This window comes from Bubalus kerabau, chromosome 5 (assembly GCF_029407905.1).
Source record: "Bubalus kerabau isolate K-KA32 ecotype Philippines breed swamp buffalo chromosome 5, PCC_UOA_SB_1v2, whole genome shotgun sequence".
Lineage (NCBI taxonomy): Eukaryota > Metazoa > Chordata > Mammalia > Artiodactyla > Bovidae > Bubalus > Bubalus kerabau.
Window position 1 is genome coordinate 12,217,788 of NC_073628.1, and position 72,089 is coordinate 12,289,876.

At 42.7% G+C, this 72,089-nt stretch overlaps 1 protein-coding gene, 1 long non-coding RNA gene and 1 pseudogene across 3 annotated transcripts; 2 read left to right on the top strand and 1 right to left on the bottom strand.

Annotated features, from left to right (window-relative positions):
* The first annotated feature begins 14,909 nt into the window (after window positions 1-14,909).
* LOC129653628 (pregnancy-associated glycoprotein 1-like) lies at window positions 14,910-24,294 on the top strand. Its single transcript, XM_055583371.1, has 9 exons — window positions 14,910-15,010; window positions 16,405-16,555; window positions 17,520-17,637; window positions 17,736-17,854; window positions 19,028-19,221; window positions 20,254-20,370; window positions 22,044-22,185; window positions 22,273-22,371; window positions 24,092-24,294. Exons 1-9 carry the CDS (start codon window positions 14,910-14,912, stop codon window positions 24,239-24,241), a joined length of 1,191 nt encoding a protein of 396 aa, XP_055439346.1. The 3' UTR covers window positions 24,242-24,294.
* A 12,444-nt stretch (window positions 24,295-36,738) lies between these two features.
* LOC129653629 (uncharacterized) lies at window positions 36,739-40,330 on the bottom strand. 2 transcript variants are annotated; one of them, XR_008715180.1, is made up of 4 exons: window positions 40,200-40,330; window positions 38,906-39,213; window positions 38,234-38,314; window positions 36,739-37,477 (listed from the first exon to the last, which is right to left on the bottom strand). It is a non-coding gene; the product is annotated as an uncharacterized LOC129653629 (long non-coding RNA). The 2 variants fall into 2 exon arrangements; XR_008715179.1 differs by lacking the exon at window positions 38,234-38,314.
* A 4,700-nt stretch (window positions 40,331-45,030) lies between these two features.
* Window positions 45,031-56,488, top strand: LOC129654156 (pregnancy-associated glycoprotein 1-like; annotated as a pseudogene).
* Window positions 56,489-72,089: the final 15,601 nt, after the last annotated feature.

Consider the following 72,089-nt stretch of genomic DNA (forward strand, 5'->3'; position numbering starts at 1 on the left):
CAATGCTGGTGGACTAGATGGAGAAGTGATGTGAAAAGAAATAAGGAAGGTGAGACAGGTAGGTCAGAATGTGAGGTAACAAAGACAAGATATTTAGAAGCTGAAGAATTGAGAGATTTGGGACCTGAGTTGGAAAAGCATTTTTCAAAGCAAATTGCATCATGTGGTATGTATAATACTCACTTCAGTCCTTAGAAGATCTCTACTGCCCAGCCTGCCCCTTTTTTCTGGAGCACAGTTCAGGTCCATATAGTTGTTTCTCATTGCTGTTCCTTCCACACTGTGCCCAGCCTAATCCGTTCAGAAAATTCAGCATGATCCATTCAGAAAAGGTTTGTTCTTTAAGGCAGGTGCTGCAGGCTACCTACAAAATGATCTATTCTCTGCTTCTCTTTCAAAACTGAAAATAGTTTGTTATATAGCCGTGAGCCCAGTATCTGTTGCTGCTGCTGCTAAGTCACTTCAGTCGTGTCTGACTCTGTGCAACTCCATAGAAGGCAGCCCACCAGGCTCCCCCATCCCTGGGATTCTCCAGGCAAGAACACTGGAGTGGCTTGCCATTTCCTTCTCCAATGGGTGAAAGTGAAGTCACTCAGTCGTGTCCGACTCTTAGCAACCCCATGGACTACAGCCCTCCAGGCTCCTCCATCCATGGGATTTTCCAGGCAAGAGTGCTGGAATAGGGTGCCATTGCCACAGGACTGCATTTCCTGCACACCTGTGCTCTTAGTCATGACTGGTGACTGAGATGTAAGCAGATCTGTAAGAGTGATTTCTTGGAAGACTGCTTTCAAGGAGCTGATTTAGCTGAGAGATGGGACTCTTCCCTTACCTACTTTCTTCCTAACTGTTGTCTGGATTTTAGTTGTGATGGTGGAACTCTTGCAGTTGTATTGGACAATCATGTAACTTTGGAGATGGATACCACCCAAGCTCTGGCTGGCCCACCTCCAGCTTTGTTCCAGTGGGAGAGAAAAATCAAGTTTATCTTGCTAAAGTTATAGTTGTATTAGATTTTTTCAATGTGCATCCAAACTTAATACTGATACTGCTATGTGTTTAATATGATATAGTCTTATTATTTTGTTGGGTTTGGTGAATACATTAATGTTTTACATTTCTTTAATTTTTTTATTTTATAAATTGATTCATCAACCATTACACCTAAATTGTATAAATGCAAAATTATGATTATAAGCACGCTTTCCTTTAAATTTTGTATTTTTATACTTTCTTATCTTCTTTCCTTTCTTGTTTTCCCCATATTTTACAGCCTGGACCATGTCCTCTCTTATAACCTCATCCATATCCATATTTGCAGGCCAAAACAGACCGAGAGCTGTGTGCAGAGGACCAAAGAAGAATGAATACAGGGGATATGAATGAAGGGTGGTGGCCCTTGTTACTTATCATGAATGTTCTGAAATGGGATCACATTCCTCTGCCCTTCTGTGTGCCCATCACCTGAAGTTTTTCCATGAACACGGAAGATACTTCTGCCAGTGGAATTTGAATAGAGGTGATATCTCACTTCCAAATGGAACTATTATTTCTGTCACACTAGCTGGAATGCAGATGTAATGACAGGAGCTGGAGCAGCCATGTTAGACCAGAGGTAAGTAGCACAGGCGGAAGATGTGACAAGAAAGAAGTGGGCCCTCATCTCTGTGGAGAGACCTGCACTAACAGTATATGAAAGAGAATTGAAATTGTATTGTATTTAAGATAATGTTATTTAGGGTTTGATTACAGTCTTTGAACCTGTAATCTAACACTCATAATAGAATAACTGATGTTTGTGTTAGCCTTGTCTTGACATCAGGGTCTGAATGAGACAATATCTACTGATGTATACTTATAAGTGAGTCAAGTGACAGCCCTGCCCTCTGGAAGGTGTGGTCTAGTGTGGGATTCAGAAACTGAAGCAAGAACAAAGCCACATGGCAGGAGAGCTTCAAGATCCTGTAGGAACCCTTGGGAGGGGAACCTCAGTCAGTCCTGATCTCAGGAGGTTGCTTGAAGTAGGGACAATCCTCTATCTTTCTCCTCATAAATAAGCCATGGTGCCAAGTTTCATATAAAAGTGATTTATTTCAAATTCCTTCCAAAGTACTTTCCCTTTTGATCCAGGGCTTAAGATATGCACTTGAGACCTGGTTTGGGACGATTGCAAATGCCCCAGGGCAACTAAGCCAGTGGGCCACAACTACTGAGCCTGAGTGCCCTAGAGCCTGTGATCTATATCAAGAGAAGCACAGGAATGAAAAGCCAGTGCACCACCATAACAGAGCAGCCCCTGCTTGTTGCAAAAATTAAAAAAAGAAAAATTCTCCCAGAGAAACCAGTGAGGGCTAAGTGGAAACAGGACATGAAAAAGGATGAAACCAGTCTGGGTCTGATATCATGCAAGGCATGCCGAGGGAAGCTACAGCCTGTTTTCACAGGGAACGTGGGATATAAGTTGTGCCTCATACGTGCCTCAACCCAAGGCTAGGGAGCTGGGATTTCACTCTCCCACTAGCGCCTCCCTCTCATCCTTCAACTTACACCCAGCTGGTGTCTCCAAGCCCTTGTATTAGATCCTCCAAAGGCAAATCAAAGGTGACACTAGAAGCAAAAGACACCAAAGCTTAGGAAAATGCAACCCCAGATAATGTCTAGATTTCTTCACCCAGTCTGCCATCTCCAGCATCATATCTGAAATCCTGAGAGTCTAAAAAACTCCATGGTTCTCTACATGTAAGTATTTTTTGAAAAGTTCAGGTTTTAATTTATATAGGAGTATAGTTGATTTACAGCATTGTATTAATATTAGTTGTATGTGAAATTAATTCCCTTATACATACACATGTACCTATTGTTTCTTAGATTCTTTTCCCATACAGGATATTATAGACTACTGATCAGAATTCCTGTGCTGTACAGTAGGTCATTGTTGGTTATCTATTAAATAAAGTAGTATACCTATATTAATCAAAAACTCTCAATTTATCCCTCTCCCACCTTTCCACTTTGGTAACTATAATTATTGTTTTGATAGAGGGATGTGTCTAAGCATTTTTTGGATCAGGGTTTGTGCTCGTGAGAGTGCAGTGACCAGAGAAAACAAGCCTGAGAGACTCATTTGAAATTATGGTAAATGTTGAGAAGGACACGGCCATGCAAAAAGCTGGGAGAAAAACATTCTAGATGTGGGAATTACCCCTGCTAAGGACCAAGGTAACCAAGCTTAATAAATGGCTACCCTTCCACTGACAACCTTCCTTCCATGTTTGGAACTTAGCTACAGAACAACCAGCATACCTCATCCCATGCTTCAGTTGTGAGTTAGAAACAATGAGGCATGTCAGCCTTCCCAAGAAGGGAGAATCTGGGGCTATCACGAGGCTGAATATGCTCTGGTTCAGGGACATTTACACAAAATGGTTATCACCAGGAGCATCAGGTGCCAGGAGCAGCACCAATGCCTCTGACTATCTCCATGTACTTGTTCTCAGGAGTAGAAATGCCAAGAAACAGATAGAGCGAAGAAATAAGTAATCACTCCTGTTTCATCTTGCCCCGTGTGATTCCCATGGCTCTTTGACCACACTGCTCTCTGCCCAAAAACTCTTTCCTTTATTCCATCTACAAAGGTGGCTTGTGAATTACATCAGCACCTAACTGTGAAGCCTGGTGGCTGAAACTCAACTCACAGTCAGCTGGGACCCAGAGATGTCTGGCCTTGTCCTGTGTTTCTGTCCTTTTTCTCCAACCAGATTCATAAAGCAAAGTCCCTATAAAATATAAGGGTGATTGGAATTCTCTCAAGGCCATTGAATCTCCAAGGTCTATTTGGAGCATCAAAGAGGGAACACATCCCCTGCATTCAGGCTAGTCTCAGACCCCAACCTCGCTCAGGCAGGTGTTCCCTGAGGAAACATAAGGCACATATCTAAGTTTCCAGAAGGCTAAGAAGAGAATGCTTCTTGCTCTGAATGCAGGTTCATGTTATCCAGTCAGCCAAGGGTCTGTCTTGTGTGAAGGTCGAGTGGGAGCTCTGGGGATCTGAATTGATAGTGACTCAGTCACCACCTTCACGACTACCTCCTAGGGTCACTACAGCTGGCCTTCCCACTGTCCTTGGAACCCAGAAGAAACAGCCCTGAATATTGCTTTCCTGCTGCTACATGGAGGCAGGTCTGCTGATAAAATCAGAACCAGACTTGAGGGGCAATGGGAAAGAAACTTCCACTCTGGTGCTTGCAGACATCTGAGAGCTACCCAGCAGTGGATGCAATTGAGCTTTCTCTTATCTTTCCCTTCTTGAAAGTTTCCTAGCCTGGGAACCAGAGTTCCTGGGTCCAAGTCTTCATTAACTTACCTGCAGCTTTAAGGTGAGTCATACACCCCAGGGTTCAGTTTCCCATCTCTTGGATGAGGGAGACTGGTCTTGCTCCCGAACACTTGTTCCAGTCTGAGGCTCAAAGCCAATCAGTGGACAAGAGGATCAGAGGTTCATGTTTCTGAGGATGCTGAGGCTGCTTCTGGTGGGCAGGGGGCTGTAACTGTCCATTGATGTTCATGGGTTCTGGGCTCAGGACTGGGAGTGGCAGACCACTTGGCACACAACTGCTGTGACACCGAGGACCTTAGAGGCCTTGCCCACTGGAACTTACCATCATTTGGGTTCTGTGGGATGAGATCAGGTATTTATAAGTCAGAGTTACCAATGGGGAAGCTTGTATATTCCTCAGCAGAAACCCAAATCAGGCTAACAAATCATCTCTCCTAAAAAACTCTGGGAACTAGATATGTCAGGACTCTTAAACAAAATTTGTAGTATTTTAAATACTATTTAAAGTAAGTCATTTTTTGGATGATCTGCCATTTTCTATCTGGCTTGGGATGATACCCACAGTTAGAGTTGAATCAAAGGGCCTCTGGGGGAGGCCCTCTCCCTGTGAGTCATTAGGAGTGAGTACAGCTCTCTCCCCTCCACCTCCGGAGAAGGAATTCCAGCAGAAAAGACGTGACCTCCAAGTTTAACCGAAAGACTTAAGAAAGTCTGGCCCCCAAGTAGGCATTATTCTTTCCCCAGTGCTTTTTCTTTCCCTCCTGGGTCCTGTGCAAGCTGCCCACCTCCTGGTTACTGGGTTCTGAATTCCTACTCCCTTCACTTGTAGATATCTATGCAGTCCCACTTGTGGCTCCCTCCCTGCCCAGCCTCAATCCCTCACCTGCAGATTGCACTAAAGAAGGGAAAACCAAGATGGGTCTGCCCAGTTTTTCTTTCTAAAAATATCTGTATTCCTTCTGTTTCCAGACCCTGTCCTGAATCATCAACATCTCCAGCTAGATGACTCAGCTTAGCAGAGGAATGTAGATACAGATGGTGGGGGGAGGGGGGGCGTTAAGGGTGTCAAGTGTGGGGGACAGTTTTCAGATGACAAGAGATGAGTTGGGGTAAGGAGCATGTTGTCCTCCAACCACTCATTCATAGGGGACCTGCCTGAATCTGCTATCTTGGGCTCCTAAGTGTATCACTAAGACAGAAACTTCAAAATGGACTCTTTATAAACTTCTTACTGCAAAACAATTTCAAACATAACGAATATAAGAAAGACAGGTGTCATGAACCCTATATATTCATCATTTGGCATCAATAACTACAAAACCAACCTCTTAGTCCCACAGGTTGTCATAGACTGGAGACTATGCAACATCAAGGTGGTGGCCAATTGAGTTCCCAGGGAAGACATTCTTGACTTGCATCCGTCTTTCTCTTCTTGCTATGTTCTCACATGTGGTGGCTGAAGGGAAGGAAGAAGAGGGGGAATAAGAGAGAAAAAGAGGGAGAGGCTAATCCCATCATTAGGGACCACCATCAAAACACCATGTCAACCTGGGTACCTCCCAGAGGCCCTACTTTCTAATACCATCACATTGGGAGTCAAGGATGGACACAATTCATCCATAGCAGCTATGCATCGTGTAGGAGGTATCTCTTTTTAATTCAAGAGAGACAATCATTTCATTCTCTCTTTTACCCTTAATTCATTTTTCCTGAAGTATATTGGGAAAATATGAACATTTCACAAAATATATATAATGAGTATTTTTGGTAGAATGATACGATATGAAAAAAAATGCTCTTTTGTTCCCAATAAAATGAACATTTTATATCCAGTCCATGTGCAAATATCCCTGATTCTCAAAAAGCAGATGTCTTTTCACAGTTTATTGAAGAATGTAGTCATATGTTGCACTTGGTTGTTCTCTTTTAAGATGAAATAAGCAGGGCAAAGACTAATAGAGTTTTGCCAAGAAAATGCACTGGTCATAGCAAACACCCTCTTCCAACAACACAAGAGAAGACGCTACACATGGACATCACCAGATGGTCAACACCGAAATCAGATTGATTATATTCTTTGCAGCCAAAGATGGAGAAGCTCTATACAATCAACAAAAACAAGACCAGGAGCTGACTGTGGCTCAGATCATGAACTCCTTATTACCAAATTCAGAGTTAAATTGAAGAAAGTAGGGAAAACCACTAGACCATTCAGGTATGACCTAAATCAAATCCCTTATGATTATACAGTGGAAGTGAGAAATAGATTTAAGGGCCTAAATCTGATAGATAGAGTGCCTGATGAACTATGGAATGAGGTTCGAGACATTGTACAGGAGACAGGAATCAAGACCATCCCCATGGAAAAGAAAGGCAAAAAAGCAAAATGGCTGTGTGGGGAGGCCTTACAAATAGTTGTGAAAAGAAGAGAAGCGAAAAGCAAAAGAGAAAAGGAAAGATATAAGCATCTGAATGCAGAATTCCAAAGAATAGCAAGAATTGATAAGAAAGCCTTCCTCAGCAATCAATGCAAAGAAATAGAGGAAAACAACAGAATGGGAAAGACTAGAGATCTCTTTAAGAAAATTAGAGATACCAAAGGAACATTTCATGTAAAGATGGGCTCAATAAAGGACAGAAATGGTATGGACCTAACGGAAGCAGAAGATATTAAGAAGAGGTGGCAAGAATACAAAGAAGAACTGTACAAAAAAGGTCTTCATGACCCAGATAATCACGATGGTGTGATCACTGACGTAGAGCCGGACATCCTGGAATGTGAAGTCAAGTGGGTCTTAGAAAGCATCACTACAAATAAAGCTAGTGGAGGTGATGGAAATCCAGGTGAGCTATTTCAAATCCTAAAAGACGATGCTGTGAAAGTGCTGTTCTCACTATGCCAGTAAATTTGGAAGACTCAGCAGTGGCCACAGGACTGGAAAAGGTCAGTTTTCATTCCTAGCCCAAAGAAAGGCAATGCCAAAGAATGCTCAAACTACCGCACAATTGCACTCATCTCACATGCTAGTAAAGTATTGCTCAAAATTCTCCAAGCTAGGCTTCAGCAATACATGAACCGTGAACTTCCAGATGTTCAAGCTGGTTTTAGAAAAGGCAGAGGAACCAGAGATCAAATTGCCAGCATCTGCTGGATCATCAAAAAAGCCAGGGAGTTCCAGAAAAATATCTATTTCTGCTTTATTGACTATGCCAAAGCCTTTGACTGTGTGGATCACAATAAACTGTGGAAAATTCTGAAAGAGATGGGAATACAAGACCACCTGACCTGCCTCTTGAGAAATCTGTATGCAGGTCAGGAAGCAACAGTTAGAACTGGACATGGAACAACAGACTGGTTCCAAATAGGAAAAGGAGTACGTCAAGGCTGTATATTATCACCCTGCTTATTTAACTTATATGCAGAGTACATCATGAGAAATGCTGGACTGGAAGAAACACAAGCTGGAAGCAAGATTGCCGGGAGAAATATCAATAACCTCAGATATGCAGATGACACCACCCTTATGGCAGAAAGTGAAGAGGAACTCAAAAGCCTCTTGATGAAAGTGAAAGTGGAGAGTGAAAAAGTTGGCTTAAAGCTCAACATTCAGAAAACGAAGATCATGGCATCCGATCCCATCACTTTATGGGAAATAGATGGGGAAACAGTGGAAACAGTGTCAGACTTTATTTTTTTGGGCTCCAAAATCACTGCAGATAGTGACTGCAGCCATGAAATTAAAATACACTTACTCTTTGGAAGGACAGTTTTGACTAAGCTATATAGCATATTCAAAAGCAGAGACATTACTTTGCGAACAAAAGTCCATCTAGTCAAGGCTATGGTTTTTCCAGTGGTCATGTATGGATGTGAGAGTTGGACTGTGAAGAAGGCTGAGCACGGAAGAATTGATGCTTTTGAACTGTGGTGTTGGAGAAGACTCTTGAGAGTCCCTTGGACTGCAAGGAGATCCAACCAGTCCATTCTGAAGGAGATGAGCCTTGGGATTTCTTTGGAGGGAATGATGCTGAAGCTGAAACTCCAGTACTTTGACCACCTCATGTGAATAGTTTACTCATTGGAAAAGACTCTGAAGCTGGGAGGGATTGAGGGCAGGAGGAGAAGGGGATGACAGAGGATGAGATGGCTGGATGGCATCACTGACTCGATGGACATGAGTCTGAGTGAACTCCGGGAGTTGGTGAGGGACAGGGGGGCCTGGCATGCTGCAATTCATGGGGTCGCAAAGAGTCGGACAAGACTGTGTGACTGAACTGAACTGAACTGAATTGTTCCTCTCCCAATTATAATGCCATTTATTTATTCAGAAACAGGGAGGAAGTATGGTGGTTTGTCTTACAGAATGTCCCACTATGGGGTTTAGAGCAGGAATCCACAATACCAACACAGTGGGTCAGGACCAGTACCAGTCCTTGGTCTATTAGGAACCAGACCTCCATAGCAGGAGCTGAGCTGCAGGCCAGTGAGTGAGACTTCGTCTGTATTATAGCTGCTCTCCATCACTCTCTCATCACCCCCTGAAGGGTCAGTCTAGCTTGTTTTCATGGAACTGTTTGTAGTTACATAGCCTATGCTTAATAGAAACAAAAATAGCATAAATATTGTTGACTGTTTTCCTTTCTCGGTGCTCAGAATGGTGAGTTGGTGCCCTAGCAATCTATCACAATGACAAATAAGATGTTGCCTATTAACATTTGGACATATTCGGCCAGCTTAAAATTAAATATTAAATAAACTAAAATCATGGGGTCCAGTCCCATCCTTCATGGCAAATAGAAGGAGAAAAGGTGGAAGCAGTGACAGATTTCTTCATCTTAGCCTCTAAAACCACTGTGGAGGGTGCCTGCAGCCATGAAATCAGAAGGTGATTGCTTCTTGGCAGAAAAGCTATGACAAACAGTGTGTTGAGAAGCAGAAACATCATTCTGCCCAACAAACTGGTAGATGTTTGGCCTTTTCATTTGGATTCCTCAACTTTCTGTCCAGTCCCCTTTGGGCTTTGAAGTGCCTTAGCTTTCTGGTCCTTCACGATTCCCAATATTATTTTTTGCATTCATTTACCTAGTCCTGAAATCAGCCATCTCTTTAAGAATCCATGCATTGTCTGATGGGAAATATATTTAGAAGCTACATGTTAGACCTCAGAGTAGTCACTGTTATAAAATTGCCATTGCTTCTAGGCTTTATAGTGGTCAGAGTAGGAAGTACACATTTTCCTTAAAAATTAAATAAAAAGGAATATAATTAGTTGGTGCAAACTTATGCTTTCAGTTCAAGATTTAAGACAGCACGGTTTGAATTAAACTTCTTTATGTTATGTGTGAACCTCTTTTTCTATCACTGAAAGTCTTACATCAGAACATTAGTTTTAATTATTGTCTTGCTTTTACTTGTTTAACATACATATGACTAAGTCACAATAACAGAAACTATATGGGGAACAATAAGTTGTTGAAATATTGCTCGCCTCAGCTCTGATGGCGGTGCAGATGCATAGCAGCTGCAATGGCAGTGCAGAAGCCCAGTGAAGAGGAACTACCCCATGCCCAAATCAGAGCCTACCTATAGAGGTAGGTAGGAGAGGAGCTACCCTACATCCAAGGTATGGAGCAGCGGCTACACTTTGCAGGAGCAGCCGTGAAGAGATACCCCACGTCCAAGGTAAGAGAAAACCAAATAAGAGGGTAGGCACTGAGAGAGGGAATCAGAGGGCAGACAGACTGAAACCACAATCACAGACAACAAGCCAATCTGTCACACGGATCATAGCCTTGTCTAACTCAATGAAACTAAGCCATGCCCTGTGGGGCCACCCAAGACGGATGGGTCATGGTGGAGTGAATGTGGTCCACTGGAGAAGGGAATGGCAAACCACTTCAATATTCTTGCCTTGAGAACCCCATGAACAGTATGATAAGGCAAAAAGATAGAACACTGAAAGATGAACTCCCCAGATCAGTAGGTGCCCAATATGCTACTGGAGATCAGTGGAGAAATAACTCCAGAAAGAATGAAGGGATGGAGCCAAAGCAAAGACAACACCCAGTTGAGGGTGGGACTGGTGATAGAAGGAAGATTCAATGCTGTAGAGAGCAATATTGCATAGGAACCTGATTGTAAGGTCCATGAATCAGGGCAAATTGGGATTCCCTAGTGGCTCCCAATTTGCCTTGATTCATGGACCTTACAATCCAGGTTCCTATGCAATATTGCTCTCTACAAGGCAAATTAGAAGTAGTCAAACAGGAGATGACAAGAGTGAACATAGACATTCGAGGAATGCGAGAACTAAGACGGACTGGAATCAGTGAATTTAACTCAGATGACCATTATATCTACTACTGTGGGCAGGAATCCCTTAGAAGAAATGGAGTAGATATCATAGTTAACAAAAGAATCTCAAATACAGTACTTGGATGCAATCTCAAAAATGACAGTATGATCTCTGTTCATTTCCAAGGCAAACCATTCAATGTGATGGTAATCCAAGTCTATGCCCTTATCAGTCATGCTGAAGAAGCTGAAGTTGAACAGTTCTATGAAGACCTAAAATACCTTCTAGAACTAAAACTCCTAAAAGATGTCATTTTCATTATAGGAGACTGGAATGCAAAAGTAGGAGTCAAGAAACACAAGGAGTAAGACAAAAATTTGGCCTTGGAGTACAGAATGAAGCAGGGCAAAGGCTAATAGAGTTCTGCAAAGAGAATGTACTGGTCATAGCAAACACCCTCTTCCAACAACACAAGAGAAGACTCTACACATGGACATCACCAGATGGTCGACACGAAAATCAGATTGATTATATTCTTTGCAGCCAAAGATGGAGAAGCTCTATACAGTCAGCAAAACAAGACTGGGAGCTGACGGTGGCTCAGAACATGAACACCTTATTGCCAAATTCAGACTGAAAGTGAAGAAAGTGGAGAAAAGCACTAAACCATTCAGGTATGACCTAAATCAAATCCCTTATGACTATACAGAGGAAGTGAGAAATAGATTTAAGGGACTAGATCTAATAGACAGAGTGCCTGATGAACTATGGACAGAGGTTCATGACATTGTACAGGAGACAGGAATCAAGACCATCCCCAGAAAAAGAAATGCAAAATAACAAAATGGCTGTCTGAGGAGGCCTTACAGATAGCTGTGAAAATAAGGGAAGAAAAAAGAAAAGGAGAAAAGCAAAGATATACCAATTTGAATGCAGAGTTCCCACGAAAAGCAAGGAGAGATAAGAAAGCCTTCCTCAGCAATCAATGCAAAGAAATAGAGGAAAACAATAGGATGGGAAAGACTAAAGATCTCTTCTAGAAAATTAGAGATACCAAGGGAATATTCCATGCAAAGATGGGCTCAATAAAGGACAGAAATGGTATGGACTTAACAGAAGGAGAAGATATTAAGAAGAGCTGGAAAGAATACACAGAAGAACTGTACAAAACAGATCTTCACAACCCAGATAATCACGATGGTGTGATCACTCACCTAGAGCCAGACATCCTGGAATGTGAAGTCAAATGGGCCATAGGAAGCATGATTATGAACAAAGCTAGTGGAGGTGATGGAATTCCAGTTGAGCTATTTCAACTCCTGAAAGATGATGCTGTGAAAGTTCTGTACTCACTATGCCAGTAAATTTGGAAACTCAGCAGTGGCCGCAGGACTGGAAAAGGTCAGTTTTCATTCTGATCCCAAAGAAAGGTAGTACCAAAGAATGCTCAAACTACAGCACAGTTGCACTCATTTCACATGCTAGTAAATAATGCTTAAAAGTAAATAATGCTTAAAATTCTCCAAGCCAGGCTTCAACAGTATGTGAACCATGAACTTCCAGATGATCAAGCTGGTTTTAGAAAAGTCAGAGGAACCAGACATCATATTGACAACATCCGATGGATTATCAAAACAGCAAGAGAATTCCAGAAAATCACCTTCTTCTGCTTTACTGACTATGCCAAAGCCTTTGACTGTGTGGATCACAATAAAATGTGGAAATTTCTGAAAGGGATGGGAATACCAGACCAACAGATCTCCCTCTTGAGAAACCTGTATGCAGACCAGGTATCAACAATTAGAACTGGACATTTAACAACAGACTGGTTCCAAATAGGAAACGAGTATGTCATGGCTGTATATTGTCACCCTGTTTATTTAAGTCATATGCAGAGTACATCATGAAAACACTGTGCTGGAGGAAGCACAGGTTGGAATCAAGATTGTCGGGAGAAATTTCAATAACCTCAGATATGCAGATGACACCGCCTTTATGGCAGAAAGTGAAGAAGAACTAAAGAACCTCTTGATAAAGGTGGAAGGGAGAGTGAAAAAGTTGGCTTAAAGCTCAACATTTAGAAAACGAAGATCATGGCATCCAATCCCATCACTTTATGGCCAATAGATGGGGAAACGGTGGTTGACTTCATTTTTCTGGGCTCAAAAATCACTGCAGATGTTGATTGCAGCCATGAAATTAAGGCACATTTACACCTTGGAAGGAAAGTGGTAGCCAACCTAGAAATCATACTGAAAAGCAGAGACATTACTATGTCAACAAACGTCCATGTAGTCAAGGCTATGGTTTTTCCAGTGGTCATGTATAGATGTGAGAGTTAGGCTATAAAGAAAGCTGAGCCCCGAAGAACTGATGCTTTTGAACTGTGGTGTTGGAGAAGACTCTTGAGCATCCCTTGTACTGCAAGGAGATCCAATAAGTCCATCCTAAAGGAAATCAGTGCTGAATGTTCACTGGAAGGACTGATGCTTAAGCTGAAACTCCAATATTTTGGCCACCTGATGTGAAGAGCTGACTCATTTGAAAAGACCCTGATGTTGGGAAAGATTGAGGGCAGGAGGAGAAGGGGATGACGGAGGATGAGATGGTTGGATGGCATCACCAACTCAATGGACATGAGTATGTGTGGACTCCAGTAGTTCGTGATGGACAGGGAGGCCTTGCGTGCTGCCATATATGGGCTCATAAAGAGTTGGACATGACTGAGCAACTGAACTGAGCTGAAATTGTTGAATATAGTGTCACATTTCTTTCCTTTTTGCCTTTTGGTTTTCTTTGGTTTTGTTTTTGATGGGATGCATTTTTTGTTTTTCCTTAGAAGATATTCCACTCTGAATGTAGAGTCAAAAGTCTGAATTATAAAGCCAATTAAGTAATGTGTTGTTATAGGTAGCTAGTCAACAACAAGTTGATGAAAATAGATTTATTAGTCTTGTTCTCAATTTGTTCAGTTCACTTCAGTCCTTCAGTTGTGTCCATCTCTTTGCAATGCCATAGATTGCAGCATGCCAGGCTTCCCTATCCATCACCAACTCCCGTAGCTTGCTGAAGCTCATTTCCATTGAATTGTTGATGCCATCCAACCATCTCATTCTCTGTCTTCCACTTCTTCTCCTGCCTTCAATCTTTCTGAATATCAGGGTCTTTTCCAATGAGTCAGAATGTTTAGTATGCATTCAGTCTCTTTTTAAATCAACCAACATGAATTAAATTCCTCTCTGTCCCTACTGAACTCTCAACTCTAGGCCAGAAACAAAAACCTACAGAGACTGAAGGCTGATTCCAGCACATCGCTGTGGAGATTTAGTTCTGACTGTTTTTTTTTTTTTTTTGGGAAAAAAAATTAGTTGCTAACATTAAAATCAATAGTTGGTACATAAATATCCAAACTTCTGATTCTCCTGAAAACATAGGCAACTGGCTTGCTTTCCAGCATGGGTGAAGTGGAGGAAAGGTTGCTCCCAGTGGTAAGGCCTGTGCTGCCGAGGGTCCAACATGGCCACCTAGTCCTACTATCATATTTCCTGCCTCCAGGAGCCATGAGCTTGTGAGAACTAGACTGCTAGCTCTCTTAAGATAAACACTACTTTTGTCTTGATCAACTTCGACTTCGAAGCCTTTAACCCAGAACCTAGCACAGAGTTCTTCCTTGTATGTTTGCTGGATGATGTAAAACATCTTGTGGATGTATATGACATTTCTTCCAATACTGAAACCATGAAATTGAAGTACTACTCTGTCCTAATTCTTTGATGCAGACTGGCATCATAGGTGACCCTGTTGTCTGCCAATAGACCCACTACCTAAAGCCAGTTGTATGTCCCTGGGCTGCCCCTGAAGTCTTCACTTTGCCATTTGACAACTTATCCTCCTAGCAATCTCATCTCCAACGAAGATAGGAATGCATATCTCATGAAGTGACTAGAAAGATGGCATGAAACCATGAATGTCAAGCATGACCCCTAGTATCCATTTTCATGATGTTCTTACCCGTTTTTTCCTCCAAGTAGGCAAGGTTCTCTGTCTTCTTAGATGTCCATGCAGATCAGTCTGATTTTCCATCCAAGCTTCAAGGAAGAGATTACAGTTCAATTCTCTGTATTCTGAGAAGCTTCAAAGGCCACTTGCGAAGGACACTGATGAAGGTAAAGATTTTATCGAGACCTTTGTGTTTTTTTCAGATCTTTTAGTGGCCTACAGGGGAAAACTAGGGTAGGTCAGAGAATATATAACTAGGGGCTCCTGGTCACCACTACATGCTAAGAACCAAAACTTCCCTGAGTACCTGGAGCCAGGAAAGAAGCATGAAGTGGCTTGTGCTCCTCTGGCTGGTGGCCTTCTCAGAGTGCATAATCGAGTAAGTATGGGGTCTGTAAGCCACATCATGTTCCTTTCTCGGATTTTTCTTTTCATCTGATTATTCCACCCATCAGGTTTAGAAGGGGACGGAATCTTTCCCTAAGAGTCTTAAAGTTCAAATCTTTATTATTGATAAGTAACTTGCTCTAGGAGCTGTAGATGCCAAGGTCTTATGTAGATTTGCATGGTTGCACAATTCTTGGGGTCCAGTCATGTCATGACCTATTGAAAATGCAACTCCTTGCAACTGTTCAGTGCACAGTCTATGCAGATGTCGATGTGGTCCTGTGGAATAGCACTTTTCTACATTTTATTCAACATGTCCTCTTTTTTTCCTGTCTACTTAAGTGTGTATATGTCTATGTCTACATCTCTGTATCACTGTCATTTATCTCTCCATCTCTTTAGAAGTTACTGGGAGTGTATTTCTCTCTGTGTTGTTTTCTTTTAATTTTTCATTTGACACATCCTTCCTTCTCAAGCCTCTGAATTTCTCTTACTTGTTCCCTATATCTTGGATTCTTTTTTCAACTCTCACTTCTCTTTTTTTTTTTTTTTAATTTTATTTTATTTTTAAACTTAACATAACTGTATTAGATTTGCCAAATATCAAAATGAATCTGCCACAGGTATACATGTGTTCCCCATCCTGAACCCTCCTCCCTCCTCCCTCCCCATTCCATCCCTCTGGGTCGTCCCAGTGCACTAGCCCCAAGCATCCAGTATCGTGCGTCGAACCTGGACTGGCAACTCGTTTCATACATGATATTTTACATGTTTAAATGCCATTCTCCCAAATCTTCCCACCCTCTCCCTCTCCCACAGAGTCCATAAGACTGTTCTATACATCACTTCTCTTTAAAAGTGGAGAAAGATACATTGTTTTATATATACTGTTTTATATCTGACAAGCAGTGTGACCACAGTCAACTCAGAAACCTCTTGCATTTCAAATTGCTCCCTTGTAAAAGAGGATAAGAGTCCCCCTTTTACCTCCTTCCCTGAGGTTCTATGAGAAGGATAGTGTGGGATGGCAACAGCAATGCTAATGACTGTCATGTTGAGACTTCCTATTTATGAGGTACCTTATATCCATCACTTCACTTATCCCCAAAATATTCTATTTGGAGGGTTTGTATTGTTATATTCCACCGTTTTACTGAAGGGGAAACTGAGACACCACACAGTCATATGGCTTACTCAAGATTACAGAACAGAGCCTGTATTCAAATTGATTTCTTTGCCATGGTATATGCATAAAATTCTGATAATAATGTGCCTCATAAAAATGATTAGAAAATACACAGGGCCATTACAATGACAATTATACCTTAACACTGACAGCTAATTGTAGCATCCTCTTTGTTTTCTTTGTCAAATGCTCGGTGAAAGAATACCTCTAAGGCGAGTGAAGACCATGAGAAAAACCCTCAGTGGAAAAAACACACTGAACAATTTCCTGAAGGAACATGCTTACAGTCTGTCCCAGATTTCTTCTCGTGGTTCAAATCTAACTATTCACCCACTGAGAAACATCATGGATGTGAGTATTTTGGGGGGATGGTGCTCCATAGAGCCCCCTGGTGCTCTAGCCTAGCACTGAGGCTCATCTGGACGTGCCTGGTGGGATGTTGGGGTTGGGGTTCCTGCAGGAGGCAGACACACTGGAAAACAGGGACCCCACCCAGAGGAGAAGGTACTCTCATCCTCAACTGTTGGTCTTAGTGACTGGGCCCGGCAATTACCAGGTGGCAGGTAAACATCCCTTTCTGTGTCAAAGATGTGTCATTACTTTGAGGGCGATTGTTCCTTAGGAACTGTGTGAGCCACTCAGTTACAGATGAAGAGTGAGCCATCACTGATCAAAAGGTAGAACCAACTACAAAGCAACTGTGACTCCCCCGGCAGAGGAATTCAGTTTCCACAGATGCAAGAACCACAGCACGGAACTCGTATTCCGTGTAAGGCCATAAGGATCTAACAGTGTGGTTACTGTTTTTAGATTAGACAAAGGGCTTATTTTGTCTTCAAGAATGCCCATGCCAGATTGAGAGATAGGCAAAGGGTATATACATGTCGAGTGAAAGGGTCATCTATGCGGAGTTGATTGGATGTGGTCTCATAGAGGGAGTGGCTGGGGTTGATCCAGAATGACCTTCTGGAGAAGGGGGCACTGAGGCTGGGATTGAAGACACTACAGACCTTCTCAAATGAAGGCACCAGGACTTCCCTGGGTGTCCAGTGGTCCTGGAGGCCCAGTGATTATGCCTCTGTGCTTCCAATGCATGAGGTACCATTTCAATGCCTGGTCATAGAATCAATATACTGCATACAATGCAGCACAGGAAAAATATATCAAATGCAGACATCTCTGTGACCAAAGTCTGTGAGCTGCACGGTGGTTAGAAAGTGATCTCAAGGGATATGTGACACCCAGAGGGAGGCAGTAGTGTGGGAATAGAGGGTAGCCAGTTCTGCACTAACCTACTCCCTCCTTTTCACTGTAGATGCTCTACGTGGGTAACATCACCATTGGAACACCCCCTCAGGAATTCCAGGTTGTCTTTGACACAGGCTCATCTGACTTGTGGGTGCCCTCCGTCTTTTGCCAAAGTCTAGCCTGTGGTGAGTACAGACACCCCCTACCCGGACCATCTTTCACTTGCCCTGTTGCCCTGTTTCCACCCTTGGCACCTGATGACACTCATCTCTTGTGTCTGCAGCTACAAAGGTTATGTTCATACATCTTCTGTCTTCCACCTTCCGGCATACCCAAAAGGTCTTCAACATCAAGTACAGTACTGGAAGGATGAAAGGACTTCTTGTTTATGACACAGTTCGGGTAACAAATGCTGAGTCAGGACTGGCTATGGAGTGACCCCTGCTTGCAAAACAGATGCAGGACCCTTCTTAGCCTAACTCCCATAGATATTGGCCACCTTACCCACAGGATCCTGCATCTGGGGAGACAGTGCCTGTGGTGACACTTGAGCAGATTAGCTAACCCAGAGAGTGACTTGAAGTGTGGACTTGCAGCTCCTCTGCCCATGAGCAGTTCAAGTCATTTTGCTGGGAGTGAGAAAATGGGAAAAAAGCACCCAATTTTATATTCACAGACTGTTCCAGGCACTTTCAGCTGATAATTGGCTTAATCCTGCAACAACCTCACATAGCAGTTACTCTGATTAGCTGATGAGACATATGCATAAACTGAGGTGCAGACAGAAAGGGCCTTGCTGAGGGCACACATGTGGTAAAAGGTGGAGTTAGGCTGGCTTTTCATGACTGAAGTTGCTGTGGGGTGTTTGGGGACAGGATAAAACTGATCTGGGGACCCTGGGGGCAGTCAAGGGCTTCAGGTATCCATAGTGTGAAACTGGAGGCCTGAGAAGTAAGGGGCCTGATAAATGAGTTCTCACTCTAGAGGCCCTTTGAGAGTCTAATTAACCTATGGTCTGCCTCCCCCAAATTATTTAAGTAGTTCTGCTCTCTCACTTTCTCTCTTATACACACTCACACAAATACACACATATATATCCCCAAAGGTGAATTCCCCAGGCAGTAATTTCATAGAACCCTGCAAGCAAGATTGTGTTTTCAGCTTCTGTCTTCCTGGACAGATGCAGAATCCACAGTACATTACAGAGAATGCAGTCCATTCTTGTCATTAGGTCACAGTGATGCCAAAGAGAAGGCTATCTTTTTCTCCACTCAGTTTGTCCACAAGGTGGCACCAATGGGTCCTGGCCTGACTTGGTTGCCACACCTGTACAGAAGCCACGAGGCCAATTTGACTCACTCAGGTGGTGTTTTTCAGAGGGTCAGACGTTTTAAAATTCACAGCCTCTCTCAAGTGGAACCCAAATTCCCCTCCCAACTTGGTCTAATCATCTGAGTGCCCCTGAAGACAGAGCCCAGCCTCAATTCTTTTCTGAGGATCTAATAGCAATGTACCCTAGCCCAGTCATAGCCCACTTCACGTATCTGTAAGTGGGAACACTCTTCTCTCCCACAGATTGGGGACCTTGTAAGTACTGACCAGCCATTCTGTATAAGCCTGGCAGAAGTCGGGTTTGATGGTATACCTTTTGATGGCATCTTGGGCTTGAACTATCCAAACATGTCCTTCACTGGAGCCATCCCCATCTTTGACAACCTGAAGAATGAAGGTGCCATTTCTGAGCCTGTTTTTGCCTTCTACTTGAGCAAGTAAGTCTGAGATGGACAATCATTTTATCCAAATTAGCTGTAAGATGCTTTCAGTTGCATGAAAATTATAGAACACTTGATAAAGAAGTATCCTGAGAGATAATCTAACCCAGGATAACTATGGCCCAAGGGCCCTATCTGGCTTCACCAGTGGCTTTTATAAATAACGTTTTATTCGAACACACCCTGATCCTGGGCTCAAGATCAGTAAATTGGTCTCCTGGGGTGAGTGAGGAGGAAGGCTAATGGAAGGCAACAGGAAGCATGTTGAATAAAAAGCATTAGGTTCAGGATGGGGAACACATGTATACCTGTGGCAGATTCATTTTGATATTTGGCAAAACTAATACAATTATGTAAAGTTTAAAAATAAAATAAAATAATAAAAAAGCATTAGGATTTGCTTATGTATTTGATAAGGATGTAAGGAGAAGGATGGTGGATATCTTTCCTTCCTCAATAGCATTTCACTGGGAGCCCAGGACCAGCTACCCAATTTGTAGGTTCCAGTGAAAAATGAAAGTGTGGGACACAAAACTCTGGAATCCTTGTTCAAGAAACATTAGGCATTTCAAGACAGGGAGAGCAGAGCTGGGGTCCCTTCTGAGTGTGGGGCCCTTTGGACAGTAGAGGTCACAGGCCAGTGGAGCCAACTCTTGGTGACCTGAACCCACATCCTTAGAACTCCCAGGCCTTGATTTTCCTGAAAAATGACAAGGTAGATAAGGGGAAAGCCAAAAGCTTCAGCACCGTGTCCTCTGAGGGTGTTTGAGCACTCAGGTCCCTGGAGGCCCAGGGTGTCTTCAGAAGACATAGTGGGTGGAGCCCAACCAAGAGATTCAGCTTCTAACCTCCTCTGTGCCACTCACTAACCACTTACAGACCTCAGTCTGGATCTCAATCGCTCCTAGACACTATTTCTGCATCTTTATGTGGAGACCTGATTAGGGCTTTGATGGGTGGACAAGCACAGCTCTCAGACAGTGCTGTTTTTACTGTCCTCCAAGGATCCCCCCTCACTTCTCTCTACAGAGACAAGCGGGAGGGCAGTGTGGTGATGTTTGGTGGGGTGGATCACCGCTACTACAAGGGAGAGCTCAACTGGGTACCGTTGATCCAAGCGGGCGGCTGGAGTGTACACATGGACCGGTAAGCCTCTTCCTCTGAGGGTCAGCCCAAGTGATGCTCCCACTATTGTACATGGACACAGGCAGACACACACAAATGCATTCTCAGACACACAGTCACACAGACTATATACTACCCACAATGACTCAGACAGATACACAGACACATGGAAACACATAAGCAGACACATATAAACATACACAGAGGCACATATAAACATAGGTAGTCAGAGACACACAAGCACACACAAAGACACATACAAACACACATACAAATAAACACACAAGCACACAGATACACAAACAATCCATGGGTTCATAATCCCCAGGCCTTCTGAGCATGGCTCTGATCAGGGTCCTAAAAGGGTACAGAGAGGTCTGTGCAGCTGGGAGAGAGCTGCATCCACTGCCCTTTGAGGTGGGGAGCATGGCTAGAGGACTCTACATTGTGGTGAACAGACGATCAGGGAGAATTTTAGCAGCCTGAACAGAGTTATGATAAGATGACCAACAGTCCAGGGCTACCTTGAACATAGGAAGTTCTCAGTACAGATAAACGTCTATTTAAGAACAGGGAAAGTTCTGAACAAATGGGGAAAACTGGTCTCCTTAGGGAGCAGCTACCCAGCACTGGAGAGAGGTTGGCTGCAGTCTTAAGACGTGAAAGCAACTAATAAAAAAGACACCCCATGTACCTGGGCACACAGTGGGGGGGTCTATAACAGAGAATCAGGAAGGTGGGATACAGGAGTGACCTGAGGACAAGAGGCATAATTGATTGGATTCTGTGTGAGACCCTAGGACAAATGCTGACCTGTCCTTTGGAGTTTCTGTGGGCTAGTTATATATTTCCTGGTCAGGGTCTCAGGGTCTGAGCTGGTTGTAGGAGCACTGCTGGGAGACACCCTCTCCCAGAGGAGCCCCTTTCTCTCCCTACTATGAGAATCTGCTGCCCCGGTGAATCTTCATCTTCACTCTGTGCTACCCGTTATTTGTTCCCCACCAGGTACAGCTCTCTGGATGTTACTTATTGTTTTCTCAGTCTTCATTCAGTCATTGAACAGACAAACATTGGGCATCCCCTGTGTGCCAGGCACTTTAGGGAGGCAAGGAGAATAAAACTTGCACTCACATCTAAGAAGGCAGATGTACATGAAGTGACTCACTCACATAGTGAATTGTGCCTTTGGTACATGTTAGACATGAGGAGGAGAAGGCAATGGCAACCCACTCTGGTACTCTTTCCTGGAAAATTCCAGGGATGGTGGAGCCTGGTGGGCTGCTGTCTATGGGGTCACACAGGGTCAGACATGACTGAAGTGAGTTAGCAGCAGCAGCAGCAGCAGCAGACATGAGGAAGGGTCTATAGAGAGTGACCAAGACAGGAGACTTATAAACACGGGGGAAAGACTTCCCAAAAACAATACAATTAAGGTGGAATCTGGAAGATGAGAAGAAATTTGCTAGTCAAAGTGGAGTGGAGTCTTCTAGGAAAGAAGACCAGCCTGTGTCAAGGTACAAAATATCCTGGTGTATTCAAGTACTGCATTCGAGGATGTCAAGAAAGGTGCTGTGTTGAGAGCAAAGGAAACGAGGGCAAGAGACAAAGGGCTGTTTAGGAGACAGTTGGGAAGGGGACAGCTCTGGGGAGACTCAGAGTGACCTTGATGCCCGCTTTCTTCCACTATCTCTCAGAATCTCCATGAAAAGAAAGATTATTGCTTGTTCTGGAGGCTGTGAGGCCCTTGTGGACACTGGAACAGCACTGATCAAAGGCCCAAGAAGACTGGTCAATAATATACAGAAGCTGATCGGCGCCACACCACGGGGTTCCAAGGTGAAGGGTCATGCCTCAGGTTCACTCCCAGTCTCCACACACAACAAGGATCTCCAGGGCCAACCTCTCTCCCTCTCTCTCTAACAGCACTACGTTTCATGTTCTGTGGTCAATACCCTGCCCTCTATTATCTTCACCATCAATGGCATCAACTACCCGGTGCCAGCACGAGCCTACATCCTCAAGGTGAGGGGACAATACTGAGGGGTGTTCTCAAATTGGGGCTTGCAGCAACCCACGGGCTGCTGTTGGGAGGAGGTCGCCCTCTACTGGCCATCTCACACCATTGCAGAGGTTGATGAGCCCTGTGGCTGGGTCAGTGACTGCCAGAAAACCAACCATTTGAGATTCAAGGGCCGTCTGGGACACTGATCTTCCTGAAATAAATATGGAGACTCCACACCATGCTGGCATGGTGGGAGTCACAAGGAGAGGGGGACACTAAGGTCCTCAGTCCTCAAAGAGCTTCAATTCAATCTGAACCCTTAGCTGTATGAACATGGAAGTCAGCTCTAGCGGTCCCTGAAATAGGCCATGTTACAAGGAGAATGGCTGGGGGCATTCCCAGTGTGATGTCCCAGCATAAGTTAACAGTCTGCCTTCCCTTCTCAAGTTTTTTTTCTGGTTTGGCTGATAAATTACATGGTCAGCTTAGTACTCGGCTGCATCTTCCCCTTGCTCTGGCCAGGTGCCTCCTTTGTGAGTTGGGATACTCGACCCTCTGTGGGGAGGTTGGATACTAAGGTGAATAAAGGATGCACAGTGACTGCTCAGCCCCAGCACAGGCTGGAGGCTTCATGTCAGCTCCCTGCGGGAGTTCAGAGCAGGCTGATGGGCTCAAAGAAGGCTTTGAGGAAGAAAGGGAATTTCAGGAATTCTAAACCACAAACTCATTGAGCCATATGCAGGTTTGCTTGGTTCCAGGCAAAACTGCACTGCATTCCATGTAAATAGCATCTCAAGGTGGTCTGCACTGGGGCACTGGGGACTTACTAAGGGTGATTACTAAGGGACTTACTAAGGGGCTTACAGTGGGGAAGGGGAACCAGAGTACATTACCCAACCAAGCCTGGAGTGGCCAAGGAGGCTGAGTGCGGACCAAAGGAGGCTTTGTAGAGTTCCTGAGTTAAGTCTTCAGGGACGTGTTGTGGGCACTGCTCTATTTAAGATGGATAACCAACAACGAGTTACTGTGTAGCACAGGGAACTCCCCTCAGTTATATGACAGCCTGGGTGGGAGGGGTATCTTTGGGACCAGGATGTACAGATACATATGGCTGAGTCCCTTTACTGTCCACTTGAAACTCAGAACATTGTTAATCAGCTATACTCCAATATAAAAAAAAGTTTTTTTTTTTTTTTTTAATAAAGTATGGATTGTGGGCACGCAGGAGGAGAACCTGTATTCTCTACAGAGAAAACAAGGAGCAGGAGTCATAAGGAAGGAAACAGGGAGTGAGGAGAACTATGGACACACTTGTTCTTTTCTAAAAAATTATATTGAAGTATGGCTGATATTCAGTTTTGCATTAAATTCTGCTACATTGCAATGTGATACAGATAAAAAGTGTGCTATACACATAAAAATATTTTTTTCTTATTCTTTTTCATGTGGTTTATACTGAATAGTGAATATAGTTCCTTACGCTCTACAGTAGGACTTTGTTGTTTTTCATTCCTGTGTTTCCCCAACTCCCAGTCCTCCACTCACCACACCCTTCCTCATGGCAACCTCATGTATTGGTCCTCTTTGGTTTTGGTTGAACTCTCATATCCTCTGATGCTGAGAAAACCCCTTGATACTTACCAAAAGAGGGAAATAAAACAAATTGTGCTGGTTCTGGGTATTGGGGGGAGGCGCCGGTAAGGGCTCATGCTGACTGGAGTGTGTCTCTGACTCCCCCAGGATTCTAGAAGCCACTGCTATACAACCTTTAAAGAGAACACAGTGAGGACATCTAGAGAGACCTGGATCCTGGGTGACGTCTTCCTGAGGCTGTATTTCTCAGTCTTTGATCGAGGAAATGACAGGATTGGCCTGGCACGGGCAGTGTAAATGCTGGGAGTGGTTCAGGAATCAGTAAGGCCTCTCCTAACATACACTCACTCACCCTTTGAGCCTCCTTCCCAGGATGTGGGTGAACTGTATTTGGTGGTCTGCACACCCTATTCTCAGTAAAGAATAAAGGGTTTCACTCTTAATGGTGCTGAAACAAATTGGTGTGTCTGTTTGTGTCTGGCAGGTATACAATGATCAGGAGGTTCTAGAACCAAGTCTGAATCAAAATTGAGAGGAGCCCTACTCCAACTGGCTTCAAGGAAAAGGGAGACTCATTTAAATGATTCTGGGAATCCAGGACACAAGAATCAGAGCAAATACAAAGATTTCAGTGACTGGACCCAAGAAATGAGAAGTCATCAATTCTCTCTCACTCTTGCTCTTTCCCTTCACACTTCTTTGATGGTCTTAGCCTGGCAACTTTCTTCCTTAAGGCTTCTACACCTAGTGAGGGAGTCCAAGCTACCTGCCCTAGGGTTTTAAATCCCGAAGACATCACCTAGTAAGGAAAGAAGATTGCAGACATCAGAGTTCAAGGGTGTTCTCTGAATGACCCACCTCAGACCACATGTACAGCCCCAGATTAGGCATTCTGGCAGGGACATGAGGACTTATCACTGGCTTTACATGGTTTTTGGCCCTGACCCAGCAGCACACATGATTGTCAATTTCCTCCCGAACTACATGACTGAAGCTGGGGAGAAGCAGCCCAAAGGATAGCGACTGGCAGATGGTCTAGGGCATGGAAGAGTTTGTGATGACCCACCTACTCCACCACCTCCTCATTCAGAGGAATTATAAGGGGTAATGAAATAGACTCTCTTCATCCCATCTCAGATGATCTTATCACTGGGCTTCTCCTCCAGGGGATTTTGGGTGAGGTAATTCATGCAGAGCTGGTTCCCTCTTGTTGCCACACCCCTGTCACCAGCACTCTGCCACATATGCCTGCTCTGTCCTTTCCAGTCCTACTTGGTTAGTGGTGGCCCCAGTGGATCCCTGAGCCATCCCCTTCCTCCAGGGCCCAGAATGCCCCTTGCTTGGCCTCCAATGCTGGGGAGAATGCAACACATGTATTGGGGGACCCAGGGTACACATTGACTACAGCCTTTCTGAGCTTCCTCCAGGTGTGGAGCTACAAACTATTTGCTTGGAGCTGCCATGGTTAGGCACTTTTGCAGTGGAAACATCCATTCTTTCCACCTTGAGGCCCTCAGTAGATGGCTCAGCTAAAACAGCAGGGGTTAGAGGTTGACTTCCTTTCAGATTGACTGGTTTGATCTCCTTGTTGTATAAGGGACTCTCAAGAATCTTCTCAAGCACCACAGTTCAAAAGCTCAATTTTTTGCCATTCCCCCTTTTTTATTGTCCAGATTGCACATCTCTACCTGGTTACTGGAAAAAGTGAGTATCTTTTTTTTAATACACTGTGCAGGTTTTTCATAGCCTTTCTTCCTTACAAGCAGCAAGTGTCTTTTAATTTTGTGGCTGCAGTCAAGGTCCATAGTGGTTTCGGGGCCCAAGAAAATAAGATCTGCCACTGTTTTCACTTCTCCCTCATCCATAAGCCATGAAGGGGTGTGACAGGATGCCATGAATGTTGAGTATATTTTTGTGAATAGTTTTTTAATGTTGTGTTTTAAGCCAGTTTTTGCATCTCCTCTCCTCATCAAGAGGCTCTTTAGTTCTGTCTTGCTTTCTGCTATTAGGGCAGTGTCATCTTCATATCTGTGGATGTTGACATTTCTCCCAGCAATCTTTATTCCATCTTGGGAATTATGCAGTCCAGCATATCGAATGATGTATCCTATATAGAAGTTAAATAACCAGAGTGAGAATATACACATTGTCACGGTGCTTTCCCACTTTTAAATCTTTCAGTTGTTCTGTGTCTTATTCTAACTGCTGCTTTTTGAGCTACATACAGGCTTTTCAGGAGACAGGTAAGGTGATCTGGTACTCCCATTTCCTTAAGAATTTCCACAGTTTGTTGTGGTCCACACAATGAAAGGCTTTAGCATAATCAGTGAAGCATATGAAAATATTTTCTGGGATTCCCTTTCTCTATGATCCAATGGATGTTGGCAATTTGATCTCTTGTTCCTCAAACCAGTATGTACATCTGGAAGTCTTCAGTTCATGTATTGTTGAAGCTTAGCTTGAAGGATTTTGAACATTACCTTGCTAGCAAGTGAGATGAGCACAATTGCATGATAGTTTGAACATTCTTTGGAATTGCATTTCTTTTGGATTGGAATGAAAACTGACCTTTTCCAGCACTGTGGCCACTGCTGAGTATTCCAAATTTGCTGACATATTGAATGCAGCACTTTTACAGTCTCATTCTTTAGGTTGTTTTAAACAGCTCAGCTGGAATTCCATCACCTCTCCTAACATTGTTTGTAGTGATGCTTCCTAAGGCCCACTTGACTTCATACTCCAGGATATCTGGCTTTACATGAGTGATGAGTGCTTTACCCAAGCATCATCACTATCCCAGTCATTATGACGGTTTTCGTACAGTTCTTCTGTGCATTCTTGCTACCTTTTCTTAATCTCATCTGCTTGTGTTAGGTCTTTGACTTTTCTGTCCTTTATTGTGCCCATCCTTTTATGAAGTGTTCCTCTGGTAGCTCCAATATTCCTGAAGCAATCTATACTCTTTAGAATTCTATTATTTTCCTCTAATTCTTGCAGTGTTCACTTATGAAGACTTTCTTATCTTTCCTTGCTATTCTCCAGAACTCTGCATTCCATTGTGCATATCTTTCATTTTTTCCTTTGCCTTTCACTTCTCTTATTTTCTCAGCTGTTTTAAGGCATCCTCAGGCAACCCCTTTTTTTCTCACATTTATTTTTCCTGGGAATGGTTTTGGTGATCACCTCCTGTACAATGTTACAAACCTCTCCATCCATAGTTCTTCAGCCTACCAGACCTAATCCCTTGAATCTATTTTTCATCTCCACTATAAATTCATAAGGGATTTGATTTAGGTCATAGCTTAATGGACTAGTGGTTTTCCTCAATTACCTCAATTTAAGTCTGAATACTGCTTGCTTCTGCCTAAGTTTGGTGCCAGATGACCACCCACCACTCCCAGTGGGTGTGGAGCAAAACCGCACAATTTGAGGACTGTTACCCTGGGTTTGTGCTTGGCTTTTCACATGCTTAGCTGTGTGACTTTGATCAAGTCCCTGAACCTCAGTTTCCTCATCTGGAAAATGGGCAACATGATGATAGTTCCACCTTCTAGATTGCATGTGTGCCTGCTGAGAACAAGTGGCCCTGAGAGGGCTTTCTGGGTTCCTGAGTCTGGAACAAATATGAATTATTCTGCCACCTGGGGAGAAGGAAATCTTCTGTTTAGAGGTTATGGCTGCCATTTCCAAGGCTAAATACTGATTCAAGCCAAATGGCATCTATCTCTGAAACATGACACAGAACTCTGAATGAGACAATGCTTCTGTTTTCTGGGCTCCCAAAAGAGCTAATGATTACTGGCTCAGATTACTCCCTTCCTCATCCTTACCAGTCAGCCTTTCCTTGTCAACTACTTTTAGCCTGAAATCACACTGCAAGGAGAGTTGTAAGGCTTTTGGTCTCTTTTCTGTTTCCCACATCTCCAGCGTGTCAACTAGTAGCTGAGATGGCTTCTTGTCATAGCAACAAGTATGGCAACCTGTACAGTCCAATCTCAGCCTGTTAAATGAAACTTTCCCCGTTTGGCCCCTCATGTTTAAATTAACTGCAGTTGCCTTAGAAATCTTACTATGCTTGCTGTTTAACAACAAAACATATGTAGACTTGATCTATTTTCTTTCCCAAGAATGATTTCAACCATGCAATGAAGTAACCAGACATTTAGTCATCTAACTACTCATAGGAATTGACAAAATCACACCACCCATCATCCATTTCTAGCTTGACCCAAAATGACATTGAAGTGATCTGCTGAAATAATGTGATACATTGGCATGTACACAGCAGAAGGGGCACTTTTCCTGGATTCGTTTTCCACCTAGTGCAGAATGTCTACCACAAGCCTTGCCCTCCAGCAGCTGGTCACCTGGTTTTTGCAGACTCAGCCCGCCCCCAATCCCTTTCAAATCCCTCAGTAAAATCTAGAGAACAAACTCAGTCAAAGCTCTCTCTCCTGCAGAAAACAGTTTTTGTGTTTTTAGAAAACAATATTTGGTAACACATTCAAAATCTTGTGCTCCTTGCCTTGGATTCAAGGACCTGCACCAGAGGATGGGAAGCCTCTGCTTCCACCCAAGTCTTTCTCCACTTCAACCAGGACCAGAGCCCTCAGTGGACTCCATGTCCTTATTGGTATTGTTCAGTTGCTAAGTCATGTCTGACTCTTTGTGATTACATGTTCGGCAACAAAGCAGGCTTCCCTGTCTTTCACTGTTTTGCAGAGTTTCCTCAAACTCATGTCTTTGAGTCGGAGATGCCATCTCACAATCTCATCCTTTTATTCCCTCTCCTTCTGCCCACAATCTTTCCCAGCATCAGGGTCTCTTCCAATGAGCTGGGTCTTCACATCAGATGGCCTAAGTGTTGGAGCTTCATCTTCAGCATCAGTCCTTCCATTGAATATTGCTCTACCACTTCCAAAACAAAACTCATGTTTCAAAACACCTAATGATATTGAGCATTGATAATTTTAGTAGAATAGGGATCTACTGCTCTGGGAAATCCCAGCACTGCCGCCCTGCCTTTCTCTTACCATTCTCTCCACCTGGCATAGAATTGGTTCCCTACAGTTTCTCCAGCTTGAAACCGCTTGTCGACCGATCATTGTCAGCTGTCCAGGAATAGTTCCTTCCTCCTTCCTTAAAGACTTCTGCCTGCTCCCTGATTGTCCTCTGTACATCAGTTCAGTTCAGTCTCTCAGTCATGTCCAACTCTTTGCTATATCATGGGGTGCAGCACACCAGGCTTCCCTGTCCATCACTAACTCCCAGAGCTTGCTCAAACTCATGTTCATCAAGTTGGTGATGCCATCAAACAGTTTGGTCTTCTGTCTTCCCCTTTGCCTCCTGCCTTTAATCTTTACCAGCATCGGGGTCTTTTATAATGAGTCAGTTCTACCCATCAACTGGCCAAAGCACTGGAGGTTCAGCCTCAGCATCGGTCCTTCCAATCAATATTCAGGACTGATTTCCTTTAGGATGGACTGGTTGGATCTCCACTGCAGTCCAAGGGACTCTCAAGAATCTTGTCCAACACCACAGTTCAAAATCATCAATTCTTTGGTGCTCAGCTTTCTTTATGGTCCAACTCTCACATCCTCTCATGACTTCTGGAAAAACCATGGCTTTGACTATACAGACTTTTGCTGGTAAAGTAATGTCTCTGCTTTTTAGTATGCTGTCAAGATTTTTCATAGCTTTTCTTCCAAGGAGCAAGCGTCTTTTTTTCCCCAGCTGCCGTCACTATCTGCAGTGACATTTGAGCCCAGGAAAATAAAGTCTGTCACTGTTCTCATTGTTTCTCCATGTATTTGCCATGAAATAATGAGACTGGATGCAGTGATCTTTGTTTTTTGATCTGTACATACCTCATCAAGACCATCTCCAAGAAAATGAAATGCAAAAAGGCAAAATGGTTGTCTGAGGATGCCTTAGAACTAACTTAGAAAAGAAGAGAAGCAAAGGCAAATGGTAAAGAAAGACATACCCATCTGAATGCAGAGTTCCAAAGAATAGCAAGAAGAGATTTTGAAAAAGCCTTCCTACCTGATCAGTGCAAAGAAATAGAGGAAAGCAATAGAATGGGAAAGACCAGAGATCTACTCAAGAAAATTAGAGGTAGAGAAAGATCATTTCATGCAAAGATAGGCCAAATACAAGACAGAAATGGTGTGGACCTAAAAGAAGCAGAATATATTAAGAAGAGGTTGAAAGAATATATAGAAGAACTATACAAAAAAGATATTAATGACCCAGATAACCATGATGGTGTTTCACTCAGAGCTGCTGCTGCTGCTAAGTCACTTCAGTCGTGTCCATCTCTGTGAGACCCCATAGACAGCAGCCCAGCAGGCTCCCCCATCCCTGGGATTCTCCAGGCAAGAGCACTGGAGTGGGTTGCCATTTCCTTCTCCAATGCATGAAAGTGAAAAGTGAAAGTGAAGTCACTCACTTGTGTCCAACCCTCAGCGACCCCATGGACTGCAACTTTCCAGGCTCCTCCGTCAATGGAATTTTCTAGGCAAGAGTACTGGAGCGGGGTGCCATTGGCTTCTCCGCACTTAGAGCTAGACATCCTGAAATGTGAAGTCCAGACAGACTTAAGAAGCATAACTAAGTGCAAAACTAGTGGGGGTGATGGAATTGCCGTTGAGCTGTTTCAAATCCTAAAAGATAAAGCTGTTAAAGTGCTGCACTCAATATGGTAGCAAATTTGGAAAACTCAGCAGTGGCCACAGGATTGGAAAGGTCACTTTCATTGCAATCCTAAAGAGAAGCAATTTCAAAGAATGTTCAACTACCACAAAGTTGCACTCATCTTACATGCTACCAAAGTAATTTCTCCAAGCAAGTCTTCAACAGTACATGAACTGAGATATTCCATATGTTCCAGCTGGATTTAGAAAAGGCAGAGGAACCACAGATCAAATTGCCATCACCTGTTGGATCTTCGAAAAAGCAAGAGAATTCCAGAAATATACGTACTTCTGCTTTATTGACCATGCAAAAGCCTTTGACTGTGGATCACAACAAACTGTGGAAAACTTACAGAGATGGGAATACCAGACCATCTTACCTGCCTTCTGAGAAATCTGTATGCAGGTCAGGAAGCAACAGTTAGAACTGAACTTGGAGCAGCATATTGGCTCCAAATCAGGAAAGGAGTACGTAAAGGCTGTGTATTGTCATCCTGCTTATTTAAATTATATGCTGAGTAAGTCATGCAAAATGCCCAATTGGCTGAAGCACAAGCTGGAATCACAGTTGCTGGGAGAAATATCAATAACCACAGATATGCAGAAGACACATGTCAGAACGTGAAGAGAAACTAAAGAGCCTCTTGATGAAAGTGAAAGAGGAGAGTGAAACATTTGGCTTAAACTCCACATTCAGAAAATGAAGATCATGGCATTTCGTCCCATCACTTCATGGCAAATAGATGGGGGAACAATGGAAACAGTGAGAGACTTTACTTTGGGGGGCCTCAAAATCACTGCAGACGATGACTGCAGCCATGAAATAAAACTTGCTTGCTTGCTTGAAGAAAAGCGATGACAAACCTAGCAGCATTTTTAAAAGCAGAGGTATTACTTTGCAGAAAAAGTTCAATATAATCAAAGCTATGATGTTTCCAATTGTCATGCATGGATGTGAGATTTGGACCATAAAGAATGGTGAGTGATGAAGAACGGATGGTTTTGAACTGTGGTGTTGGACAAGACTCTTGAGAGTCCCTTGGACTACAAGGAGATCCAACAAGTCAATGCTAAAGGAAATCAATCTTGACTATTCATTGGACAGACCAATGATGAAGCTGAAGCTCCAATACTTTGGCCAACTGATGTGAAGAACTTACTCATTAGAAAAGACCATATTACTGGGAAAGATTGAAGGCAGGAGGAGAAGAGGACGATAGAGGATGAGAAGGCTGGATGGCATCACCGACTTGATGAACATGAGTTTGAGCAAGCTCCAGGAGTTGGTGAAGGACAGGGAAGCCTGGCATGCTGTAGTCCATGGGGTTGCAAAGAGTCGGACATGACTGAGCGACTGAACTGAACTGAACATACCCCACAGCAAATGGTAGTTGTAATTGTCATGTTTCTCCCTCAAACCAGGGCTCCCCAAGGCCCCAACACATATCCCTAGTCAAGTTTGCACCCATGCACAGTGCCTAGAATCCACAAGGCATTCAGTGAGTTCTGATTGCAGGGGGGCCTCCATTTTGGTAGACATAGAGGAGCAAAGGACACATTTATCCTCTTGTCCCAAAAAACTTGAAAGTAGAAGAGATAAAAGAAAGATCAGTTTTTTACATCAAAAGTCAGGCAGCAGAGTATGGATTTCTGAGGCAGGGAACAAGCAAGGTGAGTTCTACAATTGCCCCCAAATCTAGAAACAGTTTCCAACACATACATGGAAGGAGTATGTAGGCAGAGACAAACTGTCTCCTGAAGAAGAGAGATTTGAGACTCTAGATAGTTAGGGTTCACAGGACAGAGCTACACACAGAGAACTCTGGGAGTGTGCAGGTGATACCCCTTCAGTTTTCAGCAGAGAGTTTATAGTACTGGTCAGTATTACAGAGAACAATCCTTGAGTCTCAAATTGAGCCAAGTCTAATGGTGTCCCCACTCACCAGCATGGAAATTACTCATATTTCCCATGACATCAGTATGGTCTGGAAGACAATATTGCCTTACTAGTGGGGGATAGTAAACGTGGGCTAATTGCTGGTCTCTTATCAGCTAAACAAAAAACTGAACAGCAAGCCTTCAAAAAATAAAACTGTTTCCAAGATATTAACAGCATTTGCAAACAGTGCCAGGAATAATTTATAAAAATTAAAAAATATCCAGCATCCAAAGGGTAAAATTTACCATATCCAATATCCAATTTAAAATTTTCATATGAATTGTGAAAATATTTGTCCTAGGTCCATCATAATATTGTAAAGAAATTATCCTCTATTTAAGATACATACATAAATTTAAAAAGAAAAACATTTCTGATGTATAAAGAAGCAAGAAAATATCCATAATGAGGGAAAACTCAATTAGTAAAAACACAGTTAAAATATACAGTACATCATTAGCAGGGAAGGACATTAAAATGCTTACTACATCAATAATCGTTATATTTATGAAGCTGAAGAAAACTGAGTATGTTAAATACAGACATGGAAAATAGGAATGGAAAGACTGTGGGAAAAAATTAATTGCGCATCACAGAGATTTGAAACAATGTTAAGAATAGTAAAATATATGTAAATGGAATCCCATAGGAAGTGAAAGAAGGAGACTAGAGCACAGAACTTCATAATTATTGGCTAAAAAATTACCAGATATGATGGCTTTAAACCCATTAACATAGAAGCTCAATTAATTCAAGGACAAGAAATATGACAATTCATTGTTTAAAACAATCAACCAAGGAAATGTAACCACAAGGAAAAAGAGACACAGTAGAACAAAAAAATAGGAAAGATAGCAGATTAGGCATATGAAACAATGTTAGCCAGAGTACATTGGCACCACATCTTAAAATGCTGAGAGAAATATAATCGACTCAGAATTAATTCTATACCCAAGAAAAATACATATCAAAAACAAGATGAAATACTTTCTCAGACTTAGAACAACTATGAGACTGCATCACCACCAACAGACCAATGTAGCAAGAAATGCTTTTTAAAAGGCCTCAAACGTGAGATCTCCATAATTCTATCCATCTCAGTCCTTCAGAAGACCTTGATAAAGACAAACATATACTAAAGTAGAAATAGTCATTGTGTTTCTACCCACTTCTAGAAAGTGTTGCTAACTCCTCAGTACTGGATCTTGCAACGCTGGTGGACTAGATGGAGAAGTGATGTGAACAGAAATAAGGAAGGTGAGACAGGTAGGTCAGAATGTGAGGTAATAAAGACAAGGTATTTTGAAGCTGAAGAAATGGCAGAAATTTGGGACCTGGGTTGGAAAAGCAGATTTCAAAAAAACTTGGGTCATGTGGTGCATATAATCCTCACTTCAGTCCTTAGAAGATCTCTACTGACCAGTCTGCCCCATTTTTCTGGAGCACAGTTCAGGTCCATCTAGCTGTTTCTCATTACTGTTCCTTCCTCCTGGCTCCCACACTGTGCCCAGCCGTTCAGCCTAATCCATTCAGAAAAGATTTGTTCTTTAAAGCAGACAGAGCAGGCTACCTACAAAATGATCTATTATCTGCTTCTCTTTCAAAACTGAAAATAGTTTGTTATATAGCCATGAGCCCAGTAGCTACGGGACTGCATTTCCTGCCCACACGTGCTCTTAGTCATGACAGGTAACTTAGAGATGCAAGCAGATCAGTAAGAGGGATTTCTTGGAAACCTGCTTTCAAGGAGCTGATTTAGCTGAGAGATGGGACTCTTCCTTCCCCCACCTACTTCCTAACTGTTGTCTGGATTTTAGTTTCGATGGCTGGAACTCCTGCAGTTGTATTAGACATTCATGTAACCTTGGAGGTGGATAGCACCCAAGCTCTGGCTGGCCCACCTCCAGCTTTGTTCCAGTGGGAGAGAAAAATCAAGTTTATCTTTCTAAAGTTATAGTTGTTTTAGTTTTTTGCAATGTGCATCCAAACTTAATCCTGATACTACTCTGTGTTTAATACAATACAGCCTTATTATTTTGTTGGGTTTAGTGAATCTATTTATATTTTACATTTTTATAATTTTTATTTTATAAATTGATTCATCAACCATTATACCTAAATTGTATAAATGCAAAATTATTATTTTAACCATACTTTCCTTTAGATTTTGCATTTTTATAATTTCTTTTTTAATTTTTATTTATTTTATTATTATTATTTTTATTTTACGTTACAATACTTTATTGGTTTTGCCATACATCAACATGAATCCACCATGGGTGTACATGTGTTCCCAATCCTGAACCCCCCTCACACCTCCCTCCCCATACCATCTCTCTGGGTCATCCCAGTGCACCAGCCCCAAGCATCCTGAATCCTGCATTGAATCTAGACTGGCGATTCGTTTCTTATATGATATTATACATGTTTCAATGCCATTCTCCCAAATCATCCCACTCTCTCCTTCTCCAACAGAGTCCAAAAGACTGTTCTATACATCTGTGTCACTTTTGCTGTCCCACAATAATAGTGGGAAACTTTAATACCCCACTCACACCTATGGATAGATCAACTAAACAGAAAATTAACAAAGAAACAGACTTTAAATGATACAGTAGACCAGTTAGACCTAATTGATATCTATAGGACGTTTCACCCCAAAACAATGAATTTCACCTTTTTCTCAAGGGCTCACGGAACCTTCTCCAGGATAGATCACATCCTGGGCCATAAATCTAGCCTTGGTAAATTCAAAAAAATTGAAATCATTCCAAGCATCTTTTCTGACCATAATGCAGTAAGATTAGATCTCATTTTTATACTTTCTTATCTTCTTTCCTTTCTTGTTTTCTCCATATTTGTACAGCCTGGGCCATCTCCTCTCATAACCTCATCTATATCCATATCTGCAGGACAAAACAGACCAAGAGCTGTGTGGGGAGGACCAAAGAACAATGAATTATAGGGACATGAATGAAGGTTGGTGGCCCTTGCTACTCATCATGAATGTTCTTCAGTAGGATCACGTTCCCCTGCCCTTCTGTGTGCCCACCACCCCCAGGTTTGCCATGAACATGGAAGATTCTTCAGCCAGTAGAATTTGAGTAGAGGTGATATGTTAGTTCCAAATGGAAGTATTATTTTCTGTCCCTCTAGCTGGAATGCACATGTAATGAGAGGAGCCTGGAACAGCCATGTTAGACCAGAGGTAATTAGCACAGGTAGAAGATGTGACAAGAAAGAAGTGGGCCCTCATCTCTGTGGAGAGACCTGCACTAAGATTATATGAAAGAGAATTGAAATTGTATTGTATTTAAGACAATGTTATTTAGGGATTGATTGCAGTCGTTGTTGAACCTGTAACCTAACACTCAGAATAGCTGATCTTTGTGTTAGCATTTTCTTGACATTAGGGTCTGAATGAGACAATATCTACTAACGTATACTTAGAAGTGAATCAAGTGACAGCCCTGCCCTCTGGAAGCTGTGGTCTAGTGTGGGATTCGGAAACTCAAGCAAGAATGAAGCCACATGGCAGGAGAGCTTCAAGATCCTGTAGGAACCCTTGGGAGGGCAACCTCAATCAGTCCTGATCTCAGGAGGTTGCTTGAAGCAGGGACAATCCTCTATGTTTCTCCTCATAAATAGGCCATGGTACCAAGTTTCATGTAAAAGTGACTTATTCCAAATTCCTTCCAGAGTATTTTCCCTTTTGATCCAGTGCTTAAGATATGCATTTGAGTCCTGGTTTGGGAAGATTGTAAATGCCCCAGGGCAACTAAGCCAGTGGGCCACAACTACTGAGCCTGAGTGCCTAGAGCCTGTGGTTTACATCAAGAGAAGCACAGGACTGAAAAGACAGTGCACTGCAATTACAGAGTAGCCCCTGCTCGCTGATAATAGAGAAGTCTTGAGCAGCAATGAAAACTTAGTTAAGCGAAAATGTTTTTTAAAAAATTCCTCCAATTAAAATAAATAAATTTATATTAAAATATTCTCCCAGAGAAACCAGTGAGGTCTCATGGGAAGCAGGACATGAAAAAGGATGAAACTAATCTGGGTCTGATATCATGCAAGTCATCGAGAGGGAAGCTACAGCCTGTTTTCATAGGGAAATTGGGATGTAAGTTTTGCCTCAAACGTGCCCCAACGCAGGCTGCTGCTGCTGCTGCTGCTAAGTCACTTCAGTCGTGTCCGACTCTGTGCGACCCCATAGACAGCAGCCCATCAGGCTCCCCAGTCCCTGGGATTCTCCAGGCAAGAACACTGGAGCGGGTTGCCATTTCCTTCTCCAATGCATGACAGTGAAAAGTGAAAGTGAAGTCACTCAGTCATGTCTGACTCTTAGCGACCCCATGGACTGCAGCCTACCAGGCTCCTCCATCCACGGGATTTTCCATGTAGGAGTACTGGAGTGGGGTGCCATTGCCTTTTCCGCAATGCAGGCTAGGGAGCTGGGATTTCACTTTCCCACTAGCGCCTCCCTCCCATCCTTCAACTAACACCCAGCTGGTGTCTCCAAGCCCTTGTATTAGATCCTCCAAAGACAAATCAAAGGTGACACTAGAAGCAAAAGACAGCAAAGCTCAGGAAACTGTAACCTCAGAAAATGTCTAGATTTCTGCACCCATTCTGCCATATCCAGCATCATATCTGAAATCCTGCAAGTCTAAGGAACTCCATTGGTCTCTACATGTAAACATTTAAAAAAAAAAAAAACTTTTGATCTATATAGGAGTATAGTTTATTTACAGCATTATATTAATGTTAATTATATGATAAATTAATTCCCTTATACATAGACATGTATCCATTCTTTCCTAGATTCTTTTCCCATACAGGATATTACAGACTACTGAGCAGAATTCCTGTGCTGTACAGTAGGTCTTTGTTGATTATCTGTTAAATAAAGTAGTATACATATATTAATCTCAAACTCTCAATTTATCCCTCTTCCACCTTTCCACATTGGTAACTATAATTACTGTTTTGATGGAGGGGGTGTCTAGGCACTTGTTGGATCACGGTCTGTTTTTGTGAGAGTGCAGTGGCCAGGGAAAGCAAGCCTGAGAGAGATTCATTTGAGATAATGCTAAATGTTGTGAAGGACCTGGCCATGCAAAATCCTGGGAGAAAAACATTCTAGATATGGGAAGTAGCCCCTGCTAAGGACCAAGGTAACCAAGTTTAAGGAATGGCTACCCTTCCACAGTCAACCTTTATTCCATGCTTGGAACTTGGCCTACAGGTCAACCACCATGAACTCATCCCATGCTTCAGTTGTGAGTTAGCAGAAATGAGGCGTTTCAGCCTTCCCAAGAAGGGAGAATCTGGGTCTATCATGGTGCTGAATATGCTTTGGCCTCAGTGACGTGTCCACAAACTGGTTATCACCAGGAGCATCAGGTTCCAGGGGCACCACCAATGCCTCTGACTATCTCCATGTATTGTTCTCAGGAGTAGAAATGCCAAGGAACTGATAGAGCAAAGAAACAAGTAATGACTCTTGTTTCATCTTGCCCTGTGTGAATCCTATGGCCCTTTGAGCATACTACTCTCTGCCCAAAAACTCTTTCCTCTTTTGCTTCCTCAAAGGTGGCTTGTGAATTACATCAGCACCTGACTGTGAAGCCTGGTGGATGGAACTCAACTCACAATCATCTGGGACCCAGAGATGTCCAGCCTTGTCCTGAGTTTGTGTCCTTTTTCTCCAACCAGATTCATAAACCAAAGTCCCTACAAAATATAAGGGTGACTGTAATTCTTTCAAGGCTTTTGAATCTCCAAGGTCTATTTGGAGCATCAAAGAGGAAACACATTCCCCTGCATCCAGGCTAGTCTCAGACCTTAGCCTCCCTCAGCCAGGGGTTCCCTGAGGAAACATAAGACACATATCTAAGATGCCCAAAGGCTGAGAAGAGAATCCTTCTCACTCTTAATGCAGGTTTATGTTATCCAGTCACCCAAAGGTCTGTGTTGTCTGAATGAGGAGTGGGAGCTCCGGGGATTCTGAGTTGCGAGTGAGTCAGTCACCACATCAGGACTGCCTCCTGTGGTCACTACAGCTGGGGCTCCCCCACTGTGCCTGGAATCCAAAAGAAACTGCCCTGAATATTGCTTTCCTGCTGCTACATGGAGGCAGGTCTGCTGATAAAATTGGAACCAGAGTTGAGGGGCAATGGAAAAGGAACTTCCACTCTGGTGCCTGCAGATATCTGAGAACTGCCCATCAGTGGATGCAATGGAGTTTTCTCTCATTTTTCCCTTTCTGGAAGTCTCCTGGTCTGAGAACCAGAGTTTCTGGGTCCCAAGTATTCACTAACTTACCTGCAGCTTTAGAATGAGTCATACCACCCAGGGTTCAGTTTCCCACCTCTTGGATGACGGAGACTGGACTTGCTCCAGAATACTTGTTCCAGACTGATGCTCAGTGCCAATCAGTGGACAAGAGGCTCAGAGGTGCATGTTGCTGAGGATGCTGAGGTTGCCTCTGGTGGCCAGGGAGCTGTAACTGTCTGGTGATGTTCATGGGTCCTGGGCTGAGAACTGGGAGTGGTAGACCACCTGCCACACAACTGCTGTGACACCGAGGACCTTAGAGGTCTTGCCCCCTCAAAATTACCATCATTTGGATTCTGTGCGATGAAGTCAGGTAATTAAAAGTCAGATGTTACCCATGGGGAAGTTTGTAGATTCCTCAGCAGAAACCCAAATTAGGCTGATGAATCATCTCTGCTAAAAAACTCAGATAACTATATATGCCAGGACTCTTAGACAAATTTTGTAGTATTTTAAATACCATTAAAGTAGGTCATCTTTTGGATGACCTGCCATTTGCTCTTTGGCTTGGGATGATACCCACAGTTAGAGTGGAATCAATGGGCTCTGGGGGATGTAGTCCCTCTCCCTGTAACTCAGTAGGAATGAGTGCAGCTCTCTCCCCTCCACATCTGGAGCAGGAATTCCAGCAGGAAGGATGTGATCTCCAAGTTTAACCAGAAGACTCAGGTAGGTGTGGCCCTCAGGTAGGTGCTATTCTTTTCCCAGTGCTTCTTCCTTCCCTCCTGGGTCCTGTGAAAGCTGCCCACCTCCTGGTTATTGGGTTCTGAATTCCTCCTCCCTTCTCTTGCAAATATCCATGCAGTCCCACTTGTAGCTTCCTCTCTATCCAGGCCCAACCCTTCACATGCAGATGGAGCTAAAGAAGGGAAAACCAAGACGGGTCTGCCAAGTTCATTCTTTCTAAAAATGTCTGCATTCCTTCTGCTTCCAGACCCTGTCCTGAATCATTAACATCTCCAGCTAGATGTCTCGGCTAAGCAGGGTAATGGAAATGCAGATGGTGGGGGGCAGTAAAGTTGTCAGGTGTGTGGGACGGTGTTCAGATGACAAGAGATGAGTTGGAGTAAGGAACATGTTGTCCTCCAACCACTCAGTCATTGGGGACCTGCCTGAATCTGCTATCTTGGGCTCCTCATGGTATCTCTAAGACAGAAATTTTAAAAATAGACTTTTTATAAACTTCTTACTACAAAATAATTTCAAACATAACAAATATAATAAAGAAGAGTATCATAAACCCTATATTTTATCATTTGGCATCAGTAACTATAAAACTAACCTCTTAGTCCCACAGGTTGTCATAGACTGGAGACTATGCAACATCAATGATGGCCAATTGATATCCCGGTGAAGACGTTCTTGACTTGAATCAGTCTTTCTCTTCTTGCTGTCTTCTCACATGTGGTGGTTGAAGGGAACAAGAAGAGGGAGAATAAGAGAGAAAAATAGGGAGAGGCTAATCCCATCATGAGGGGCCACCATCAAAACCCCATGTCAACCTGGGTACCTCCCAAAGGCCCAACTTCCTAATACCATCACATTGGGAGTCAAGGGTGGATACAATTCAATCCACAGCAGCTATGAAGATCTGTTTTTAAATCAAGACAGACACTCATTTCATTCTCTCTTTTACTTCTTATTCATTTTTCCTGAAGTATTTTAGGGACGAGATGAACAATTCACAAAATGTACATAATGAGTATTTGGTGTAAAATAATGGGATGTTAAAAAAAATGCTGTTTGTTCCCCCCAAATTAACATTTAATATGCAGCCCATTTGCAAATTTTCCTGATTCTCAAAAAGTAGATGTCTTTTCACAGTTTATTGAAAGAATGTACTCATATGTTGCACTTGGTTGTTCTCGTTTAAGATGAAATAACTGTTCCTCTCACAATTTTAATGCCATTCATTTGTTCAGAAACTGGGAGGAAGCAGGGTGGTTTGTCTTACAGAATGTTCCACTACTGGGTTTAGAGCAGGAGTTCACAATACCTGCACAGTTGGTCAGGACCAGTACCAGTCCTTGGTCTATTACGAAACAGACCTCCACAGCAGGAGGTGAACTGCAGGACAATGAGTAAGGTTTCCTCTATATTATAGCTGCTCCTCATCACTCTCTCATCAACCCAAGAAGGGGCAGTCTAGCTTGTTTTCCTGGAACTATTTGTAGTTACATAACCTATGCTTAATAGAAACAAAAATAGCATAAATATTGATGATTATTTTCCTTTCTCAATGCTCAGAATGGTGAGTTGGTGCCCTAGCAATCTATCACAGTGACAAATTAGATGTTGCCTGTTAACATTTGGACACATTTGGCCAGCTTAAAATTAAATATTAAAAAACTAAGATCATGGGATCCAGCCCCATCCTTCATGGCAAATAGAAGGAGAAAGGGTGGAAGCAGTGACAGATTTCTTCATCTTAGCCTCTAAAACCACTGTGGATGGTGACTGCAGCCATGAAATCAGAAGGCATTTTCTTCTTGGCAGGAAAGCTATGAGAAACATAAACAGTGTGTTGAGAAGCAGAAACATCATTCTGCCCAACAAACTGGTAGATGTTTGGCTTTTCATTTGGAGACCTAAACTTTCTGTCCATTCCCCATTGGTCTTTGAAGTCCCTTAGCTTTCTGATCCTTCACGATTCCCAAGATTACTTTGTGCATTTCTTTACCCAGTCCTGAAATCAGCCATCTCTTTAAGAATCCATGCATCGTCTGATGGGAAATGTATTTAGAAGCTAGATGTTAGACCTCAGAATAGTCACTGTTATCAAGTTGTTGTTGCTTGTAGGCTTTACATTGGTCAGAGAAGGAAGGACACATTTTCCTTAAAAAATTAAATTAAAAGGAATATAATTAGTTGGTACAAACTTATGCTTTCAGTTTAAGGTTTAAGACAGCAGGGTTTTAATTAAAGTTCTTTATGTTATGAGTGAACCTCTTTTTCTAGCCACTGAAAGGCTTACATCAGAACATTAGTTTTAATTCTTGTGTTGCTTTTACCTGTTAACATATATATGATTCTGTCAAAATAACAGAAGCAATATGATGAATAATAAGTTGTTGAATATAGTTTCAGATTTCTTTCCTGTATTTCTTTTGATTTTTTTTTTTTGGTTTTGTTTTGGATGGGCAGTATTTTTGTTTTTCCTTAGAAGATATTCCACTCTGAATGTAGTCATAATTCTGAATTTTAAAGCCACTTAAGTAATGTGTTGTTATGGGCAGCTAGTCACCGGTACTTGATGCAATTCGATTTATCAGTCTTTGTTCTCAATTTGTTGAGTTCAGTTCAGTCCTTCAGTCATGTCGGTCTCTTTGCAGCGCCATGAACTGCAGCATGCCAGGCTTCCCTATCCATAACCAATTCCCGGAGCTTACTCAAGCTCATGTCTATCGACTTGGTGATGCCACCCAACCATCTCATTCTGTCTTCCCCTTCTCTTCCTGCCTTCAATCTTTCCTAATATCAGGGTCTTTTCCAATGAGTCAATTCTTCACATTAGGTGGGCAAATAATTGGAGCTTGAACTTCAGCATCAATTTTTCCAGTGAATATTCAGGAATGATTTGTTTAGGATGGACTGGTTTGATCTCCTTGCATTCCAAGGGACTCTCAAGAGTCTTCTCCTACACCATAGTTCAAAGGGCATATGTGTGTGTCATTTGTCAGTGACGTCATATTCCCCCTTTTGGGATTTAACCACCAGAATTTAAACAATGTGCAAAAATGAGTGTCATGACACAGTGCCCCATCTACACAGTGACTAGGAGAGGCTCCTGTTGTATTCAAGGGGCAGTCATTGATAGATCTCATGCAGGAATAAGCCCTGGGAGTTCTGGATGAGTCATTAAATAAGATTGTCTTTACTTGATTGCCACTGTTGTTTTGTCTTCTTTGATTGGGAAGACATTTTAAAATTGTCTTTTTTGTATGTTTGATTTGGCAGACAAAATTTTTCACAGCATAGACACTATGAGGAAATTATATCAGAAATATATCTATCTTCAGCAGTTAAACTCGTTGGTTTGTATGTCCCGGTGATATTTCTTTATAAATAGAAAGGAAACACACATGTTCATTATGCATTCAGTCTCTTTGTAAATCAACCAACATGAATTAAATTCCTCTCTGTCCCCACTGCACTCCCAACTCTAGGCAAGAAATAAAAATCTGCAGAGACTGAAGGCTGATTCAAGCACATCGCTGTGGAGATTTCATTCCCACTGTTCCCCACGCCCCGCCCCCCCCCCCCCGGTTGGAAAAAAAAATTAGTTGCTAATATTAAAATCAGTACATTGTACATAAATATGCAACTTCTGACTGCTCTTGCAAACATGGCCAACTGTCCTGCTTTCCAGCATGGTTGAAGTGTAGGAAAGGCTGCTCCCAGTGCTGTGCTTGGAGGGTTCTGTGTTGCCCAGGGCCTCCTGGGGCCATGAGTTTGTGAGAACTACACTGCTAGCTATCTTAAGATAAAAACTACTTTTGTCTTGATCAACTTTGACTTTGAAGCCTTTAACCCAGAACCCAGAACACATTATTTCCTTGTACATTTTTTGGATGATATAAAATATCTTGTGGATGCATATGACATTTCTTCCAATACTGAAACCATACAATTGAAGTACTACTCTGCCCTAAATCTTTGATGCAGACTGGCATCATAGACTTCCCCTGGTATCTGCCATTAGACTCACTACCTAAAGCCAGTTGTATGTCCCTGGGCTGTCCCTGAAGTCTTCACTTTGCCATTTGACAACTTATCCTCCTAGCAATTTCCTCTCCAATGAGGACAGCAATGAATTGTCAGGGTCCAGCCTCAGCAGAGTCCAGGGATACCCTCAGGATGAACGGTGTCAGTGAAAGATGACATGGGGAGACCAAGCTTAGGTGAAGTGGGATCTGCAGCTTTATTTTCAAAAGGAACTTTTATACCCTGAGTTACACATTTCCAAAAGTGAAAGATCAGAGTCATGCAGAGTCAGCTCAACATTCCATCAGTTTTGACCTTTATCGAAACCAGGCTGTTTTCTACATACCTTTCCATTTACAAGGGTCTTATGTTATGTACATTATCTTCTGGCCTGGAGGCCTGTTGACATTTTATGACCCTTTTCTGGTAAAGATTGGTCAACCAGAAAACTTGTTTTCCCTTAAAGTGTTTTTTCTTTATTTTTTCAATCTGTGTCACCCTCAGAAAGTACTAAATAAAGTTATATTCTTATGGAGCAAAGGTGCAGTGGGTTACAACAACAACAAAAAAGAACTTATTAACTCAAAGGTCTAATGTTGTTAATGCCAAGGCTACTACTTGTTTTTCCTACATTCCAACTATATTAACTAATGCACTCCCAGGCACACAATGGATAAGGGATATGGAAACTTGGCAGCAAGCATTGGCTCAACAATGAAACACTTCACCAGTACTATTCTAATAATTTTTCACCCCTCAAAGGGCTCTATGCCCATTAGGACTTTTAGAATGCTTAGGCTTCCCATGCCTTTTATGGTTGGGAAGTTGTGAGCAATCATGTGAGTTAGTTGCAAGAGTATGGATAAACCTGCCAAGCAAGCTAAAATGCCAACAGAGGGGTTTGAATTAAAATATTCCTTTCATGCCCAAGAGACTTATTAACTAGAGCCCTAAGTTGATTTTCTTCAGAGAAAGGTGGTCAGGGATAGCCCCCTGTTAATGTCAGAAGAGTTGGTGAAAGGCATAATATAGTAAACAGTAGACAGACAGACTTTGGTTTCAGGGTAGATGCTCGAGCAGGTCGAGGGAGTCCCTCAAGTCCTGATCTGCCTTGCCTGTCAGGTCTCCTCCATATGACCTTGTCATGGGTGGGATCTCCTGGGCTGGCTCCCGGCAATGCATATCTCATGAAGTGGCTAGGAAGATGACATGAAACCACGAATGTCAAGCATGGTCCTTAGTATCCATTTTCATGATGTTCTTAGCAGTTTTTTTCTCCAAGTAGGCAAGGTTCTCCATCTTAGATGTCCATACAGATCAGTTTGATTTTCCAACCAAGCTTCAGGGAAGAGATTACAGTTGAATTCTCTGTATTCTGAGAAGCTTCAAGGTCCACTCAACAAGGACATTAATGAAGGAGAGATTTTGTCGAGACCTTTGTGTTTTTTTCAGACCTATTTTTGGCCTAAAGGCCTAAACTTCGGCATGTCAGAGCATATATAATTAGGGACTCCGGGTCACCACTACATGCTAATAAGCTGAAGTTTCCTGAGTACTTGGAGCCAGGAGAGAAGCATGAAGTGGCTTGCGCCCCTCAACCTGGTGGCCTTCTCAGATTGCAGAGTCATGTAAGTATGGAGACTGTAAGCCACATCATATTCATTTCTACAATTTTTCTTTTCATCTGATTATTATATTCATCCATTTTAGAAGGGTATGGAATATTCCCTTGACAATCTTAAAGTTCAACCCTTACTTATTGATAAGTACGTTGCTATAGGGACTGTGGGTCCCAAGGGTCTTGGTGTAGATTTGCATAGCTGCACAACTCTTCAGGTCCAGTCATGTCATGACCTATTGAAATTGGAACTCCTTGCAATTGTTCAGTGCACAGTCAATGCAGATGTAGGTGTGGTCCTGTGGAATAGCACTTTTCTACATTTTATTTAGCATGTTCTCTTTGTTCCCTCTCTACTTCAGTGTGTATATGTCTATGTCTGCATCTCTGTATCACTGTCATTTATCTCTCCATCTCTTTGGAAGGCTCTGAGTGTATTTCTCTCTGTGTTGTTTTCTTTTAATTTTTCATTTGACTCATCTTTCCTTCTCAAGCCTCTACACTTCCCTAACTTATTCCCTATCTCCTGGATTCTTTTTTCAACCATCTCTTCTCTTTCAACGTGGAGAAACATTGGGAGAGCTACTTATACACTGTTTTACATCTGACAAGCAGTGTGACCACAGCCAATTCACAAGCCTCTTGCATTTCAAATTCTTCCCTTGTAAAAGAGGACAAGAATCCCCCTTCTACATCCTTCCCTGAGCTTCTATGAGAAGGATACAGTGGAATGGCAACAGCAATGCTAGTGGCTGTCATTGTTGAGACTTCCTATTTATCAGGCACCTTATATCCATCACTTCACTATCCCCAAGATATCCTATTTGGAGGGTTTGAATCATTACATTCCACTATTTTACCAAAGGGGAGGCTGAGAACTCACATGGTCATAAGGCTTACCCAGCATTACAGAACAGAATCTTTATTCAAACCTACATCTTTGGGTCCAGCAATACGTGAACCATGAACTTTCAGATGTTCAAGCTGGTTTTAGAAAAGGCAGAGGAATCAGAGATCAAATTGCCAACATCTGCTGGATTATGGAAAAAGCAAGAGAGTTCCAGAAAAACATCTATTTCTCATTTATTGACTCTGCCAAATCTTTTGACTGTGTGGATCACAATAAACTGGAAAATTCTGAAAGAGATGGGAATACAAGACCACCTGAACTGCCTCTTGAGAAAAACCTATATGCAGGTCAGGAAGCAACAGTTAGAGCTGGACAGGGAACAACAGACTGGTTCCAAATAGGAAAAGGAGTACGTCAAGGCTGTATATTGTCACCCTGCTTATTTAACTTCTATGCAGAGTACATCATGAGAAACCCTGGGCTGGAAGAAGCACAAGCTGGAATCAAGATTGCCAGGAGAAATATCAATAACCTCAGATATGCAGATGACACCACCCTTATGGCAGAAAGTGAAGAGGAACTAAAAAGCCTCTTGATGAAGGTGAAAGTGGAGAGTGAAAAAGTTGGCTTAAAGCTCAACATTCAGAAAATGAATATCATGGCATCTGGTCCTATCACTTCTTGGGAAATAGATGGGGAAACAGTGTCAGACTTTATTTTTTGGGGCTCCAAAATCACTGCAGATGGTGACTGCAGCCTTGAAATTAAAAAACACTTACTCCTTGGAAGAAAAGTTATGAACAACCTAGATAGTATATTGAAAAGCAGAGACATTACTTTGCCAACAAAGGTCTGTCTAGTCAAGGCTATGGTTTTTCCAGTGGTCATGTATGGATGTGAGAGTTGGACTGTGAAGAAAGCTGAGTGCTGAAGAATTGATGCTTTTGAACTGTGGTGTTGGAGAAGACTCTTGAGAGTCCCTTGGACTGCAAGGAGATCCAACCAGTCCATTCTGAAGGAGATCCACCATGTGATATCTTTGGAGGGAATTATGCTGAAGCTGAAACTCCAGTACTTTGGGCACCTGATGCGAAGAGTTGACTCACTGGAAAAGACTCTGATGCTGGGAGGGATTGGGGGCAGGAGGAGAAGGGGACAACAGAGGATGAGATGGCTGGATGACATCACTGACTCGATGGATGTGAGTCTGAGTGAACTCTGGGAGTTTGTGATGGACAGGGAGGCCTGGCATGCTGCAATTCATGGGGTCGCAAATAGTCAGACATGACTGAGCAACTGAACTGAAGTGATGCATAAAATTCTGATAATAAGGTGACTCATAAAAATGATTAGAAAATACACAGTGCCATTGCAATGACAGTTATACCTTGACACTGACACCTAATTGTAGCATCTTCTTTGTTTTCTTTGTCAAATGCTCAGTGAAAAAATACCTCTAAGGAAAGTGAAGACCATGATAAATACCTTCAGTGAAAAAAACATGCTGAACAATTTCCTCAAGGAACATACAGACTGTCTCAGATTTCTTCTTGTGGCTCAAATATAATTATTCACCCCCTGAGGAACATCATGGATGTGAGTGTTTTGGGAGGATGGTGCTGCAAAGCACCCCCTGGTGCTCTAGCCTACCACTGGGGCTCAACTGAAGATGCTAGGTGGGAGGCTGTCGCTGGGGCTCCTGCAGGAGCCGAAGCACTGGGCCAAAGAGGCCCCACGCAGAGGAGAAGACACTATCATCCTCAACTCTTGTCTTGGTGACTGGGCTCAGAAATTACCAGGTGGCAGGTAAACATCCATTTCTGTGTCAAAGATGTGTCATTAGTTTAAGGGAGATTGTTTCTTCTGAGCAGAAGGCAATACGACCCACTACAGTTCTCTTGCCTGGAAAAACCCAAGAACAGAGAGGCCTGGTAGGCTGCAGTCCATGGAGTCGCTAAGAGTCGGACATGACTGAATGACTTCACTTTCAATTTTCACTTTCCTGAATTGGAGAAGGGAATTTCAACCCACTCCAGTGTTCTTGCCTGGAGAATCTCAGGGATGGTGGAGCCTGGTGGGCCTCTGTCTATGGGGTTGCACAGAATCAGAAACGACTGAAGCGACTCAGCAAAGCAGCAGCAGCAGTTCCTTCTGAACTAAGGGAGTGAACTAGTTACAGATGAAGAGTGAACCATCACTGATCAGAAGGTAGAACCAACTGCAAAGCAATTGTGAATAACCAGGCAGAGGAATTCAGTTTCCACAGATGCAAGAACCACAGCAGTAAAGTTACTGAACCCGTATTCCATGTAAGGCCATCAGAATCTAACACAGTAGTTACGGTTTTTTGATTAGAAAAAGGGCTTATTTTGTCTTCAAGAATGCCCAAGGCAGCCTGAGAGATAGGCAAAGAGTAAATACATGTCAAATGAAAGGGTCATTTGTGTGGTGTTGATTGGACGTGATCTGAGTTTAGAGGGAGTGGCTGGGGTTGATCAAGAAGGACCTCCTGGATAAGGGGGTGCAAAGGCTGGGTTTGAAGAGACTACAGAGTTTCTCAAATGAAGGCACCAGGACTTCCCTGGGTGTCCAATGGTCCTGGATGCCAAGTGGTTATGCCTCTGAGCTTCCAATGTAGGAGGTACCACTTCAATGCCTGGTCATAGAATCAATATCCTGCATACAATGTAGCATAGGAAAAAAAAAAAATCAAATGCAAGCACCTCTGTGATCAAAGGCTGTGAGCTTCACAGTGGTTGGAAAGTGATCTCAAGAGATATATAGCACCCAGAGGGAGACATCAGTGTGGGAATAGAGGGTAGCCAGTTCTTCACTAATCCACTCCCTCCTTCTATCTGTAGATGCTCTACATGGGTAACATCACAATTGGAACACCCCCTCAGGAATTCCAGGTTATCTTTGACACAGGTTCATCTAACTTGTGGGTGCCCTCCCTCTTTTGCCCCAGTCCAGCCTGTTGTGAGTACAGACACCCCATACTCGGACCATCCTTCACTTGCCCTGCCGCCCTGTTTCCACCCTTGGCACCTGATGACACTCATCTCTTGTGTCTGCAGCTACGCAAGTTAGGTTCAGACATTACAAGTCTTCCACCTTCCGGCCTACCCAAAACACCTTCTCGATCGCCTATGGATCTGGGATCATGAAGGGATTTATTACTTATAACACTGTTCGGGTAACATGTAAAGAGAAGCTGAGTCAGTACTGGCTATGGAGTGACCCCTGCTTGCAAAACAGATGCAGGACCATCTGTCAGGACCCTTCCTAGCCTAACTCCCATAGGTATTGACCATCTTATCCATAGGATCCTGTCCCTGGGGAGGTAGTGCCCATGGTGACACACAAGCAAACGGAATAGCTAACCCAGGGAGTGGGTTGAGGTGTGGACTTGCAGCTCCTCTGCCCATGAGCAGTTCAAGACTCATTTTGCTGGGAGCAAGAAAAGGGGAAAAAAATAAATCACCTACTTTTATATTCACAGACTGTTCCAGGAGGTTTCAGGTAATACTTGGTTTAATCCTGCAACAACCCCACATAGCAGGTGGTCTGATTAGCTCATGAGACATATGAGGAAACTGAGGTGCAGACAGCAAGGGCCTTGCTGAAGTCACACATGTGGTAAATGGTGGAGTTGGGTTGGCTTTTCAGGACTGAAATTGCTGTAGGGTGTTTAGGGACAGGATAAAAATGATCTGGGGATCCTTGGGGGCAGTCAAGGGCTTCAGGTATCCATAGTGGAAACTGGAGGCCAGAGATGTCAAGGGGCCTGATAAATGAATTCTCACTCTAGGGTGCCTTTGAGAGTCTCATAAAACGTATTGCCTGCCTCCCCGAAGTACTTGAGTAGTTCCCCTCTCCCTCTTTGTCTCTCATACACACTCACACAAATACACACATATCCCCAAAAGTGAATTTCCCAGGCAGCAGTTTCACTGATACCTGCAAAAAAGACTATGTTTTTGGCTTCTGTCTTCCTGGACAGATGCAGAATTCACAGTACCTTACAGAGAATTCACTCCATTCCTGTCATTAGGTCATAGTGTTGACAGAAAAGGCTACCTTGCTCTCGACTCATTTTGTCCACAAGGGGGCACTAATGGGTCCTGGCCTGACTCTTGGTTACCCCACCTGTATGGAAGCCACAAGGCCAATTTGACTCACTCAGGTGGTGTTTTTCAGAGGGGCAGATGTTTTAAAATTCACAACCTCTCACAAATGAAACACAAATTTTCCTCCCAGCATTGTCTAACCATTTGAGGTCCACCAAAAACACAGCCCAGCCTCAATTCTTCTCTGAGGATTTAATGGCAATGCACCCCGGCCCAGTCCTAGCCCCAGTTCTTGTATCTGTAAGTGGGAACACTCTTCTTTCACACATATAAGGGACCTTGTAAGTACTGACTAGCTGTTCGGTCTAAGCGTTGTGGAATACGGGTGTGAGGGTGTACCTTTTGATGGCATCTTGGGCATACCAGACCACCTGACCTGCCTCCTGAGAAACCTGTATGCAGGTCAGGAAGCAACAGTTAGAGCTGGACAGGGAAGAACAGACTGGTTCCAAATAGGAAAAGGAGTATGTCAAGGCTGTATATTGTCACCCTGCTTATTTAACTTCTATGCAGAGTACATCATGAGAAACCCTGGGCTGGAAGAAGCACAAGCTGGAATCAAGATTGCCGGGAGAAATACCAACAACCTCAGATATGCAGATGACACCACCCTTATGGCAGAAAGTGAAGAGGAACAAAAGAGCCTCTTGATGAAGGTGAAAGTGGAGAGTGAAAAAGTTGGCTTAAAGCCCAGCATTCAGAAAACGAAGATCATTGCATCTGGTCCTATCACTTCATGGGAAATAGATGGGGAAACAGTAGAAACAGTATCAGACTTTATTTTTTGGACTCCAAAATCACTGCAGCCATGAAATTAAAAGATGCTTACTCTTTGGAAGAAAAGTTATGACCAAACTAGATAGCATGTTGAAAAGCAGAGACATTACTTTGCCAACAAAGGTCCGTCTAGTCAAGGCTATGGTTTTTCCAGTGGTCATGTACGGATGTGAGAGTTGGACTGTGAAGAAAGCTGAGTGCTGAAGAATTGATGCTTTTGAACAGTGGTGTTGGAGAAGACTCTTGAGAATCCCTTGGACTGCAAGGAGATCCAACCAGTCCATTCTGAAGGAGATCAGCCCTGGGTTATCTTTGGAGGGAATAATGCTGAAGCTGAAATTCCAGCATTTTGGCCACCTCATGCAAAGAGTTGACTCATTGGAAAAGACTCTGATGCTGGGAGGGATTGGGGGCAGGAGGAGAAGGGGACGACAGAGGATGAGATGGCTGGATGGCATCACTGACTCGATGGATGTGAGTCTGAGTGAACTCCGGGAGTTGGTGATGGACAGGGAGGCCTGGTGTGCTGCGATTCATGGGGTCTCAAAGAGTCGGACACGACTGAGTGACTGAACTGAACTGGGCTTGAACTACCCCAACATATACATCTTTGGAGCTATCCCCACCTTTGACAACCTGAAGAATCAAGGTGCCATTTCTGAGCCTGTTTTTGCCTTCTACTTGAGCAAGTAAGTCTGAGATGGGCACTCCCCTTCTCCAAATTAGCTATAAGATGCTTTCAGTTGCAGGAAAATTATTGAACACTTGATAAAGAAGAATCCTGAGAGATAATCTAACCCAAGATAAATATAGCCCCAGGGCTGTACCTGGCTTCACCAATGGCCTTTATAAATAACGTTTTATTGGAACACAACCCTGCTCCTGGGCTCAAGACCGGTAACTTGGTCTAGGGGGTTGAGCGAGGAGGAAGACTAATGGAAGGCCACTGGAAACAATTTGGAGGAAAAAGCAATATGATTTGCTTATGAGTTTGATCAGGAAGGAAGGAGAAGGATGGTGGATATCTTTCCTTCCTCATTAGCATTCCACTGGGAGCCCTGGCCAGCAACCCAATTTGCAGGAGCCAGTGAAAAATGAAAGTGTGGGACACAAAACAAACATGTGGGACCTCTTGTTCAAGAAATACGAGGCATTTCAAGACAGGGAGAGCAGAGGTGGGGTCCCTTCTGAGTGTGGCGCCCTTTGAACAGTAGAGGTCATAGGCCAGCAGAGCGAAATCTGGGTGTCCTGAACCCACACCCTTACAACTCCCAGGCTTTGATTTTCCTGAAAAAATGACAAGCTGGACAAGGAGAAAGCCAATATGCTTCAGCACCGTGTCCTCTGAGTGTATCTGAGCACTCAGGTCGCAGGAGGTAGGACATCTTCAGAAGATAGAGTGGGTGGAGACCAGCCAAGTGACTCAGGTTCTAACCTCCTCTGTGCCACTCATTAGCCAGTAACTGACCTTGGTCTAGATCTCAATAGCTCCTAGCCTCGATTTCTGCATCTGTACATGGGGACCTTATTAGGGCCTTGATAAGTGGACCATCACAGCTCTCAGACAGTGCTGTTGTTACTGTCCTCCAAGGATCTCCCCTCTTTTCTCTCTACACATGCAGGCAGAAGGCAGTGAGGTGATGTTTGGTGGGGTGGATAAATCTTACTACCAGGGAGTGCTCAACTGGGCACCATTGATCCAAACGGGTGGCTGGAGTGTACACATGGACCAGTAAGCCTCTCTCTCTGAGTGTCAGCTCAAGTGATGCTCCCGCTACTGTACATGGACACAGGCAGACACACACAAATACATTCTCAGACACACAGTCACACAGACATATACACCACCCACAACGACACTGACACACAGACACATTGAAGCACACAAGCAGACACATATAAACATACACAGAGACACATAAAAACATGCATAGCTAGTCAGAGACACAAAAACACTCACAGAGACACATACAAACACACATACAAACACAAATACAAACAAACACTCAAGCAAACACAAATACAAACACATACAAACAAATACAAACAAACACACAAGCAGATAGATATGCAAACAACCCATGAGTTCATAATCCCCAGGCCTTCTGATTAGGGCTCTACTAGGTTTCTAAAAGGGTCTGGAGAGGTCTGTGAAGCTGGGAGAGGATTGCACCCACTGCCCTGTGAGGCATGGAGCATGGCTAGAGGACTCTACAGTGTGATGAACAGAGGATCAGGGAGAATTTCTCCAGCCTGAAGAGAGGTATAAGATAAGCAACTGTCCAGAGCTATCTTCAACCAAGAAAGTTCTCAGTACAGACAAATGTCAGTTAAAAAAGAGGGAAAGTCCTGAGCAAATCACGAGAACTGGTCTCCTAAGGGAGCAACTACTAAGAAGTGTAGAGAGATTTGCTGGAGTCTTAAGATGTGAAAGCAATGAATAAAAAAGACACCCCAAGTTCATGGGCACAGAGTGGGGCAGGGGCTATAACAGAATCAGGAAGGTGGAATCCAGGAGTGACCTGAGAACAAGAGGCATAATTGATCGGATTCTGTATGATACCCTCAGACAAAAGCTGACCCGTCCTTTGCAGTTTCTGTGGGCTAGTCATGTATTTCCTGGCCAGGGTCTCAGCGTCTGAGCTGGTTGTAGGAGCAGTGCTGGCAGACACCCTCTCCCAGAGGAGCCCCTCTCTCCCACCACAATGAGAATCAGCTGCCCTCGTGAACCTCCATCTTCACTCTGTGATTGACCCGTTATTTGTTCCCAATCAGATACAGCTCTATGGATGTTTCTCATTCATTATTCTCACAGTCTTCATTCACTCACTAAAAAGACAAGCCTTGGGCATCCACTGTGTGCCAGGCACTTTAAGGAGGCAATGAGGTAAAACTTGCCCTCACATCTAAGAAGGCAGATGCACAGGAAACGAGACACACACATAGTGAATTGTGACTTTGGTACATGCTAGACATGAGGAAGTGTCTACAGAGACTCAGGAAAGCAGACTGATAATCAGCGGGGGAAAGACTTCCCTGAAACCATGACAATTAAGCTGGAATCTGGGAGATGAGAAGAAATTTGCTAATCAAAGGGGAGGGGGCTCCTCTAGGAAGGAAGACCAGCTTGTGTCAAGGGGCAAAAGAGCCTGGTGTATTCAAGTACTGCATTCAAGAATGTCAAGGAAGGTGCTATGTCGGGAGCAAAGGAAATGAGAGCAAGAGACAAAGGGCTGTTTAGAAGACAGTCAGGAAGGGGGCATCTCTGGGGAAACTCAGAGTGACCTTGATGCCTGTTTAGTCACACTGTGTCTCAGCATCTCCATGAAAAGAAAGGTTATTGCTTGTTCTGGCCGCTGTGAGCCCTTTGTGGATACTGGGATATCACTGATCCTTGGCCCAAGAAGACTGGTCAATAACATCCAGAAACTCATCAGCGCCATGCCAAGGGGTTCCGAGGTGAAGGGTCATGCCCCAGGGTCACTCCCAATCTTCACACACAAGAAGGATATCCAGGGCCAACCTCTCTCCCTCTCTCTAACAGCACTACGTTTCATGTTTTGTGATCAGTACCCTGCCCTCTATTATCTTCACCATCAATGGCATCAACTACCCAGTCCCAGCTTAAGCCTACATCCCCAAGGTGAGGAGAGGACCCTGAGGGGTGGTTCTCAAATAGGAACTTGCAGGAACCCTTGGGCTGCTGCGTGGAAGAGGGTGCCCTCTGCAGGCCATCTCACACTATTGCAGATGCTGCTGAGCCCTGGGGCTGGCCAGAGACTCCCACAACATGAACCACATGAGAGTAAATGGCCATCTGGGACACTGATCATCTTGAAATAAATGTGGAGACACCACGCCATGCTGGCATGGTGGGAGTCACAAGGAGATGGGATCTCTCACTTCCTCAGTATTCAAAGAGCTTCAGTTCAATCTGAACCCTCAGATGGATGAACACAGAAGGTCAGCTCTAGCAGTCCTTGAAATAAGTCATGTGACAAGGAGAATGGCTGGGGACACTCCCAGTGTGCTGTCCCACCATAGGGATTAACAGTCTCCCTTCCCTTCTCGCAGTTTTCCTGGTTTGGATGATAAATTGCATGGTCACCCTAGTTCTTGGATGCATCTTCCCCTTACTCTGGCTGGGTGCCCCCTTTGTGAATTTGGATACCCGACACCTCTGTGGCGAGGCTGGATGTTAATGTGAATAAAGGGTGCAAGGTGACTGCTCAGCCCAGGCACAGAGTGGAGGCTTCATGTCAGCTACCTAGGGGAGTTCAGAGCTGGCTGATGGGCTCAAAGAAGACTTTGAGGAAGGGAGGGAATTTCAGGAATTCTAAAACTGTAAACTCATGGAGCCATATGAAGGGTCGCTTGGTTCTGGGCAAAACTGCACTGGGTTTCATGCAAATGGCATCCCAAGGTGCTCCGCATTGGGGCACTGGGTACTTAATCTGGGTGATGAGGGCTATGGACTGACCTGTGGGGTTGGAAAACCAGAGTACGTTACCCAACCAAGCCTGGAGTGGCCAAAGAGGGTGAGTGTGGGCCAAAGGAGGCTTCCCAGAGTTTCTAAGTTAAATCTTCAATAACATGTTGTGGGCACTGTTCTATTTAAGATGGATAACCAACAAAGGGTTACTGTGTAGAACGGGGAACTCTGGTTAATTATATGACAACCTGGATGGGAGGGGTATTTTTGCGACCAGGATACATGGATGTATATGGTTGAGTCCATTTACTGTCCCCCTGAAACTCAGAATATTGTTAATCAGCTACACTCCAATACAAAAAATAGATTTTTAATAAAGTACAGATTGTGGGGATGCAGGAAGAGAACCAGCATTCTCTGTAGAGAAAACAAGGAGCAGGGGTCAGAAGGAAATAAACAGGGAGAGAGGACAACTATGGACACTTTTTCTTTTCTAAAAATTTTATTGAAGTGTGGCTAATCTTCAGTGTTGTGTTAAGATCTGCTGCACAGCAATGTGACTCAGTTATGCACATACAGAAATATATAATATTTTTCTTATTCTTTTTCATGTGGTTTATCACTGGATATTTAATATATTTCCTTATGCTCTACAGTAGGACTTTGTGGTTTATCATTCCTCTGTATCCTCAACTCCCAGTCCTCCCCTCCCCCACACCCTCCCTCATGACAACCTCATGTCAGGCCTTATTTGGTTGTGGATGAACTCTCATATCCCCTGCTAATGAGAAAATCCCTTGATACTTACTAAAAGAGGGAAATAAAACCAGGAATTGTGCTGGGTCTGGATATTTGTGTGAGTCGCAGGTAAGGGCTCAGGCTGACTGATGTGTGTCTCTGACTCTCCCAGGATTCTAGAGGCCACTGCTATACAATCTTTAAAGGGAACACAGTGAGGACATCTAGAGAGAACTGGATGCTGAGTGACGTCTTCCAGAGGCTGTATTTCTCAGTCTTTGATCGAGGAAATGACAGGATTGGCCTGGCACAGGCACTATAAATGCTTGGAGTGGTTCAGGAATCAGTACGGCTGCTCTGAGCAAACACTAAATCACACTTAGGGTACTCCTGCCCAGGACGCTGGTGAACTGTATTTGGTGGTCTGCACACCCTATTCTCAATAAAGAATAAAGTGTTTTACTCGTAATGGTGCTGAAACAAATGGGTGCCTCTGTTAGTGTCTGGGAGGTGTACAATGTTCGGGAAGGATCTAGAACCAAGTCTGAATCACAGTTGAGAGGAGCCCACTTCCGGCTGGCTTCCAGGAAATGGGAGACTCATTGAAATGATTCTGGGAATCCAGGACACAAGACTCAGAAGCACACATGATTGTCAATTTCCTCCAGAACTACATGACTGAAGCTGGGGAGAGGCAGCCCCAAAGAAAGCAACTGGGAGATAGTCTAGGCCATGGAGTGGTTTGTGATGACCCACCAACTGCACCACCTCTTCAATCAGAGGAATTATGAGGAGAAATGAAATAGACTCTCTTCATTCCATCTCAAGTGATCTTATCACTGGGCTTCTCCTCCAGGGGAATTTGGGTGAGGTACTTCATGCAGAGCTGGTTCCTTCTTGTTCCCACACCCCAGTCACCTGGTCTCTGCCACATATGCCTGCTCTGTCCTTTCCAGTCCTACTTGGTAAGTGGTGGCCCCAGTGGATCCCTGAGCCACCCTCCTCCTCCAGGGCCCAGAATGCCCCTTGCTTGGCCTCCAATGCGGCTGGGGAGAATGCAACGCCTGTATCGAGAGACCCAGGGTACTCAGAGCCTTCAACCTTTCTGAGTTTCTCCATGGGTGGGGATACAAACAGTTTGCTTGGAGCTGCCATGGTCAGGTACTTTTGCAGTGGAACCATCCATTCTTTCCCCCTGGAGGCCCTCAGTAGATGCCTCAGCTGAGCCAGCAGGGGTCACAGGTTGACTTTCTTTCAGATTGACTGGTTTGATCTCCTTGTTGTATAAGGGACTCTCAAGAATCTTCTCAAGCACCACAGTTCAAAAGCTCAATTCTTTGGCATTCACCATTTCATATGGTCCTGATCTCACATCTGTTCATGATTATTGGAAAAATGATAGCTTTGACACTACAGACATCTGTAGCAAAGTGAGTCTCTGCTTTTTAATACATGGTGCAGGTTTTTCATAGCCTTTCTTCCTTCCAAGGAGCAAGTGTCTTTTAATTTTGTGGCTGCAGTCAAGGTCCATAGTGATTTTGGAGCCCAGGAAAATAAAATCTGCCACTGTTTCCACTTCTAATTTTTCTATATGCTATGAAGTGGTGGGACTGGATGCCATGAATGTTGAGTATCTTTTTGTGAATTGTTTTTTGAATGTTGAGTTTAAGCTAGTTTTTTTTTTTTTTTTTTTTTTTTATCTCCTCTCCTCATCGAGAGGTTCTTTAGCTCTTTTTTACTTTCTGCTATTATGGTAGTGTTATCTTCATATCTGTGGATGTTGATACTTCTGCCAGGAATCTTGATTCCAGCTTGGGATTTATCCAGACCAGCATATTGAAAGATGTATCCTACATATAAGTTAAATAACCAGAGTGACAATGTATACCTTGTCATGCTCCTTTCCCAATTTTAAATCTTTCAGTTGTTCTGTGTCTGATTCTAACTGCTTCTTTTTGACCTACATACAGACTTGTTAGGAGAAAGATAAGTTGATCTGGTACTCCCATTTCTTTAATAATTTTCCACAGTTTTTTGTGGTCCACACAGTGAAAGGCTTTAGCCTTTCACCTTCACAGTGAAGCAGATGGAAATGTTTTTCTGAGATTCTCTTGCTTTCTCTATGATCCAATGGATGCTGGCAATTTGATCTCTGCTTCCTCAAACCAATTTGTATATCTGGAAATTCTCAGTTCATGAACTGTTGGAACTTAGCTTGAAGGATTTTGAGCATTACCTTGGTAGCAAGTGAGATGAGCACAATGGCATGATAGGTTGAACATTCTTTGGAATTGCCTTTTGTTTGGATTGGAATTAAAATTGACCTTTACCAGCACTGTGGCCACTGCAGAGCTTTCCAAATTGCTGACATATTGAATGCAGCACTTTTACAGCCTCATTCTTTAGGATTTTTAAACAGCTCAGCTGGAATTCCATCACCTTCCATTTCTTTTCTTGTAGTGATGCTTCCTAAAGCCCACTTGATTTCATACTCCTGCATATCCGGCTTTATGTGAGTGACCCCAACATCATCCCTATCCTGGTCATTATGACCATTTTTGTATAGTTCTTCCGTGCATTCTTGTCACCTCTTCTTCATCTCATCTGCTTCTGTTAGGTCCTTGACTTTTCTCTCCTTTACTGTGCCCATATTTGCATGAAGTGTTCCTCTGGTATCTCCACTTTTCTTGAAGAGATCTATACTCTTTACAATTCTGTTCTTTTTCTCTAATTCTTGCACTATTCACTTATGAAGACTTTCTTATCTCTCCTTACTATTCTCTGGAAGTCTGCATTCCATTGGGTATATCTTTTCCTTTCTGCTTTGCCTTTCACTTCTCTTATTTTCTCAGCTGTTTTAAGCCCTCCTCAGGCAACCACTTTGCCTTGTAACATTTGTTTTTCTTGAGGATGGTTTTGATGACCACCTCTCGTACAATGTTACAAACCTCCATCCATAGTTATTCAGGCTGACAGACCTAATCCCTTGAATCTACTTTTCATCTCCACTATATAATCATAAGGGATTTGATTTAGGTCATAGCTGAATGTTCTATTGCTTTTCTTTACTTTCTTCAATTTAAACATGAATATTGTTTTCTTCTGCCTAAGCATTGCTTCCAGATCACCTGGAAGTGATCCACTCCCAATGGGTGTGGAGCAAAACCCCACAATTTGAGGACTGTTACCCTGGGTTTGTGCTTGGCTTTTCACATGCTTAGCTGTCTGAGCTTGATCAAGTCTCTTAACCTCAGTTTCCTCATCTGGAAAATGGGCACCATGATGATAATTCCACCTTCTAGATTGCATGTGTGCCTGCAAAGAGCAAGTGGCCCTGAGGGGGCTTTCTGAGTTCCTGCTGCTGCTGTAGCTGCAAAGTCACTTCAGTTGTGTCCGACTCTGTGCGACCCCATAGACGGCAGCCCACCAGGCTCCGCCATCCCTGGGATTATCCAGGCAAGAATACTGGAGTGGGTTGCCATTTCCTTCTCCTGAGTCTGGAACAAATATGAATTATTCTGCCACCTGGGGAGAAGGAAATCTGTTTAGAGGTTATGGCTGCCATTCCCAAGGCTAAATATTGATTCAAGGCAAATGACATCTATTTTTGAACACCGACCCAGATCTCTGAGCCGGTGCTTCTGTTTTCTGGGCTCCCACAAGCGCTAATGATTACTGGCTCATATTACTCCCTTCCTCAGCCTTACCAGCCAGCCTTTCCTTGTCAACCACTTCTCCCCTGAAATCACACTGCAAAGAAAGTCATACAGGCTCTTGGCCTCTTGTCAGTTTCCCACATCTCCAGCATAGCAACAAGTAGCTGTTATGGGTACTTGTCAGAGCAACAACTATGGCAACCTGTACAGTTCAATCTCAGCCTGTTAAATGAATCTTTCTCCATTTGGCCCCTCATGTTTAAATTACCTATAGTTGCCTTAGTAACCTTCCTATGCTTGCTGTTTAATGTGGAAATATGTCTGGATCTCATCTAGTTTTCTTTCCCAAGCATAATTCCAACCATGCAATTAAGTAACCAAATATTTACTCATCAAAATACCCACAAGAATTGACAAAAGCCAACCACCCATCATGCATTTCTTGCTTGCCCCAAAACACCATTGAAATGATGTGCTGAAACAATGTGATACAATGGCATATATACTGCAGAAGGGACACTTTTTCATGGATTTGTTTTTCACCTAGTGCAGAATGTCTACCATAAGCCTAGCCCTCCAGTAGCTGGTCACCTAGTTTCTTCAGACTCAGCCCGCTCCAGATCTCTTCCACATCCCTCAGTAAAATCTAGAGAACAGACTCAGTCAAAGTTCTCACTCCTGCAGAAAACAGTTTTTTTGTGTTTTTTTTAGAAAACAATATTTGGTAATACATTGAAAATCTTGTGCTCCTTGCCTTGGATTCAAGGACCTGCACCAGAGGATGGGAAGCCTCCCCTTCCACCAAAATCTTTCACCACTCCCACCAGGGCCACAGGCTTGACTGGACCCTAAAGACTTCTGCCTGCTCGCTGATGTCCTCTGTACATCAGTTCTGTTCAGTCTCTCAGTCATGTCCAACTCTTTGCTATATCATGGGGTGCAGCTTGCCAGGTTTCCCTGTCCATCACCAACTCCTGGAACTTGCTCAAACTCATGTTCATCAGGTCAGTGATGCCACCCAACAATTTCATCTTCAGTCTTCCCCTTTGCATTCTGCCTTTAATCTTTCCCTGCATAAAGGTCTTTTTTAATGAGTCAGTTCTTCCTATAAATTGGCCAAAATATTAGAGGTTCAGCTTCAGCATCAGTCCTTCCAATGAATATTCAGGGCTTATTACCTTTAGGGTGGACTGGCTGGATCTCTTTGCAGTCCAAGGGACTCTCAAAAGTCTTGTCCAATACCACAGTTTAAAAGCATCAATTCTTTGGTATTCAGCTTTCTTTATGGTACAACTCTCACATCCATCACACCTTGGCAAAACCATAGCTTTAACTATACAGACCTTTTCTGTAAAGTAATGTCTCTTTAGCTTCTTAGTATGCTGTCTAGGTTTTTCATAGCTTTATCTTCCAAGGATCAGCATCTCTTTTTTTCACAGCTGCAGTCACTATCTCTAGTGATTTTGGAGCCCAGGATAATAAACCTGTCACTGTTTTCATTGTTTCTCCATGCATTTTCCATGAAGTAATGGAATGGGATGCCATGATCTTCGTATTTTTGGTCCATATATACCATATCAAGACCATCCTTAAGAAAAAGAAATGCAAAAAGGTTGTCTGAGAAGGCCTTACAAATAACTTAGAAAAGAAGAGAAGCAAAAGGCAAAGGAGAAAAGAAAGACATACACATCTGAATGCAGAGTTCCAAAGAATAGCAAGAAGAGATTTTGAAAAAGCCTTCCTAGTGATCAGTGCAAAGAAATAGAGGGAAACATTAGAGTGGTAAAGACCAGAGATTGCTTCAAGAAAATTAGAGATAGGAGAGGAATGTTTCAGGCAAAGATGGGCACAATTAAAGAGAGACATGGGATGGACCTAACAGAAGCAGAATATATTAAGAAGAGGGTGAAAGAATACATAGAAGAACTGCACAAAAAAGATATTAATGACCCAGATAACCATGATGGTGTGAACACTCACCTAGAACTAGACAATCCAGAAACGTGAAGTCAAATGGGTCTTCAGAAGCATCACTAAGAGCAAAGCTAGTGGAGGTGATGGCATTGTAGAAAAGCTATATCAGATGCTAAAAGATGATGCTGTTAATGTGCTGCACTCAATATGTCAACACATGTGGAAAACTCAGCAGTGGCCACAGAACTGGAAAGGTCATTTTCCTTGCAATCCCCAAGAAAGGTGATTTAAAAGAATGTTCAAGTGCCACACAGTTGCACTCATCTCACATGCTACCAAAGTAATTTCTCCAAGCAAGTCTTGAACAGTACATAAACTGTGAAATTCCATATGTTCAAGCTGGATTTAGAAAAGGTGAGGAACCAGAGATCAAATTGTCAACATTCGTTGGATCATAGAAAAAGCAAGAGAATTCTAGAAAAACACCTACTTCTGATTTATTGACCATGCAAAAGACTTGGACTGTGTAGATCACAACAAACTGTAGAAAACTTACAGAGACAGGAATACCAGATGAATTTACCTGCCTTCAGAGAAATCTGTATGCAGGTCAAGAAGCAACAGGTAGAACTGAACATGGAAAAGCAGACTGGTTCCAAATCGGGAAAGGAGTATATAAAGGCTGTATATTGTCACCTTGCTTATTTAACTTATATGCAGAGAACATTATGTGAAATGCCCAACTGGATGAAGCACAAGCTGGAATCAAGATTCCTGGGAGAAATATCATTAGCCTCAGATATGCAGAAGACACCACTCTCATGGCAGAAATTGAAGAGGAACTAAAGAGACTCTTGATAAATGTGAAATAGGAGAGTGAAACATCTGGTTTAAACTTCACATTCAGAGAATGAAGATCATGGCATTTGGTCCCATCACTTCATTGCAAATAGATGGGGAAACAATGGAAACAGTGAGAGACTTTAATTTGGGGGGGCTCCAAAATCACTGCAGATGATGACTACAACCATGAAACTAAAAGATGCTTGCTTGTTTGAAGAAAAACTATGTCAAACCTATACAAATTTTTTAAAAGTAGAGACATTCCTTTGCTGAAAATTTCAGTATAATCAAAGCTATGATTTTTCCAGTTGTCATGTATGGATGTGACAGTTGCACCATAAAGAATGGTGAGCGATGAACAATTGATGGTTTTGAACTCTGGTGTTGGACAAGTCTGTTGAGAGTGCCTTGGACTGCAAGGAGATCCACTCTGTCATCCTATAGGAAATCAATCCTGAATATTCATTGGAAGGACTGATGCTGAAATTGAACCTCCAATACCTTTGGCCAACTGATGTGAAGAACGGACTCATTAGAAAAGACCCTGTTATTGGGAAAGATTGAAGGCAGGAGGAGAAGAGGATGACAGAGGATGAGATGGTTGGATTGAATCACCAACTCGATGGACATGAGTTTTCCCAAGCTCCAGGAGTTGGTGAAGAACAGCAAACCCTGGTGTGCTGCAGTCCATGGGGTTGCAAAGAGTCGGACATGACTGAGCAACTGAACTGAACTGAACATACCACATAGCAAATACTATTTGTAATTGGCATGTTTTTCCAGCAAGACTGGGGTTCCCTAGGCCCCAACAAATATCCCCAATCAAGTTTGTGCCCATGCACAGAAGTCAGTGCCTAGCATTCACAAGGCATTCAGTGAGTTCTGATTGCAGGAGGACCTCCATTTTAGTCGACATAAAGGAGTAAAGGACACATTTATCCTCCTGTCTCAAATAACTCCAAAGTAGAAAAGACAAATGAAACAGCATTGTTTTACATCAAATATCTGGCAGCAGAGAATGGATTCCTGAGGTTGGGAGCAAACAAGGAGAGTTCTACAATTTCCCCAACTCTAGAAATCGTTTCCAACACATACATGGAAGATGTACCTAGGCAAAGACAAACACTCTCTCCAAGAAGAGAGAGTTATGACTCTATATAGTTAGAGTTCACAGGAGAGAGCTACATACAGAGAACTGTGGGAGGTACAGGTGATGCCCTTCAAGTTTTTAGCAGAGAGCTGATAGTACTGGCTTGAATTATAGGGAACAATCATTGAGTCTCAAATTGCACCAAGTCTAATTGTGTCCCCATCCATCAGCGTGGAAATTACTTTTTAAATATAAATTTATTTATTTTAATTTATTTAATTACTTTACAATATTGTATTGGTTTTGCCATACATCAACATGAATCCTCCATGGGTGTACACGTGTTCCCCATCCTGAATCCCCCTCCCACCTCCCTCCCCATTCCATCCCTCTGGGTCATCCCAGCGCACCAGCCCTGAGCATTCGGTATCATGCATTGAACCTGGACTGGAGATTCATTTCACATATGATACTATACATGTTTCAATGCCATTCTCCCAAATCATCCCACCGTTACCCTCTCCCACAGCATCCAGAAGACTGTTCTATAGATCTGTGTCTCTTTTCCTGTCTCTCATACAGGTTATTGTTACCATCTTTCTAAATTCCATATACATGTGTTAGTATACTATATTGGTGTTTTTATGTCTGGCTTACTTCACTCTGTATAATAAGCTCCAGTTTCATCCACCTCATGAGAACTGATTCAAATGTATTCTTTTAAATGGCTGAGTAATACTCCATTGTGTATATGTTCCAAAGCTTTCTTATCCATTCATCTGCTGATGGGCATCTAGGTTGCTACCATGTTCTGGCTATGATAAACAGTGCTGCAATGAACTTTGGGGTACATGTATTTCTTTCAGTTCTGGTTTCTTTGGTGTGTATGCCCAGCAGTGGGATTGTTGGGTCATATGGCAGTTCAATTTCCAGTTTCTTAAGGAATCTCCACACTGTTCTCCATAGTGGCTGTAGTAGTTTGCATTCCCACCAACAGTGTAAGAGGGTTCCCTTTTCTCCACACCCTCCTCAGCATTTACTGCTTGTAGACTTTTGGATAGCAGCCATTCTGACTGGCGTGAAATGGTACCTCATTGTGGTTTTGATTTGCATTTCTCTGATAATGAGTGATGTTGAGCAATTTTTCATGTGTTTGTTAGCCATCTGTATGTCTTCTTTGGAGAAATGTCTGTTTAGTTCTTTGACCCATTTTTTGATTGGGTCATTTACTTTTCTGGAATTGAGCTGCAGGAGTTGCTTGTATATTTTTGAGATTAATTTTTTTCCCCCCAGTGGCTTCATTTGCTATAATTTTCTCCCATTCTGAAGGCTATATTTTCACCTTGCTTATAGTTTCCTTTGTTGTAAAGAAGCTTTTAATTTTAATTAGGTCCCATTTGTTTCCTTTTTGCTTTTATTTCCAATACTCTGCGAGGTGGGTCATAGAGGATTCTGTTGCGATTTATGTCAGAGAGGATTTTGTCTATGTTCTCTGCTAAGTTTATAGTTTCTGGTTGTACGTTTAGATCTTTAATCCATTTTGAGTTTATTTTCGTGTATGGTGCTAGAAAGTGTTCTAGTTTCATTTTTTTACAAGTGGTTGGCCAGTTTTCCCAGCAACACTTGTTAAAGAGATGGTCTTTTCTCCATTGTATATTCTTGCCTCCTTTGTCAAAATAAGGTGTCCATGGATCCATAGGATTTTTGCATCTATGTTCATCAGTGATATTGGTATGTAGTTTTCTTTGCTTGTGGTATCTTTGTCGGGTTTTGGTATTAGGGTGATGGTGGCCTCATAGACTGAGTTTGGAGGTTTACCTTCCTCTGCAATTTTCTGGAAGAGTTTAAGTAGGATAGGTGTTAGCTCTTCTCTAAATTTTTGGTAGAATTCAGCTGTGAAGCCATGGACTTTTGTTTGCTGGAAGATTTCTGATTACAGTTTCAATTTCTGTGCTTGTGATGGGTCTGTTAAGCTTTTCTATTTCTTCCTGGTTCAGTTTTGGAAAGTTGTACTTTTCTAAGAATTCGTCCATTTCTTCCACGTTGTCCATTTTCTTGGCATATAATTGCTGATGGTAGTCCCTTATGATCCTTTCTATTTCTTTGTTGTCTGTTGTGATCTCTTCATTTTCATTTCTAATTTTATTTATTTGATTTTTCTCCTTTGTTTCTTGATCAGTCTGGCTAATGGTTTGTCAATTTTCTTTATCTTCTCAAAGAACCAGCTTTTGGCTTTGTTGATTTTTGCTATGGTCTCTTTTGTTTGTTTTGCATTAATTTCTGCCCGAATTTTAAAGATTTCTTTCCTTCTACTAACCCTGGGATTCTTCATTTCTTCCTTTTCTAGTTGCTTTAGGTATAGAGTTAGGTTGTTTATTTGACTTTTTTTTTTCTTGTTTCTTGAGGTATGCCTATATTGCAATGAACCTTCCCCGTAGCACTGCTTTTACAGTGTCCCACAGGTTTGGGGTTCTTGTGTTTTCATTTTCATTTGTTTCTATGTATATTTTGATTTCTTTTTTGATTTCTTCTCTGATTTGTTGGTTATTCAGCAGCGTGTTGTTTAGCTTCCCTATGTTGGAATTTTTAGTAGTTTTCCTCCTGTAATTGAGATCTAATCTTACTGCATTGTGGTCAGAAAAGATACTTGGAATGATTTCAATTTTTTTTTTTTTTTTGAGTTTACCAAGGCTAGATTTATGGCCCAGGATGTGATCTATCCTGGAGAAGGTTCCGTGCACACTTGAGAAAAAGTTGAAATTCATTGTTTTGGGGTGAAATGTCCTATAGGTATCAATTAGGTCTAACAGGCCTATTGTATAATTTAAAGTTTGTGTTTCCTTGTTAATTTTCTGTTTAGTTGATCTATCCATAGGTGTGAGTGGGGTATTAAAGTCTCCCACTATTATTGTGTTATTGTTAATTTCCCCTTTCATACTTTTTAGCATTTGTCTTACATATTGCGGTGCTCCTATGTTGGGTGCATTTATATTTATAATTGTCATATCTTCCTCTTGGATTGATATTTTGATCATTATGTAGTGTCCTTCTTTGTCTCTATTCACAGCCTTTGTTTTAAAGTCTATTTTATCTGATATGAGTATTGCTACTCCTGCTTTCTTTTGGTCTCTATTTGCATGAGATATCTTTTTCCAGCCCTTTACTTTCAGTCTGAATGTGTCCCTTTTTTTGAGGTCGGTCCCTTGTAGACAACATATATAGGAGTCTTGTTTTTGTATCCATTCAGCCAGTCTTTGTCTTCTGTTTGGGGCGTTCGACCCATCTACATTTAAGGTCATTATTGATAAGTATGATCTCGTTGCCATTTACTTTATTGTCTTGGGTTTGAGATTATACACTCTTTCTCTGTTTCCTCTCTAGAGAATATCCTTTAGTATTTGTTGGAGATCTGGTTTGGTGGTGCTGAATTCTCTCAGCTTTTGCTTTTCTGTAAACCTTTTGATTTATCCTACATATTTGAATGAGATCCTTGCTGGGTACAGTAAATCTGGGCTTTTTTTTTTTTTTTTTTAATTTCATCACTTTAAGTATGCCCTGCTATTCCCTCCTGGCCTGAAGAGTTTCTGTTGAAAGATCAGCTGTTATCCTTATGGGAATCCCCTTGTGTGCTATTTGTTGTTTTTCCCTTGCTGCTTTTAACATTTGTGCTTTGTGTTTGATCTTTGTTAATTTGATTAATATGTTTTTTGGGTGTTTCACCTTGGGTTTATCCTGTTTGAGACTCTCTGGTTTTCTTGGACTTGCGTGATTATTTCCTTCCCCAATTTAGAAAAGTTTTCAATTATTATCTCAAGTATTTTCTCATGGTCTTTCTTTTTGTCTTATTCTTTTGGGACTCCTATGATTCAAATGTTGGGGCATTTAACATTGTCCCAGACGTCTCTGAGATTGTTCTCATATCTTTTAATTCTTTTTTTTTTTTTTCACTCTCTGTTTCATTGATTTCTACCATTCTATCATCTACCTCACTTATTCTATCTTCTGCCTCTGTTATTCTACTCTTGGTTCCCTCCAGCGTGTTTTTTTTTTTATCTCATTTATTACCTTATTTGTTATATATTGACTCTTTTTTATTTCTTCTAGGTCCTTGTTAAACCTTTCTTGCATCTTCTCAATCCTTGTCTCCAGGCTATTTATCTGTAATTCCTTTTTGTTTTCAAATTTTTGGATCATCTTCACTATCATTATTCGGAATTCTGTATTAGGTAGATTCCCTATCTCTTCTTCTTGTGTTTGGTGGACATTTGTCCTGTTCCTTTGCCTTCTGGGTATTTTTCTGCCTCTTCATCTTTTTTATATTGCTGTGTTTGGGGTCGTCTTTCCATATTCTGGCAGTTTGTGGAGTTCTCTTTATTGTGATGTTTCATCTATGTGGGTGGTGTTGGACGGGTGGCTTGTCAAGGTTTCCTGGTTAGGGAAGCTTGTGTCAGTGTTCTGGGAGGTGGAGCTGTATTTCTTCTCTCTGGAGTGCAATGAAGTGTCCAGTAATGAGTTATGAGATGTCAGTGGGTTTGGAATGACTTTGGGCAGCCTGTATATTGAAGCTCAGGGCTATGCTTCTGTGTTGTTGGAGAATTTGTGTTGTATGTCTTGCTCTGGAATTTGTTGGCCCTTGGGTGGTACTTGATTTCAGTGTAGGTATGGAGGCGTTTGATGAGCTCCTATCGATTAATGTTCCCTGGAGTCAGGAGTTCTCTGTTGTTCTCAGGATTTGGACTTAAGCCTCCTGCCTCTGGTTTTTAGTATTATTCTTACAGTAGCCTCAAGACTTCTCCATCTATAGAGCACCAATGATAAAACATCTAGGTTAAAGATGAAAAATTTCTCCATAGTGATGAACATCCAGAGAGGTTCACAGAGTTACATGGAGAAGAGAAGAGGGAGGAGGGAGACAGAGGTGACCAGGAGCAGAAGAGGGAGAATCAAAAGAGGAGAGAGTAAGCTAGCCAGTAATCACTTCCTTATGAGCTCTACACAGTCTGGATCCCTCAGAGATGTTCACAGAGTTACACAGAGAAGAGAAAAGGGAGGATCAAGATAGAGGTGAACAGGAGGAGAAGAGGGGAAATCAAAAAGGGATAGAGAAGCTAGCCAGTAATCACTTCCCTAAAAAAGGACCATGCCAATGCCAAGGCTGTACATTGTCACCCTGTTTATTTAACTTATATGCAGAGTACATCATGAGAAACACTGGGCTGTAAGAAGCATAATCTGGAAATAACATTGCTGGGAGAAATATCAATAACCTCAGATATGCAGATGACACCACCCTTATGGCAGAACGTGAAGAGGAACTAAAAAGCCTCTTGATGAAAGTGATAGAGGAGAGTGAAAAAGTTGGCTTAAAGCTCAACATTCAGAAAACTAAGATCATGGTATCTGGTCCCATAACTTCATGGGAAATAGATGGTGAAACAGTAGAAACAGTGTCAGAGTTTATTTATTTAGACTCCAAAATCATTGTAGATGGTGATTGCAGTCATGACATAAAAAGATGTTTACTCCTTGGAAGGAAAGTTATGACCAACATAGATAACATATTGAAAAGCAGAGATATTACTTGGCCAACAAAGGTCCATCTATCAAGGCTATGGTTTTTACAGTGGTCATGTATGGATGTGAGAGCTGGACTGTGAGGAAAGCTGAGTGCCGGAGAATTGATGCTTTTAAACAGTGATGTTGCAGAAGACTCTTGAGAGTCCCTTGGACTGCAAGGAAATATAACCAATCCATTTTAAAGGAGATCAGTCTTGGGTGTTCTTTGGAAGGAATGATGCTAAAGCTGAAACTCCAGTACTTAGGCCACCTCATGCGAAGAGTTGACTCACTGGAAAATACTCTGATGCTGGGAGAGATTGGGGGCAGGAGGAGAAGGGGAAGACAGAGGATGAGATGGCTGGATTGCATCACTGACTCGATGGACCTGGGTTTGAGTGAATTCCGGGAGTTGGTGATTGACAGGGAGGCCTGGTGTGCTGCAGTTCATGGGGTTGCAAAGAGTCGGACACGGCTGAGTGACTGAATAAACTGAACTAATTTGCTCTTCACAGTTTGGATCCCTCAGAGATGTTCACAGAGTTGCATAGAGAAGAGAAGAGGAAGGAAGGAGACGGAGGTGGCCAGGGGGATAAAGGGCGGAATCAAAAGAGAGAGACAGATCCAGCCAGTAATCAGTTCCCTAAGTGTTTTCCACAGTCTAGAACACACAAAGAGATTCACAGAGTTGGGTAGAGAAGAGAAAGGGGCAGGGAGGAGATAAAGGCGACCTGGTGGAGAAAAAGGAGATCCAAATTTGAAGAGAGCAATCAGGCCAGTGATCTCTCTCCCAAGTAAAAATGGTTACTGAAGATTGGGTTCTTAAAGGTACGAAATTGATACCAAATACCAAAAAGCAAAATTTGAAAATCTAGAGTAGAATTTGGATTCTCAAAAATACAATATTTAAGGAAAAAAACAAAGTCACAAAAATTATATATTTATATATAAAGTTTGCTTTAAGAAATAGGGTCTTGTTTTTTTCAAAGTAATAGTAGGTTATATAAATGAAAATTAAAGGAGTAGTAGAGAATGTAAAAATTAAAAAAAAATTAAATTTAAAAAATGAAAATAGTAAAAAATATACCTAGGACTTTCTCCGGTGGTGTTGTGAACAGTGTGGGGTCAGTTCGCTTTCAGATAGTTCCTTCATCCAGCTTATACTTCTCAAGATCTATAGTGTCCTCCCTATGTAGTCAGTGCTAACTGCAGGGTTTTAATCTGTTGCACCTGTCACTTCCAGGGAGGTTCTCTCAGTTTTAGCTTCTTCTGTTTACTGGTCTCTTCAGTGTCTAATTTCTGCCCTAACCCAAGGGGGTGGTGGTGGACAATTTTTTAGGCTCATTTGTTCAGTCGTGCTGTGGGAAGGGAGGAACGCTGCAAACAAATATCACTGGCGTGTGTGGGGAGTGCTCCTAGTGTCACGGGCAAACTAGGTTTGCCCCCGCTCATGGTGTGTGTGCTTTCACAGTCTACACTGCTCAGGCTCTAGGTTGCTCTGCCAGGAACTGTCTGAGGCAAGCCCTGGGTTGCATGCACTTCCCAGGTCTAAGCCGCTCAGGTGCAGGTACTTGGGTACTCCTCAAAGGCAGAGACTTGGTTGGGCCTGCATTTTGTGCCCTTCCCAGATCCAAGCCTCTCAGTTGACCAGGTGTTTGGAGAGCACGGTCACTGCGACTTATTGCCTCTCCTGTCCCTGCCGCTCATTTTTCTGGGTGTACAACCCTTGCACCTTCTCAGGGGGATGTTGACTGTCCAGAATCCCAAGAAGTCTTGATTAGCAGCAAACTCTGCTTGCAGTTTGGTAGATGATGCCTCTCTGGGCCTGCAATCTCCCCCTTCTGGCCCTGGCTGCCCTCGCCTCCCTGTCTCTGGCAGGGGATGGGCCTGTCCGCAGCTGGCTAGCTCTGCTCAGTCCTTTGCTCTGTGAGAAGGCCTGGCGGTGTCTTAGTTTATGGATTTTCATTGGGGTAACTATCCCAGGGTCTGGTCTGCTATTTCAAGTTAGCTCCCTCAGATTGCCCTCGGGGCATTCAGGCCAAGTCCTTATTTTAAGCAATGCAGCCTGCACCTCCCTGCCAAGCCCCCGGTTGCTAGTGGCAGATGCAGGTGTCTGCGCTGCTTCTCCGTTGCGAGTTACCATGGGGCATGTAATCTGTGGGTTTAAATTATTTATTTATTTTTCCTCCCAGTTATGTTGCCCTCTGAGGTGTCAAGGCTCACCACAGACTCGCCAGTGAGAGTGTTTCATGGTGTGTAGAAACTTCTCTCTTTTTTAAGACTCCCTTCCCATTACAGATCTTTATCCCTACCTCTTTTGTCTCTCTTTTTATCTTTTACATTTTTTCCTACCTCCTTTTGAAGACAATGGGCTGCTTTTCTGGGTGCCTGATGTCCTCTGCCTGCATTCAGAAGTTGTTTTGTGGCATTTGCTCAGTGTTCAAATGTTCTTTTGATGAATTTTTTTGGGAAAAAAGTCGTCTCCCTGTCTTATTCCTTTGCCATCTTAGGAGTGCCCTCGAAATTACTCCTATTTTCCATGAGATCAATAGGGCCCTGAAGACAATAGTGCCTTCCTAGTGGGGAATATTAAACATGGTCTAAAGGTTGGTTTCATCTCAGCTTAAAGAACTTTACAGCAAGCCTTCAAAAAATGCAGTTGTTTCCAAGAAATTAACAGTGTTTGCAAATAGTGAAAGGAAAACTTTAAAAACTTTAAAAAAATCCAGCATCCAAAGGTAAAGTGACCACATCCACAATCCAATTTAAAATTTCTATAAATTTTGAAAGTATATGTCCTAGTTTCATCTCAATGTTGTAAGATAATTATATTCTGATTAAGATAAACAATTAAATTTAAAAAG

Excerpts from the sequence above, each read along its gene's own strand:
- LOC129653628 (XM_055583371.1), top strand. The coding sequence starts at position 14,910 with ATGCTAAGAACCAAAACTTCCCTGAGTACCTGGAGCCAGGAAAGAAGC. Across the intron at positions 16,556-17,519 it reads CACTGAGAAACATCATGGAT|ATGCTCTACGTGGGTAACAT; the intron begins GTGAGTATTTTG and ends TTTTCACTGTAG. Across the intron at positions 17,638-17,735 it reads TTGCCAAAGTCTAGCCTGTG|CTACAAAGGTTATGTTCATA; the intron begins GTGAGTACAGAC and ends TTGTGTCTGCAG.